The sequence below is a fragment of the Aedes aegypti genome, chromosome 2 (genome assembly GCF_002204515.2).
Source record: "Aedes aegypti strain LVP_AGWG chromosome 2, AaegL5.0 Primary Assembly, whole genome shotgun sequence".
NCBI classification, from domain to species: Eukaryota; Metazoa; Arthropoda; class Insecta; order Diptera; family Culicidae; genus Aedes; species Aedes aegypti.
Genome location: NC_035108.1, coordinates 252,725,755 through 252,797,843, shown reverse-complemented (window position 1 = coordinate 252,797,843; position 72,089 = coordinate 252,725,755). Strand labels below are relative to the sequence as shown.

General features: G+C 36.0%; 1 long non-coding RNA gene across 1 annotated transcript; it reads right to left on the bottom strand.

Annotated features, from left to right (window-relative positions):
• Window positions 1-53,261: 53,261 nt before the first annotated feature.
• Window positions 53,262-55,118, bottom strand: LOC110676536. The gene is made up of 2 exons (XR_002500489.1): window positions 54,954-55,118; window positions 53,262-54,890 (listed from the first exon to the last, which is right to left on the bottom strand). It is a non-coding gene; the product is annotated as an uncharacterized LOC110676536 (long non-coding RNA).
• Between the last annotated feature and the right edge of the window lie 16,971 nt (window positions 55,119-72,089).

The window sequence follows — 72,089 nt, the reverse complement described above, 5'->3', positions numbered from 1 at the left end:
GATCCATAACTGTGGGGTAACTGTACGGTGCAGTGTTGACAAACATCAAAAAGCTTTTAGTTCTAAACAAGGATTTGGACATAGTATAATCCTGAAAGTTTGTGAGGATACTTAAGATATATCCACAAACTAGATTTCATAACCAAAACTCGTACCAATTCGTTGATTTGGTTGAAATAATTGAGTTTCTGGTATATATCAGGAAATTCCTTAGGAAATTGCATATATTTAGGCGTTTTCTGCGTTATTCTTGAAATTTAAACATTCATTATTTCTATAAATATTGTATTGTTAAGAATTTGGCAAGCATATTCGGATTCAGGGAGCTCAAATTTATTAAGTAAAGTTGTTGTGAGAACTAACAATTATGGCATTGATAAGTGATCAATTTCACCCCGAAATGAGATCTCCCGATTTTTTATTTTAGACGTATTTTTTAGCACTAAAATTACATTTGTTAGAAAATTTCGATACTTGAGTCAATGAGGCTCACCTTCATACTTGTTTTCCTGCATTCAGTTGTTTGGCATTGTCAACATTATAGAAATCAGACAAGAAAAATCGTGAAAAGTGATCAATTTCACCCGAAATTACGGTACCGTATTCACTTGTTGCCATGGCCACGTAAATAACACGGCTTCTCTCAAACGTCAAATAGTGAACTCGTGCATTGGTCCATTATGGACACTTAAGACCTCATCGAAGTGTTACTCATCCAAAAGCATATAAAACAAACCATTATGTATGATTCTTTCGCGTTATTGTGCCTTCAAAACACTTTACTTTCGAATGGTGGGTGAAGATTTTGATTCCGCAACAAAAATTATTTTTTTAATAAACATAAATGTGAGGTCTTTTTATGATGTTTATTATGTACGCTTCCTTACTTTTGCATCATATTCCGGACACTTTGGTTTGAATTTCGGACAACTCATGAAAATCATAATTGAAATAAGTCAAATCATCAATTGAAATTTTAAAACCACTAAAGAGCTGTCTAAGGCGGCTGGACATTGAAAATTTTCATAGATATATATGAAAAAATGATAAAAAACAATACTTGAAGGTGAGAACTATTGAACAACGTTGCACAAACAAAAACATGAAAACGTAAAAATGTCACATTTACAAGTGGACCAGAAATTAAAACTGGAATGGTTCAGATTGAACGTTATGACAACATAGAAAAACACGTTTTGCAATGGTTGGCATTTGCTTTAATTTCTGGGGCTCGTTTTATAACGACCATGAGATATTTGACGATGCACAAATTACCATAAGCAGAAATTTGCATTTCCGATTGTAGTTTGACATTTGATTATCGCAGAACTAGTGTTTCCTCTGACTTGATGGCATTTCACTAATATGTAACTAGTTTCAATTTCTTACGCTTTGGCAACCATTGGCTTACATTGGTACCGTTTTTTGGCTTCATACATTGCAAAACATTTTTCTTCCTCTTCTTGGAATTAACGTCCTCACTGGGACAGATCCTGCTTTTCAGCTTAGTGTTCTTATGAGTACTTCTACAGTTATTAACTGAGAGCTTTCTTTGCCAAAGTTGCCATTTTCGCATTTGTATATCATGTGGCAGGTACGATGATACTATATGCCGAGCGAAGTCAAGGAAATTTCCATTACGAAAAGATGCTGGACCGACCGGAAATCGAACCTAGACATCTTCAGCATTGTTTTGCTTTGTAGCCGCGGACTCTAACCACTCGGCTAAGGAAGGCCTAAGGGTAATAGTAGTAGGTTTGAATTTTGCGAAAATCACGTGGCTTCTCTCACTACAGTAGTTCAGAATCGTGAATATCATCAAGTAGCCTATGTTGGGTACCGTAAAACCAATGTGATGTATAGGAGGTGAGGAGAAAGTCGATGTTTGGTTGTATTAGTGCAGTATGAAATCAAAATAAACATTGAGGGGAAGACGCGTGACGTCATACGGTTCAATGAACTTCTGTACAAGTAAGGCTCCATATCGTGAAACAAGCCAAGATTTGACCGGAAAAAAATCTACAGCTAACACCTTGATGTAAACGACGTATAATTAGATTCCAGGAATAACGTTTTTAGACAATAAATTCGCGGAAGAAACCACTTTTTGCACTTTTCTCAGTCATATTGAATTTCAGCACTACTTTCATGAGCATCCATGTATCACGCAAAATATTCGTTGAAGTCATTCCATTCGCATCAATTCACTACCAGTATTTTACAGCTCCATACTTTACTGTGTCTTTCGTAATTCTATCTCCTGCATTGTAGATTCCATCCTAAAATGAAACAAAAGTTAGGACAAAATTACACAAATCACCTCCTGTGCCATTTTCCCGTGCTGTTTTTTTTTTCATGTTGTTGTTTGAGTAACAAAACACAAACAACCTTGGTAACGAAAGGGTTGCTACCAACGAAGCCCCAGAGACATTCGATAACAAACTATATGACGTCACACATAGTCACAAGGCAATGGGTTGCTGTGTTAAACCACAAGCAGTGCACTAATACATACAAACAGTTGTGTATTATACAGAATCATCTCCTCACCTCTATTACTTTGCCGTAAAACGGGGTGACTTCGATAGTTTTTGACGTTGGATAACGTCTTACGGCAACATACTGGGGTACAATTTCGAAAAGCGAAAAATCGCTCGCGTCACGAAAAGTGGTTAGATTTTGACTGTTAATAACTTACTAACGCCCGCATAAATTTTCAAGATTCTTGCACCAATCGATTGCAAATCTTTCTACGAATCTACTCAAATAATGAAAACTATTGATTTTCATGACTAAACTATTGAACAATTGGTAAATATCGAGGCATGTCTTATATTTAATAGAAAAGCACATTTTTCTTGCTGTTATAAGGTTTTGACGTTTTGGAGTTTACATGTGCCGTAATTTAGTGATAATTGATCATTTTTCATGGTTTTTCTTGTCTGTTTTCAATAATGTTGAAAATGACAAACAACTGAATACAAGTGCGACGGTCAGCCTCTTTGGCTCATGTGCCAAAATTTTATAACAAATATGGCTTTAGTGCTAAAAATCATCCCTTAAATAGAAAATCGGGGAATCCCATTTCGGGGTGAAATTGATCACTTGTCAATGCGATTATTGTTATTTTTTGAAACGACTCTACATAATGAATATGAGCTCCCTGAATTCGAATATGCTTGCAAAATGCTTAATAATGCAATATGTAAAGAAATAATGAATAGTTAATTTCAAGAATTGTGATAAAAACGCCTAGATGTAGGCAATTTCTTAAGGAAAAACCTGATATATAACAGAAATTTAATTATTTCAACCGTATGAGCTAATTGGTACCGTAATCTGGGGTATCATTGATCAGCGGAGTAACATTGATCGGAAAGGAGGCATTCATCAAAAGAACGTATTAAAAATTATTATTGAAATATTTCCAAATCATGAGTAGTGCTTCTCTTTCTTATATTCATGAGCTAATAAAAGTTAATGTTTTTGCGAAAAATGAGTTTACTTTATTCGTTAATTTGTCAACTTTTTGAAATAATGATTGTTATTGTTAAGGATGACACTACCAAAGATTCATGTCTCACATAAGTTCTGCAAAAGATATAAGCAAGGAAAATAAGATTCTTACTAAAAATGGCATCGCCGAGAACGATTCTGTTGTCAAATCGTTTATAAGTATGCTCATTTAGGCAATATTACCGAATTACTGTTAAGAATGTAAAATTCCCTTAGGAAATTGCATACCTTTAGGCGTATTCCGTGGTTCGAGGTGCTTTTAATTTTAAAATAACTCAAAAAGTAAATGACTTGTAAGCGTTTGGCCTTCATAATCGGATTCAGGGGCCATGATTTAAGTAAGTAACGACATATTCAGTATTACCGAACGTTGTTTACATAGGTGATCAATGTTACCCCATATCAGCTTAATAAAAATATCGCCTAAAACGTGTTTCTTAACGTGCTTAAATCTTTAAATAAACAAAATTCAGTATATAGTCTCGAGCTATGGGTGGCAGTACTTGTTTTAAAAATATAAACTTTGCAAAATTTGCATTTTCGAATGAAATATTAAAGAAACATTCAGAAAAATGATCAATGTTACCCCGGATTACGGTACCAGTTTAGAAGATGAAATCGGGCTCAAGGATATATTTTAAGCATCCTTACAAACTTTACCTACTTTGGGCTTCGTGGCCGAGTGGTTAGTGTCGCCAGGCAGTAATCGCTTCGCGTCATGGGGTGTGGGCTCGATTCCCGCTTCAGCAGTCGAAACTTTTCGTCAGGAATGTTTCTCGGCGGTGCCACTGGAGCATGCTTGTCCGTTGTCTAGTGTTAAGTTACAGTCTGTGCAGCTAAATGGCTGAAGACGGTGTCCGTGTCTTTAAATAATTCCGTTGTCGTCGTCGCCTACCTACATGCAAATGCATGCTAGGGCGATCAGAGTATTAATTTGTCAAACAAAGAGCTAAAACTAATCAGCAACAACTAACTAGAAAACTAATCAACCAAAATTATAATTGATAAATATATAAATTTATTAATCAATTAATAGTTATAGATGAAGTGGCTCTGGTTGTAACTCTTTTACATCGAATGACCCGTTTTGTTTGAAATTGTGCTGCAATTCAATTTAAGCGCGTTCTCCACGGATACGACGAGTCAGTTGGATGTCCTTTGGTATGATGCTGACACGTTTGGCGTAGATCGCACACAGGTTGGTAATCTTAAACAAACCGATCAGATAGGCCATTCGCTTCCTGCAAGACCATGACGACCGAGCTCTGGAATCGCAAATTTGCCCGGATACCACTACGAAGCAGAAAAAGTTCTTCATGGTGCTGAACTTCTTCCAGTATCAAAAGGAACTTTAACATCGATTTGAGCAAAGAGGAGAACATGGAGCTCGCGAACTTCATGGAGAAGTACCTCAACCTCAAACTGGATTCGTAAACTACTAAAGCAACCAATCTTAGTGGATCATGCGTGGACCTAACGTTCGACCGAAATATTTGTTTGGGAAGCAAGAGTTACCGCTCATGCTTATTCTTCCATCGACCGAGTCTATCGGTGTTGAAGTGTTAACCGAACCAAACTTACACCACAGATTTTCTGTGCTAACACACAATGTCCACAATAGGTCAGAATTGACATGCAACAAATAATATGAAAATTGATTGGATTTTTATCAGTAGAAATCTTTCATAAGTTTGTGCCGGTCTTAAGCCAGGAAATATATGAAGCTAACGTTATCCAACGTCAACTTGGCGGTTGTATCTCGGAAACAACCTCTTACTTTTTCGAAGGAAACTTCAATATTTATGCATGCTATTTCAAAGAACTACAATTTATATTTTTAAAACAAGTACAGTCAACTCTCCCTTACTCAACATTGAAGGGATCATCGAGTTAGGGAGGTATCGAGTTACAGAACACAAAACCAGTATAACTGCGATCTAAGGGACCATCGAGTTAGCCATGAAAACCAACTTTTACTATGGACCTATGCACGGGTTCACTATTTGACGTTTTAGCGGTGCCGTGTTATTTATGTCACCATGGAAATTAGTGAATTCGGCACCGCTCAAACGTCAAATAAGTGAACTCGTGCATTGGTCCATGAACCTTTGCACGGGTTCACTATTTGACATTTTAGCGGTGCCGTGTTATTTATGTGACCATGGCAACCAGTGAATTCGGCACCGCTCAAACGTCAAATTAGTGAACACGTGCAGAGGTCCATGGTTGTCTAACTCGATATCGAGATATGGAATATCGAGTAAGGGAGAGCTAACTCTACTGACATCCTAGCTATCGATTGCACTTGATGTATTGCCAAAAAGTTCATTCAGAATTGATATATTATTTTTCATATAATCGAAAGTGGGTTTTCTGTTTTGGGGTAACTTTGATAATGGATTATAAATCGAACAAAATTGATTGAATTGTGGAACATTTATGGGGCGTTGTATACCTCTAGGCGTTTAACGCTTTATGGAAATTTCTGACTTAGATTACGAAAATGGTCCCAGTTTGTAAAAATGGTTTTCGCTAAGAGATTTGAGACCGAATTCATGTTTTACTATAACGAGGCTGTCATAGATAAGTGACGAACTCATTATGACTTTATCAAACAGTTATCGTAGAACAGATTGTTTGTAAGTTGTTCAATCGGAAGTGTTGAACGTCATCAATAGGTTAGATGGCTCAAAAGCCATTGGATTTGACGGTTCCCCAATAACTGCACTTAAACAACATAGTATGGTCCTTTCGCACATAATTTGTTCCTGTTTCAATGACAGCATCAGTGAAGGAATTTATCCTGAATGTTTGAAAATAGTGCTTGTTCATCCGATCTTTAAAGGAGGAGATCCTGCAAATCCAACTAATTATAGACCCATATCAGTACTACCAGCGATCAACAAGGTGTTCGAAAAACTGTTATACACACGTTTATTTTGCTTTTTGGAGAGCACTAAACTACTCAATCAACTCCAATTTGGTTTTCGGCAAGGATAATCTACTGAAGTGGCTGTTTTAGATCTTGTTGATGACCTGGCACAATCGGTGGATTAGAAGTTGATTGCTGGAGTTATGTTCTTAGACCTATCAAAAGCTTTCAACACTATCAATCCCAACATTTTGTTGAAAAAGCTAGACGCGTATGGAATCCGGGGTTATTGCCAATGACCTATTGGTTAGCTACTTGCTAGATAGACAACAAGAAGTTATAATTGTAGGAATAAGAAGTCAATATTCTACTATCAATTGTGGCGTACCGCAGGGCAGCAATCTCGGTCCCTTGTTGTTCCTCATCTATATAAATGACGTCGCAAACCTGCAAATGGTAGGTCAACCTAGACTATTTGCTGATGACACTGCAATATCATAAAAATGCCATACTGTTCCCGATCTCTATCAAACTACGTCAGATGACCTGCATCTCATAATACTTTGCCAATCGGTGGCCTTTTCACCTACAGAATATGCATGGCTATGTTTAAAATATTGAATAACTTCAATCTTCACCACAATTGGTCTTTCAACGCAGCTGTACTCCAACATCGAACCCGAAACGCCCACCTATTACAACGCATGACAGAGATAGGAAGGAGAAGATTTTCGAATTTAGGACCTCATATATTCAATCAACTACCAGAAGATATTGAAAATACTCAGACAATCAGTAGCTTCAAACGCAGTTTAATAAGGTACCGTAATCCGGGGTAACATTGATCAGCGGGGTAACATTGATCGGGATGACTCATCTTGTTAAACGTTCAAATAAATATTTATTGATGAAACATTTTCGAACCATGAATGGTGCCTCTCATTCGTATATTCATAAGCTAATGATAATTAAGGTTTTTGCCAAAATTGCGTTTAGTTCATGCGCAAATTTATCAACTTTTTGAAACAATGATTTCTATCATTTTCACTGACACTACAGAAAATTCATGTCTCACATAAGTTCTGCAGACGATGTGATCAAGGAAAATGCGGGTGTTACTGAAAATGGCATCGCCGAAAACGATTCCGTTGTCAAATCTTTCATAAGTTTATTCAATTAGGCAACATTAACTAATTACTATTACGAATGTAGAGTTTCCTAAGGAAATTGCCTACTTTTAGGCGTATTCCACGGTTCAAGGTGTTTTTAATTTTGAAATAACTCAAAAAGTAAATGACTTGTAAGAGTTTGGTCTTTATATTCCGCTTCAGGGGCCCTGATTTTAGTAAGTAACGACTTTTCCAATATTAGCGAACGTTGTTTACTTGGGTGATCAATGTTACCCCATATCAGCTGAATCAAAAAATCACTTAAAACATTTATTTAAACATGTTTAAATCTTTCGAAAAACAAAATAAAGTACATAGTTAGGAGCGGTGGGTGCCAGTACATGTTTTAAAAATATGAAACTTGTAACATTTGTATTGTGAAATGAAAAATTTAAGAAAAACTAAAAAAAATGATCAATGTTACCCCGGATTATGGTACATCAAAAACAATATTCATAGATTTATTATGCGTTAGCGTACTATTTTTTCTTTTTTTCTTGGTTTATGAAGCTAGTCCAGTATTGTACTATAGATCGATAAGATAATATCTCCAACAACCCTTTAGAAGAACATTAGTTCATTAGGGTTTGTAGTTGTAACCATTAATTGTATACATTCGGAAATGAATTGAATTGAATTGAATAAGCGTTACAAAAATGCTAAACTCATGTTTTTTATGTTTGCATGTAAATTGTCAAATGCACTTGATTCCTACGAAAATAGATCTGACATGAAATGTCATACTAATACTCTTTAATATTGCATTCATTTTTCTTAACTGATTAACAGAAACTTTGTTATTCCGTTTAATATGTTGTGGGTCTCGCACTATCAAAGTTACCCGCATTATCAAAGTTACCTCGTTTTATGGTACATAAATTTCCTAAATCAGAAGTGTCATTGAAAGCTGTATATGCGGAAAATGCAGCGAGAATTAGAACATTTTTTTCTACAGTAGTTTTGCGTTGCCCTTAGCAACGAGTGTTTTGCTATTTTATAGGCATTTGGCTTACAGCAACGATAGGCGTGGCGTGAGTTTCAACGGCTTCGCTGACTGTGATTTGCTACGCTTGCCTACTGTAGTGTGAATCTCAGAATTTTTCCCAACTCTGATAAAGATAGTCTTTGAACTGCTGAAGAACTTTTCCGAAGACGCAATCTTTCATGCACACTAGCGCCTGGTTATGAATCAGCTTGTTCGAAAAATGATATTCCTTGACTCATTAAGGCTAAGTAGCCCGTCATTCGTTTTGGCAGCAATAATGACTTTGAGATTGCAATTCAAAAGTGATAAAACTCAGTCTTGAAAGTTTATGTTGACTTGAAAAAGTATCACTGTACGCGCTGACGTGCATAAAGTACCGTAAAATTGGGTGTAATTGATCAGAAGGGTGAAATTGATCATCGTATTACATGATTTTATTTATTCATAATGGAGCACAAATATCAATGTAAGTTGCAGTAAATGAACGTTGCTTGTCGTAACTATTGTCGAATGGTGTGTTGTGAAGTTTTTTGCGTTAAAGAATGTTTATTACTATGAAAATAACGTAAAATTTCAAAATCATGCACGGTGCAGTATTGACAAACACCTATGAACAGTGCTGTTAAATGTCAAAATTTTGGAAAATTTAAAATGCTTATAGCTTCCTTGCATGCGCAATATTGCATCAGCAAATATTGGCAACCAATAGTAATTCGGAAAAAGTCACCGGGAAAAGCATTTTCCGATGACAATTTCCACTAGGAGCGATGATATTAGCAATATTCAAATGTCAAAGTCACGTGAAATTCATGACATTTAACAGCCCTGCCTATGAACTTCTATTTATAAGCAAGGATTTGAACATGGTATAAACCTGAAAGTTTGTGAGGATGCTTGAGATATATCCCCAAACCAGATTTCATCACTAAAACTCGTACCAATTTGCTCATATGGTTGAAATAATTGAATTATTGTTAGATATCATTGAATTCCTTAGGAAATTGCATACATTTAGGCGTTTTCCGCGTAATTGTTGAAATTTAACTACCGTAATTTCGGGTGAAATTGATCATTTTTCACGGTTTTTCTAGTCTATTTTCTATAATGTTAACAATCCCAAACAACTAAATGCAGGAAAACAAGTACGAAGGTGAGCCTCATCGACTTATGTACCGAAATTTTCTAACAAATGTAATTTTAGTGTTAACAAATATCTCTAAAATAAAAAATCAGGTTATCTCATTTCGGGTGAAATTGATCACCTGTCAATGCCATTATTGTTAGTTTCCAAAACAACTCTATATGATAAATTTGAGCACCCTGAATCCGAATATGCTTGTAAAATTCTTAACAATGCAATATTTATATAAATAACGAATAGTTAAATTTCAAGAATTACGCTGAAAACGCCTAAATGTATGCAATTTCCTAAGGAATTCAATGATATCTAACAGAAATTCAATTATTTCAACCATATGAGCCAATTGGTACGAGTTTTGGTGATGAAATCTGGTTTGGGGATGTATCTCAAGCATCCTCACAAACTTTCAGGTTTATACCATGTTCAAATCCTTGCTTATAAATAGAAGTTCATAGGTCTTTGTCAATACTGCACCGTGCATGATTTTGAAATTTTACGTTATTTTCATAGTAATAAACATTCTTTAACGCAAAAAACTTCACAACACACAATTCGACAATAGTTACGACACGCAACGTTCATTTACTGCAGCTTACATCAATATTTATGCTCCATTACGAGTAAATAAAATTGTGTGATACGATGATCAATTTCACCCTTCTGATCAATTACACCCGATTTTACGGTACCGTTAAGCTACCATTCACCGTGCATTTAAGAAAAATTTGCACTTCAATAAATTGTATAATTTTTCCGAATAATTTGATGCGTACTAGAATACAACTACGTAGCGTGCAATTATATAATAATTCAGGAAAAAATATAAAACAAGTGTTGGATAACAAACAATACTCTAAAAATATGTTTGAAAATGTCATGTTAAGGTCGCCTCGTACCGTTCTATGTCACCATTTACCGTGCACATTAGTGCACCATTCACCGTTTTCGTCATGATTGAATTTTGTATCTTGAAGAAACGTTGGTAATGGATCAACTATGTTGCTAGTAGTGTACGCACTCATTTTTAAGAGTATTAAAATCTTCATTTATAATAAAAACCATAAAAAGTTTATAAATTTACTAAATAAATAATTTTTCATTGAAATCGTTATAAGAGGATTGACTGTATTGTCCAAATCATTTCATATTCACTCAAACACTCAATATGAAGATTTTCAATCACGACATAACAATAAATCTAATATTACCGAATAATTTCAAGCTTTTTACAGTAATGCACGGTAATGGGAACCATACATATTGAAAAAAGTCTATTTACCGTGCATTTGGGTTCTGACTGAAACACAATAAAAAAATATAAATTGCATAAAATTTAGTAGTAACAACAGTGTAAACTCGTTGAAATTTTGCAAAAATTTCATACTCTAACGTTAAAATTAAAAATGGTAAATTTTGGCGTTTCTACTAAGAGTGTTGAAATAGTTATTTTTGCTATTTCTCATCGTAATAGGCTGATTTTCATCACGTCAATCTGTCATGAAACGGCCTACTTTCCTGCACTGAAGTATGCAGTGCGGGAATAGTCATTACGTAACTGAAACCAGTGCTGTAATGATTAATTACGCAACGCTTTCTCATTACGCAACTGTTTTGAGTTGCGTAATGAATCATTACACAACAATTTTTCAGAAATTGTAAAATAATGGTGAATGCATTCCGATGATACCCTCAAGTGGTCTTCAACGAAATTGCAAAAAATGTTGTACATAACTCGTAGCAGAACTCGATTTTTACAGCACTCGTCGTAATTATCCTACTCGGCAAGCCTCGTAGGATAAATTTACGACTCGTGCTGAAAAAATCATCATTCTGCAACTTGTTCCGTAAACTACTATTATGCAACAAGTTGCAAAATGATGATTTTTTCAGCACGAGTCGTACATTTATCCAACTAGGCTCGCCGAGTTGGATAAATACGACGAGTGCTGAAAAAATCGAGTTTTGCAACGAGTTGAATACAACAATTTTTGCAATTACGAAAAATGCCATTTCAATCGGATTGTTACTAGGATCACAAACATATCACAAGAAAACCCACGTGGTCATCCATGCATAGTAGGTACATACTTTTCAATCAGATAGGCTGTGATATACACACAGTAGAAGTCAGTCACAAAATTTTCACATTCCAATCATTAACGCCATATTCTACATTGAAGGACAGAGCAGGTAAGATTCCACGTGAATTTTCAATTATTTCAAATCAAGCAACTTATTCGTGCAAACTGCCTACGCAAACTGTAGCGTGAAACATTGGGTTAACTTGTAAGTAGGAAAGCTGACTTTACTACAGGCTCATCTACGCCCGCTGAACGTTCTGGTTTAAAATAACAATCCCATGAGTCAGATTCGGACCACCCTACGGTGTAGAATTAGTAGTTGATTGGCAAGTTATTAAGACTACCTAGTGTCTACTAGATGGATGCCGTTTGAAGAGACTCAGACATTTAAAACAGTACTGAAAAGTGTTACTTTTCAGCACCAAAATGAGTGCTAAAAAGTAGCACTTTTCAGAACTGATTTTTTTGACAGCAAAAGTAGGCCATTATGCCGTTCATCCTGTAGATAAAAAGTAGGATGATATGCAACGGAATTGCAAAAAATATCATTATCAAACAGAATTTACATGATTTTGACTACATAAACTAGGTTTTTCAAAATGATTTGTGACGAAAACTACTTCATTTTATCAGTTTTATCTTATTTTGCTGACAAAAGAATAATTTGTGAAAATTGTATGAATATAATGTAGGAATTTGTATATGTGCACGGTGAATGGAGCCCGCACGGTGACTGGTGACTTAACGGTATTCGTTATTTATATAAATATTGCATTGTTAAGAATTTTACACGCATATTCGGATTCAGGGAGCTCAAATTTATCATATCATATAGAGTTGTTTTGGAAACTAACAATAATGGCATTGACAAGTGATCAATTTCACCCCGAAATGAGATCCTCTGATTTTTTTTATTTTTGAGGTATTTGTTAACACTAAAATGACATTTGTTAGAAAATGTCGGTACATAAGTCGATGAGGCTCACCTTCGTACTTGTTTTCCTGCATTTAGTTGTTTGGCATTGTTAACATTATAGAAAACAGACTAGAAAAACCGTGAAAAATGATCAATTTCACCAGAAATTACGGTATGCTGATACTTTTTCAGCTGTGTCAGTGCAAAACCAACTGATTTTCTTTGATTCAAAATCGTGCGATGAATTAGCAACAATCATCAACGACGCGTACAAATTTCACTGACGGCCTACTTCGCCTTAAGGGGACACGGGAGACCGTGTTATTTTCCCTATCTTTTGTCTCACTCTAACAATTATCATCAAAACTTTGCCGAAGCAAATCTCGAGTTTTAGTGAACCGATGAAGCTGAAAATTTAATCGATTGTGCACCACATATATAGAATATAGTGATAAACTTTTCACATCCATATATGGAGTGGTACTTGAGATCTGCTTCTTCAAATGGATTGGATGATTATAATGACGTCCCGTGCGGCCTTAAATAACTTTGCCAAAGGCACCAACCTTCTATGTGGTCAAGATCCTGAACTTTCATCAGAGCAAAAGTTTCATGCTTACTAGCATCGCATGGTGATAAAGTCCCAAGTATGTATCTTGGCCAAAATTATGGTAGTCCTGAACAACTTTGTCGAAGACGCCATTTTCCTAAGAATCCGGAGACATCCGTAACAAAAAGTTTTATGCACACATACGATATATTCAACAATATCACCAAATTGGTCAAATTCCATAAGCATAAGCCCTGGGTCACCTAAAACGCCCCTCAACCTAGTAGCTTTTAGAAGACCTGGCTGTATTTAGCTTGCCAGTGTAAAAAAATGATTGTGTTATGCTTTCCCGCCCGCTATGTGTAACACAAAATCCATTCTTAAACTTTGTTCAATTTGAATAAAATAACGTGCAGAAAATTTGATGTATTAAGTTTTATCGATTTTAGTTAAACAGTGTTGCCAGCTACGACATAATGTTGAGCCCTTCATGATAAACAAGATTACAGTTGTAGAGTATTCCTATCTTGTTCACCTTTTATTTTCTATTCCGTTAAAATATAATAATTTAGAACTTTTCTCAATTTCACTTAAACAGTGTTGCCCAGGGTTTCCAAGTCAATTTCTCAAAAATTTGGAAGATTTTAACAGTTTGTCTGGAAAAGTCTGGATCGCTTTTGTCGTATATGGAGAACCTTACAACTTATTTACAAAACCTTACAAATTCGCCATAAATTTTATCTGGATCTTCCAGATTTTTGTAAAATGGTTCCTCAAAAATCTGGAATATTCCAGACAAATCTGGAAGGTTGGCAACGTTGGTGTTGCCAGCTACATGAACATTTGTGCTTATGTCGACTGTATGGCATTCAGCACTTCCTTCAACTTTGATGAACATTCGGTATCGTTATTTTAAAAATTATTGGTATCTGCATATAGCACTCTCATATAATTGGCTCTTTTGATAACAATCGACACTGCTCGATCTATTACCAAAGTAAGAAAAAATGGCCATTTTGGAATGTTTTCAATCCATGCCTCAACTTTGCCGAATACCTATCTCTGATCAGAATTTCCACACCTAGACGTTATATTGTTCAATGACATAAGGCGGCATCCACAAATTACGTAACGCTCTAGGGGGAGGGGGGAGTAGGCTCAAGCGTTACGACTCTTACAAAAATTGAAATTCTTCATACAAAAAGTGTTACGGAGGGGGGGGGGGCAAAAAATTCCAATTTTAGCGTTACCTACTAAATGGACGCTGCCTTATTATAACGCTGATTTGTTTTACGACCCCCAATAACTCTTGTAAAAAGAGATCGAAGTGTATTTAGTTCTATAAATTTGTGGATTAATAAGAAGGTTTATAATACAAAGGATGGTGATAAAAATGTTTATTTATTACAAAATAAACCAAACAATTCATAGACTTAAACTTTTTTCTCTGATGTGGTGTTATTTTTTGGTCCACAATTGTAGATGAATCCTTGTTCTGAACTTTTAACATGTGCAATAATATACATTTTATGTTGCAATTATTTTGAAATTAATGCTGGACTAATTTGCATGAGAATCATACGTTACAAATTTGTAGTTTTCGACTCCTGCAAGCTTGCTATTATATGCATGGAGAAACTCAACGAGCTTTTAATTTGAATGATAGCTGGTCGAGAAAAAGGTCAAGAACGACGTGATAACTTCCAGACAGTATCAAATTGTTTCAGATCATGTCAGGGAACATCAGCAAGCGGCTGTTAAGCTAATTTTATGTAGTAACGTTAGTGTGACTATGTACTATTAGCGGTAACATATCAATATAGCTTCAATTTATCAAACCATTCCCCCAACACGGATTACAACATCCACAGGAAAATATTAAGAAAATGCCAATTTTTTGTTTCGCCTCACGTGAAAAGGTCACATTCGCAAGTGAAGCAGAAAATTAAAACTGGAAAGGTTCGGATTGAAAGTTATCGCAGCATAGATAAACACGTTTTGTAATGGCTGGCATTTGCTTTAGTTTCTGGGGCTCGTTTCATAACGACCATGAGATATTTGACAATGCACAGCAGAAATTTGCATTTCCGATTGTGGTTTGACATTTGAGTACGGCAGAACTAATATTTCCTCTGACATGATGGCATTTCACTAATATGTCACTAGTTTCAATTTCTTACGCTTTGTTAACACATCGGCACCATTTTTTTGCTTCATACATTTGAAATACATAATCTTGGCAACAACCAAAAAAAATCCCTTTAACTTTTTGCCATTGTTATTCATTTTGTGACATTTTAATTTTTTATTGAACTAGGGTTACCCAATGGCAATACCTTTGTAAACAGTTGATAGCCATTTAATTCAGAAAATAGGGTCAAGTCTCCCCAGTCTTTCGTACTGTTTTTTTTATCACTTATCATTCTGTGTAATAACGTGTTAAAGACCCAAAGTTCTCAAAATACGTTTCGAAAAAATTAAACATACCTTTTCAACAAGCTTGGAAGGTTAGCCGTTTGCATGACTCAAAGTTCTGGTCATCGGGATACCGGAGACAACCGAATGCATACTTGCATGATGCAATTGCCATGACGGAAGATGCCGCCTATATGAGCGCTTCCCATCATCATGTGATCACCCATTACGTTATTATGATTGTTTGCATTTGATGCTATCGACGAAAAACTTCGACAAACAACACTGCCAATTAAGGCAGAAGAAAAGTGTAGAAAAAGGTAAATGGCAAACGTCGGATAGCCGGCGCGTTCCGAAATGAATTGTTATCAGACGTGGACGTTTTGTTCCTACGGGTGTCTAGGGTAGGAGCACCGGTTTTGACCAGCCTAGAAGGAAATGTTTCAAAAAAAAAAACATATTATTGAATTGAAAGTAATCAGAATGTAAATGACTCGTAAGAGTTTATTCGGTTTCAGTGGCCATTATATTAGTATGTACGGTAAAACAGGGTAACTTTGATACCCGTTTGATAGTGCGAGACCCACAACATACTAAACGAAATAATAAAGTTTCTGTTAATCAGTTAAGCCAAACGAATGCAAAAGTAAAAAGTATTAGTATGACTTTTCACGTCAAAGCTATTTTCATTACATACATTTGAGGATTTATATACAAATATTGAAAATTTATAAGATTTTAGCAGTTTTTAAAAGCTTACAAATAAGCTGCTCTACGATCACTATTTGATGAAGCCATAATGAGTTCGTCACTTATCCTTGACAGCCTAGTTGTAGTAGAACATGAATTCGGTCTCAAATCTCTTAGTGAATACCATTTTTACAAACTGGGACCATTTTTGTAATCGAAGTCAGAAATTTCCATATAGCGTTAAACGCCTAGAGGTATGCAACGCCCTATAATGTTCCGTAATTCAATCAATTTTGTTCGACTATCAAAGTTACCCCAAAACAGAAAACCGACTTTCGATTATATAACAAATTATACATCCATTCAGAATAAACCTTTTGGCAATCTATCAACTGCAATCGATAGTTAGGATACCAGTATTTGTATCAAAAATATAAATTACAATTGTTTGAAACAGCATGCATAAATATTCAAGTTTCCTAGAAAAAGTAAGAGGTTGTTTCCGAGATACGACCGCCAAACTCACGTTGGATAACGTTAGTTTCTTCTATTTCCTGGTTTGAGACCGTCACGAACCTATGAAAGATTTCTACTGCTAAAAATCTAATCAATTTCCACACTATTTGTTACATGTCAATTCTGGCCTATAATGGGCATTTTGTGTTATTGTTTGTTTGGTTCGATTAACACTTCAACAATAGAACCAGCCGACGGAAGAAGAAGCATGAGCGGTAACTTTTGCTCTTGATACAAATATTACGGTTGAACGTTAGATCCTCGTACATTTTTGGTTTCCGCTTCCCTCTACACGGAGCCAAAAATTACGTACGAATTTCATAAGAGAACGCTTGTGAATTGCTTTCTTGAATTGGTTTCCCTCTTTCATAATGAATGATTCTTATGAAACACATAACGTCCGGTAATCACAAGAAGTTCTTGTCGATGTCATTAGAGATCTTATGAAAATCTCTCTTTTATTAAATTCAAAGAGCGATTCTCTAAATACATAATAGTCCTAAAGAATTCCATAATTGAAATCTATAATCCTTCGTAAGAGTATCTTATGATATTACACTCTTTTGTATTATGAACGCAATGATCGATGGAAGTTCACAAGTTTTTCTTATGAGTCCCATTAGCTGCTTCTTATGTCTTTATTCCATTAGAAATTCGTATGAAACTCCTTCGTGTTTTTTGATAGAAAGTTTTTTCACAAGTGTTACTAATCATTGTCATACGCACACTTATGAATATCTATTTATAATATTATGTTATTGACATCGCTCCTCGTAATTCATAAGATTTAGGCATGATTTTTTTTTACAAAAATCGTACTTCATTAGATTGTCTTATGAAAGCCAACGATCAATGCATATTATTACCAAAAAGAGTTTCTTATAAAATTATATCTGTTTATGTTATGAGTATTGTTTCATAAGTCTTTTATGGGATATTATAAGATTCTCGAATGAAAATCCATAAGAAAATCTTATGTACCTCATACGTTCCATTTCCTCAGTGAATAATATTACTGATAGAGATTCATAAGTGTGCGTATGACAATGATTAGTAACACTTGTAAAAAAGAGTCAACTTCCTATCAAAACGTAGGAATTTCATACGAATTTCTTATGGAATAAAGACATAAGAAGCAGCTAATGAGACTCATAAGAAACTTGTTAAGTTCCATCGATCATTGCGTTCATAATACAAATGAGTATAATATCATAAGATACTCTTATGAAAGATCATGGATTTCAATTATGGAATTCTTTAGGATTATTATGTAATAAGGAGGCAGGATCCGTCATTGATTTCGGGATTTTCAAAGGCAGTTTTTTTCGTTCAAAATCAAGAAAATTTACAGGAAAATGTGTTCACTGTATTCTATTCTCCAACCGAAACAAAGTGAACACATTTTCATCGAATAATTTTCAGTTTTGAACAGAAAAACTGCTTTTAAAGTTTCGATGATGACGATGATCACGATGACGGAGCGTTGAACGTTAAGAGAATCGCTCTTTGAATTTAAGCAAAGAGAGATATTTATAAGATCGCTAATAACAACGAGAAGAATTTCTTGTGATTATTCGGACGTTTTGTGTTTCAAAAGAATCTTATAAAAGAGGGAAACCCAGTCAAGAAAGCAATTCACAAGCGTTCTCTAATAGAATTCGTACGTAATTTTTGGCTCCGTGTAGTGGGAAGCGGAAACTAAAAATGTGCTAGAACGTAATTGGTTAGATAAGAAAGGGGTCAACGTTTTACGATTTTTCAATAGTTTGTTGCTAATAATCATTAGTGTTCTCCATTTGAATCAACGCGTAGGTAATTTTCCGATCGATTGATAAATATTGAAAATCTATCGATAAATGGCGGTCCATCCTGACCATTTTTCATTACATGCTCAATTTTTCGTTTTTTGGAATTGTACGAGGAATGTTATCCAACGTAAAACACATTTGTTAGAAAATTTTGGCACATGAGTCAAAGAAGTTGACCGTCGTACTTGTTTTCCTGCATTCAGTTGTTTGGCATTTTGAACATATGTAATTGAAAACAGACAAGAAAAACCATGAAAAATGATCAATTTCACCCGAAATCACGGTACCGTAATCCGGGGTAACATTGATCAGCGGGGGTAACATTGATCGGAATGACTCATCTGGTTAAAAGTTGAAATAAATATTTATTGATGAAACATTTTCGAATCATGAATGGTGCTTCTCTTTCTTATATCCATAAGCTTATGTAAATTAAGGTTTTGACGTTGGATAACGTCTTACGGCAACATACTGGGGTACAATTTCGAAAAACGAAAAATCGCTCGCGTCACGAAAAGTGGTTAGATTTTGACTGTTAATAACTTACTAACGCCCGCATAAATTTTCAAGATTCTTGCACCAATCAATTGCAAATCTTTCTACGAATCTACTCAAATAATGAAAACTATTGATTTTCATGACTAAACTATTGAAAAATAGGTAAATATCGAGGCATGTCTTATTTTTCATAGAAAAGCACATTTTTCTTGCTGTTATAAGGTTTTGACGTTTTGAAGTTTACATGTGCCGTAATTTCGGGTGAAATTGATCATTTTTCATGGTTTTTCGTGTCTGTTTTCAATCATGTTGAAAATGCCAAACAACTGAATACAAGTACGACGGTCAATCTCTTTGGCTCATGTGCCAAAATGTTATAACAAATGTGGTTTTAGTGCTAAAAATCATCCCTTAAATAGAAAATCGGGGAATCCCATTTCGCGGTGAAATTGATCACTTGTCAATGCGATTATTGTTATTTTTTGAAACGACTCTACATAATGAATATGAGCTCCCTGAATTCGAATATTCTTGCAAAATGCTTAATAATGCAATATGTAAAGAAATAATGAATAGTTAATTTCAAGAATTGTGATAAAAACGCCTAGATGTAGGCAATTTCTTAAGGAATAACCTGATATCCAACAGAAATTTAATTATTTCAACCGTATGAGCTAATTGGTACCAGTTTAGAAGATGAAATCGGGCTCGGGGATATATTTTAAGCATCCTTACAAACTTTACTTACAGTGACCCCACAGTTATGGATCAACTAAGGGTCATTTTTCAGAACAAAATATGATTAAAACACATGGTGATACTGTACAAATTAAAATTACCTTCCTGACCATGCAGAAAATAGTTGTTTTCGAGAATACAGCTCAAAATTCTCGGTTATTTACCAAAAAGTGTCGATTTCAATAGAAATTCCAAACGATGTCCACCCCACAGATGTGGATCAGTGGGAGAGGAGGATTCTATTATGGATCAAATCGACTCATATTATGGATCAAAACACAGCAATTTATCTGCGAAGTAAACGAATGGTGTGTTAGTGAAAGCATACGTTTTGGCGTTTCTTTCGGAATCGTCTTATCTTTGATTCATAACTGTGGTACCGTTAAGTCACCAGTCACCGTGCGGCCTCCATTCACCGTGCACATATACAAATTCCTACAGAATTTTCATGCAATTTTTACAATCTATTCTTTTGTCAGCAAAATAAGATAAAACTGATGAAATGAAGTAGTTTTTGTCACAAAGCATTTTAAAAAACCTAGTTTATGTAGTCAAAACCATGTGAATTCTGTTTGATAATGATATTTTTCAACACTCTTAGTAGAAAAGCCAAAAAATCAAATTTTTCCATTTTAACGATAGAGTATGAAATTTTTCAAAATTTCAACAAGTTTTCACTGTGGATACTTTTAGTAAGATGTATTTCATCGTATGAGCAATAAGATTTTATGCAAATTAGATTTTTTTATTTTGTTCCAGTCGAAACCCAAATGCACGGTGAATGGACCCTTTTCAATATATATGGTTCCTATTACCGTGCATTAGTGTAAAAGGCATGAAACTATTCGGCAATATTAGATTTATTGTTATGTTGTCATTGAGCTACTTTATTTTTAGTTTTTGAGTGAATATGGAATGGTTTGGACAATACAGTCAAACCTCCTATAACGGTTTTAATGAAAAAATAATGATTTAGACAATTTTATTTTTTTTATGGTTTTTATTGTAAATGATGATTTGAATACACTTAAAATGAGTGCGCACACTACTAGCAACATAGTTGCACCATCAACAACGTTTCTTCGAGATTCAAAATTAAATCATGACGAAAACTATATGCACGGTAAATGGTGACATAGAACGGTACGAGGCGACCTTAATATTACATTTTCAAACATAATTTTTGAGTATTTTTTTGTTATGCATCACTAGTTTTAGATTTTTCCCTGAATTATTATATAATTGCACGCTACGTAGTGGTACCGTCATTTCGGGTGAAATTGATCACTTTTTACGGTTATTCTTGTCTGATTTCTATAATGTTGACAATGCTAAACAACTGAATGCAGGAAAACAAGTATGAAGGTGAGCCTGATTGACTCAAGTATCGAAATTTTCTAACAAATGTAATTTTTGTGCTAAAAAATATGTCTAAAATAAAAAATCGGGAGATCTCATTTCGGGGTGAAATTGATCACTTATCAATGCCATTGTTGTTAGTTCTCAAAACAACTTTACTTAATAAATTTGAGCTCCCTGAATGCCAAATTCTTAACAATACCATATTTATAGAAATAATGAATGTTTAAATTTTAAGAATTACGCAGAAAACGCCTAAATGTATGCAATTTCCTAAGGAGTTTCCTGATATATACCAGAAACTCAATTATTTCAACCAAATCAACGAATTGGTACGAGTTTTGGTTATGAAATCTAGTTTGGGGATATATATTAAGTATCCTCACAAACTTTCAGGATTATACTATGTCCAAATCCATGTCTAGAACTAGAAGCTAATTGATGTTCGTCAACACTGCACCGTACAAGATTTTGAAATTTTACATTATTTTAATAGAAATGATCATTTGTTAACGCAAAAAACTTCACAACACACAATTTGGACATACTTACGACAAATAACGTTCATTCACTGCGGGTTACATTGATATTTGTGCTCCATTATGAAAAAATAAAATCGAGTGACATAGTGATCAATTTCACCCTACTGATCAATTTCACCCGAATTTACGGTATTCTAGTGCGCTTCAAATTATTTGGAAAAGTTATATAATTTTTTGAAGTGCAAATTTTTCTTAAATGCACGGTGAATGGTAGCTTGACGGTATGGGTTTCAATGCCCCAAAGATATGAATCAACGCTTCTGGGAATACGGTTGACATTTTATTTCATACGGACGGAAAAAATATACTTAAGCATATTATAATTGATTACGATGCTGTACAGATTTATGGTTAACGTAGGTAAAATGTGTTCTGCTAAATTGCACCTGTATTTGATGAGATATTCCCGTTTTATTCCAACTCTGATCCATACCTGTGTGCTATCCATAATTGTGGGGTGACTGTACTTTGAAAAATTCCGTTGTCATCGTCGCTACCTACATGCAAATGCATGCTAGAGCGATCAGAGTATCAATTTGTCAAACAAAGAGCTAAAACTAATCATCAACAGCTAACTAGAAAACTAATCAACCAACATTATAATTGATAAATAAATTAATAAATCAATTAATAGTTATAGATGAAGTGTCTCTGGTTGTAACTCTTTTACATCGAATGACCCGTTTTGTTTGAAATTGTGCTGCAATTCAATTTAAGCGCGTTCTCCACGGATACGACGAGTCAGTTGGATGTCCTTCGGTATGATGCTGACACGCTTGGCTTGGATCGCGCACAGGTTGGTAATCCTAAACAAACCGATCAGATAGGCCATTCGCTTCCTGCAGGACCATGACGGCCGAGCTCTGGAATCGCAGATTTGTCTCTACATTTCTCCGGATACCACTACGAAGCAGAAAAAGTTCTTCATGGTGCGGAACTTCTTCGAGTATAACGGTCTATCGGTGTTGAAGTGTTATCCGAACCAAACTTACACGACAGATTTTCTGTGCTAACACACAATGTCCACAATAGGACGGAATTGACATGCAACAAATAATATGAAAATTGATTGGATTTTTATCAGTAGAAATCTCTCATAAGTTTGTGCCGGTCTCGAGCCAGGAAATAGATGAAGCTAACGTTATCCAACGTCAACTTGGCGGTTGTATCTCGGAAACAACATCTTACTTTTTGCTAAAATTGCGTTTAGTTCATGCGTAAATTTATCAACTTTTTGAAACAATGATTTTTATCGTTTTCACTGACACTATCGAAAATTCATGTCTCGCATGAGGTTTCCAGACTATGTGATCAAGAAAAATACGTTTGTTACAAAATATGGCATCGCTGAAAACGATTCCGTTGTCAAATCTTTTATAAGTTTATTCATTTAGGGAACATCAACTAATTACTATTAAGAATGTAGACTTTCCTTAGGAAATTGCCTACTTTTAGGCGTATTCCGCGGTTCAAGTTGTTTTTAATTTTGAAATAACTCAAAAAGTAAATGACTTGTAAGAGTTTGGTCTTCATTTTTGGCTTCAGGGGACATGATTTTAGTAGGTAACGACATTTTGAATATTACCGAACGTTGTTTACTTGGGTGATCAATGTTACCCCATATCACCTGAATCAAAAAATCACTTAAAACATTTATTTAAGCATGCTTTAATCTTTCGAAAAACAAATTAAAGTATATAGTTAGGAGCGGTGGGTGCCAGTACTTGTTTAAAAAATATAAAACTTGTAACATTTGTATTGTGAAATGAAAAATTTAAGAAATTCTCAAAAAAATGATCAATGTTACCCCGGATTACGGTACATGTAAACTACAAAACGTCAAAACCTTATAACAGCAAGAAAAATGTGCTTTTCTATGAAAAATAAGACATGCCTCGATATTTACCTATTTTTCAATAGTTCAGTCATGAAAATCAATAGTTTTCATTATTGCAGTAGATTCGTAGAAAGATTTACAATCGATTGGCGCAAGAATCTTGAAAATCCATGCGGGCGTTAGTAAGTTATTAACAGTCAAAATCTAACCACTTTTCGTGACGCGAGCGATTTTTAGTTTTTCGAAATTGTACCCCAGTATGTAGCCGTAAGACGTTATCCAACGTCAAAAACTATCAAAGTTACCCCGTTTTACGGGAATGGTATTTTTAAAGATTATCCCCCTTTCTTACATGAGTGATCAATGTTACACTAAAAAAAACGCTTATAACTTTATTAAAACAAAATGCAGTTTATAATCACAAAGGGTGCCAGTACTTGGTTTAGGGTGCAAGAAAAAATTACACAAAAGTCAGAACTGAAAAAGCAGTTTTATCTTTTCAAAACAACAAATTCATGAAAATAAAAACAGAGTGCTTCGTGAGGCCCAAGTAGGTCAGTTCGGTTTTGCGTCGTCCGATATATTGTGCATTCAGATTAACTTTAGACCGAAGTTCATAAGAAAAATGAAATATCACCAACAAAAGTTCGCCGAAGTTCGGCGTCGGCATTCTACCGAAGTGCTACGCCGACAAAGGCATTCCTTATGCGTCGGTGAGGCACTAAATTAGAATGCCGATGCCGAACTTCACCGAATTGTTGACTGCCGAACTTCTAATTGTCACTCAAATTGTCAATATTTTGTTCACGATTTCGCGCGTTTTCGTCGCCGGAGAATTTTTTTTCCCTGTTTTGGAACGTCTTGCTGGGTAGGTATTTGGGAAGGCCCAAGCAAGACGGTTTGTTTTCGGAACGCTGACAGTGTCTGTTTTGTGTTCAGTCGAGAATGGATTACCAACTGGTGAGTTCGTTTCATGCTTATGATAACCTTTTTTCTTGAATGCGTAACTTTTAAGTAATATTAAAACAAACTTCGTATGGTTCGTCACTATAAGTGTCGGCATTATGCTATTTTCTTATACAATTTCAATATACATATATTTTTCTCTTTTTGACATTATTGAAAATTATCTTTTGAATTGTTCGACATTGTGAATGTTGACGTATTTTTTAAAACTTCTACCATATCGAGACAAAATGCACAGTAATACTCATATGTCATTTTCAAACAAACTATGTATGGTTCGTCACTACAAGTGTCGGCATTATTCCTGTTTCATATAATTTAAAATATATACATGTAATTTTCAGTTTTCGTCATTAATAAAAACGTCTTTTGAATTGTTCGACATTATAGATGTTGACGTATTTTTTAAAGTTTCCAAAAACCAAAAACTTCTCGAGACAAAAATACAAAACTAGCTTTAAATATAAGTCGTATATTTCCCCCTTGTCCATGGATCGCATCACCGACCAGAGGTGACTCCCAGATCTTTTCCTCCCTCACTAATAAACACCCTTCCCGTGGTGATTGTGGAGATGCAGAGGTATTCTCGGTCTCTAGAAGCAACAATCATTACACCCTAACATTCCTTCCCCATCCCAACTGACTGTAAGGACTTGGCCGGCGCCGTTATTGATCAATAATATTAGATCTGCTAAAATTGCACTTCGAGAGTAAGCGGAAACTCCCATCCCTTATTCATTTGGATCGTAGTGCAATTCTTACCAGTTCCGATCAATCACGGAGTAGCAACCATTGACATGTACAGTCAGTCTATGCTATGCTATGCTATGCTACAAAGGGTGCCAGTACTTGGTTTAAAAATATAAAACTGGCAACAAACGCATTTTCAGATTATTTCCTATGAAATATCCAGAAAAAGAGATCAATGTTACCCTGGATTACGGTATTTTCTCAAAATTTACCAAATAGTCATTTACACACCTTTGCGTTTGGACTCTTCAAACTAAGGCCAAAACCGGTGCTTGTACCTTATCGGGATAAGAGGGAATGAAGCGTTAGGTTTGCGGAACGTGTGCAAGCACTTGCCAAAGTGTACAAAACACTCCATCGGGATAATTATAACTACATAGCACACAACACGATGATCGTATGGGATGGGTGTTGAGGGAGTAGATTAGGTTGGCGATGAAGATGATGATGATGATGATAGCATTGGTCATATCAGGGAACATCAGCAAGCGACTGTTATCTCATCACGTTCTAATAGCTAATTTTATGTCGTAACGTAAGTGTGACTATCTATTATTAGCGATTACGTATCAAGATAGCTTCCATTTATCAAACCACTCCCCATACATAGGTTACCAAACTCGCAGGAAAATGTCAAGAAAATACCATTTTTTTATTTTGCCTCACGTGAAAATGTCACATTTACAAGTGGAGCAGAAAATTAAAGCTGGAAAGGTTCAGATTGAAAGTTATCGCAACATAGATAAGCACGTTTTGCAATGGTTGGCATTTGCTTTAGTTTCTGGGGCTCGTTTCATAACGGCCATGGGAGATTTGACGATGCACAAATTAGCATAAGCAGATGCCTTCTTGTTTGGTTAACGATGCGTTCAAAATTAGCATTTCCGATTGTAGTTTGACATTTGATTATCGCAAAACTAGTATTTCCTCTGGTTTGGTGATATTTCTTTCCACCGTCCTAATATGTCACTAGGTGATGGTTTATATAAATTCGATTCTTTGTGCTTTGTTGACACATTGGCACCAATTTTGGCTTAATAAATTTGCAAAGGATAATCTATTTCTATTTTTAAGAGTAGAAAGGCACCAACCAAAAAAAAAAAACGACACCAATATTTGTCATTATTATTGATTTTGTGACATTACAATTTTTGGTGAACTTTTGGGTTACCCAATCGTGAGACAAGTGTGAATGTCAGTAAAGTTGCATACAAAGTAGCAGTTAGTTACCAATATAAAGTTTCACCAAAGCATCAGTCACAAGTTTTCTCTCAGGTGTTATTCTCCTTTTTTTTCTCACAATGTTTGTTTATCCAGCGGTATTTTGTATATTGTTCCAATGATATTACATAAAGGGTTATAAGAAAACATTCAACTTTGAAGATGTCAATTTGGTTTCTTTAAGAAACGGTGATCTGTGACGTATTTCGTTTTATGTTATATGTTATTAGATTACATTTTGACGTATTTCTTCTCTATGCAGGAGTGAAACTAAATTTTCAAAACCAAGAGCGTTTTGTTGGAATGTAATATTTTAAACCTTTTTAAATTTTTGCTGGCTTAACGAAATTCCTTGATTAGTACCTCAATTGAAAGACAAGGCATCAAAGATTCATGTCGTTTACTTACTGAATCTCACATACCTGTCCAAATAGTTTAAATAGTTTAATAACTGTTTCAAAAGAGAATTTTGATTTCAAGCACCGATACCGAGACCGAGAGAAGATGCCGTTCCTTGCAATAATAATATAATGATAATTACACAAATCCTAAGAATGAAAGTTTATAGACCTCTTCGCTTTTCTAAGAATGATATTAATATATCTTCGAGCAGTTTAGTAGAATACCTATAAGTAGATAAAAACCGAATTTAGTACTATACCATTTAATTCCACTAGAGTTTGTATCCTTCGACAGATACGCATATTTCGACCTCAACTGTAAGGCCGTCTTCAGTGTCGTGTACTAGACTCGACTAGACTAGAGTCTAGTACACGACACTGAAGACGGCCTTACAGTTGAGGTCGAAATATGCGTATCTGTCGAAGGATACAAACTCTAGTGGAATTAAATGGTATAGTACTAAATTCGGTTTTTTCATCTACTTAAGAATGATAGTTATATAAAGCACATGTGCTTCATAATGTTAAAAAAAGACAATTTACACCGTCTTCAGCTAAAGGCTGCATAGACTGAACATAAGTTACATTAGACAACGGACACACGGAACGACCAATGGACCAGCGAATAATTTTTCGTTTGACGAAAAGTTTTCTCCGACTGGGGCGGGAATCGAACCCACATTCCGAAGCACAATACGTTTGAACGACTGACGCGGCTAACCGCACGGCTACAAAGCCCACTAACGTTACTGAAAAACGTTGCGTAATGAACCATTACGAAACCAAAATGCGTTGCGTAATAAATCATTACCAAACGCTTTTCAGTTGGGTAATAGACTTATACGACAATGCGGAAAATAAGCCATTCCATGACGGGTTGGCGTGATGAAAAATAGCCGATTACGATAAGAAATTGCAAAAAAATAACTTACCGAACAAATATCTGTGAAGGTAAATAAGGTATAATCAAGGGGCTTCTGTTCATCACTTGTCATGCTCATTTTATTGTTGGAATCTTACAAATTGTCGAACGTTTAATGTTATGAGAAATCCGTACAATGATTTTGTGGCCCCTAGGAGTTCGGGGTCCGGTGCGGGCCGCACTCATTTGTTCCGCTGTATAATCATCATATACGAGGACGAAAAGATGATCCTGATTCCATATTGAACAGAAATTATAGGATCTGCACATTTTCAAAAATTAAAATGGACTAATGCTCGCTATGGAAATTTCTCGGCTCACTTTTAAACGATCACTGGTGCGCAAACTTTTGCTACATCTCTTATGGCGATACCACTCAAGTTTATTGCGCTGATTCTCAGTAAGGCAAATATGTGGGTTTGACCGGTACCTACAAGCTACCACAGCTGAAACTCGAAATCAACCAATTTCACAACATTACGTATTCTGTTGTTACTTCTTAGCTATCTAGACGATTTCTTTCGCATGGCCAAATTGCGAGGATAGCGTCATATTTTATTGCCCTCTTACATGTCGCCGAACATGTGACTTTTTTCAGTTTTTGATGGTCTGCTAATAGACGAGTTCAAACAGTTCAATCCGCCAATTTTGCAAAGCGATGAGCTATCAATCCAAACCGGATCTTCTTCCCATCGATACATTTAGTAAATTGAGTGATGATGTAAGTTTTGACGAATGATAAAATCTGCGCTTTGTGATGAGGGATCTCATCGCCCAATCATCCACGTGATTGATGAACATGACTTTCGCGATTTACGGCAATTGAAGATGGTATCCCGTCTGCGGATCGGTGCTATGGGCTGATTCATATTGTATTGAAGATGTGGCTAATTTTATCTCCAGAAAACATTGACTTCATGCCGCGGGCGTTAAATTTAGCAAATTATTCGTGGGGCGATTTGAATTATGTGTCAAGAGCAGTCGAGCAAAACGTGAATGGTTTAACAAGCACCTCTCGATGCTAAATGCGGTGGCGTCACCGCCCATATGTGTGAGCCGGGCAGTGCACAGTGGCCGCATTTCATACAAATGCGTGTTAAAAGTACAAATCTTACACAAATCTTCCAAACATTTTTATTCGTTGACAAAACATGATTTTTGAAGGCGCTCAAACAAAAAATCAATATTTTATGAATATTTGGCAGATTTGCTTTAAAATAAAATTTTATTTCATAAAACCGCATCAACATCAAAATAAAACGTAACTGTAACGAAAAATGCGATATCAAAGTCTGATAGTCTAATTCACTGTTTTGCAAAAAACATAAGTTTTCAAATCTCGGTGCAAAAAATGCGCAAATGAAGCCATAATAAACCAAATCTATCTATATTAATAAAAATGGAGTGATGTTTGTATGTCACGCAATGGCTTGAGAACGGATCAACTGATCAACGTAAGCTTTTCACTGTTGAACTCGACAAGGGATGCGACGTGTTCGTGCGAGGGAAAAATTCGGGAAAGTACCGTGCTGCATCAATACCCGGACACCTAAGGTGAAACACATATTCAAATGCGTTTATATAGTAGGATAATTGTTATTTTATCATGTATTACTTGGAGATGGTAACTATTAGGATAGGACTTGATAGTTTGCACAAAATTTACAATGACTTAATTGAAAATACAAGTAAAATTTTGATTATTCTACACCATATCGTGTTCACAAATCCAGACACGTGAATCAAAATCCGGACATCGATGCATCAAATTCCGGACATTCAAATAATCACAGCTGTTTTCCACATAAAACTTAAAAAATGATAAACATACCTTGAGAACACAATGCAAAGATTCATGGATTTGTAGAAAATAATGTTGATATTCTGTTGGATGGTCCAAAAACACTATGAAACGTTGTTTTCGAAGACTTCAAAAGATACGATGAAGTGTGAATCATGCCCCCACAATAATTACACTTAATTAACACTCATTTTCAGTTGATTTTGTTTAAAATCACAACGATATAACTTTCAACCACTTTTTTCAGGTTTCCGAACAATTATAATGTAATATTTCTTGTTAAACCATGTAATATTTGATGCTAAAGAACTGCGTCCGAATTCAAAACCACACGTATCAGTATCCGGACAGTCTCTTTCTGGCACGGAATTACGAATATTTTCATTCATTTCTTTGAAACTATAGAATTTACCAAGAAGGAAACACAAACAAATCACTACAGAGCATGTTTCTTATATAATTAGCACATAACAAACGCGGGATGAATCGTTGAAATAGCGATAGCGTACTGAGTGGAACTTCTTCTATTTTCGTTGATTTTCAAAATAACTCCGTCCCAATGAAACTGACATTTGTGTTTGTATTTAACTATGTTTTACAAGGCTAACTTGATGTCAATTCTCGTTACAATGGTCATTAATAGTTAACACTATTCGTAGCAATCAATTATCTTACATTTAGAAAAATATTTATCATTGAAATAACTGAATTTCACCAGGGTGTCCGGATATTGGTCCCGTCCGGATTTTGATTCATCACGGTATCCGGAATAATACGGATATCTTAAGAAGATTACCGTGGTGAATCAAAATCCGGACGGTACCAAAATCCGGACACTCTGATTGTAAATATTAAATTTAATATGAAATCAAATATCAAATATAGGTTTAAAATTTTTATTCGTAGCTTTAAATATGTCTGGTCACGTTAATTCATTATTTGATCTAGTAATCCTTTGTAACGAAATATTAAAAATAAAAACAAATAGGCGACACAAGTTGAGCGTCATTCCTCCAGATAACCAAATCTCATAGTGAATTTTTTGGCCAGAACGTCTGCCACTTTCGAGTTAAAATTAAGTTACAAAATTATACAATTTTAGTGCTTTGCGTATCTGTGAAGTGTGTGGAATAATAGTTTTCAAGTGTGTGCAGCAAAGAGAGAGTACAATTTGTGCAAATAATCATTTGTAGTGAGAAAACAGGATGCCTTTAACGCTGTCCGGATTTGTAGGCAAGTGATCCTTTACCCGGACATATCGTAAAAAACCTAATATTTAGTATGTTTGGAAATGTTTTGATGTGAATTGATGTGAAACTGTACAATTATAAAACTAAGAATGTAATTTGTCGGCGGAGAACGGGTTTACGCAAGAAAAATGTTAATATTGAGGATCTTTTCTGTGTACATCAAATGCAGGTTGTCGACAAGGAGTGCAGGTGAAACAATTGTAATTTTATTCAAAGTTTTGACCTTTCCTATATTGATTAGTATATTTATGCTTGTTATTTTATTATATTGAAGATTTACCGTTAGAGTATAGTGCCTTTTATTGTTTTTCATGTATATTTTCAACGCAAAACGCATCTGTCCGGATTTCGATTCAAAAGCGTCCGGCATTTTGATGCATGTGTCCGGATTTAAGAACACGACATGCTTAATTAAATTAACGTTTTACATGTTATAAATGTATATTTTACTACAATTGTTATTCATGTTACAAAGTTTTGAAGTATACCTGTGTAGAAAACAATAAAACTTATACTAGATGTGATAGAAACATGTTCAAAACAGCGTTTGAACTTTCGGCGTTACTTAAGTGTCTGGGTAATGATGCATCACGGTAATGTGTCATTTTGTATAGGAGATTACATGACGTTTTACAACAGCCTACTTGATGGCAAGACGGAGTTTACCGGGACTACTAGTACTATATAAATTTGGTGGTACATTAAGGGATGAATGATAATTTGAGGGTGTATTCTAGATATCTTACACAAGCATTAGAAAAATGCAAACAAATTCAAGCATTTCCTCGTTATACACTTTTGTTCACATTCTCTAATGGTAATCCTATCCAATATAATTCAAGACATCTTCGAAACAAAGAATAAGGTATGTTTTTTCGAATGAGACCTAGAGTTAGATTTGGTAAAGATTTAGTACAGGAACAACGGTTTCGAATGAACAATATGCACGAATTTTGAGAAAAAAAAATGGTCAATTTTGGTTGACATCACTACGAAACACATAATGTTCAAAAATCGAAATATATACTACTTTTAGGAGTTCACATTCAGTACTAAAGAAAGCCAGAAAAAGTATCAGGAAATATTTTGCAATCATCATGTTATACTTCTAATCAGTTTTGGGACCACTGTGCGATGGAATATTAATGATGAGGGTTAAATTAAATGCTTTGGATGTTCACTAATATAATTGAGTTTCGTTTTTACCTCTCACCCCCGACATGAGACTACGGTCCTCTGGGGGGTCGAATGATGCTTCGTGTGAGTGTTTCAGAAAAATGACCTCATCCTGGTGCGCATCCTTCACGGATGATGCACAATTTAAATGCATGGAACCATCGAATCCTAATGAGCTGGTAAGTTCTATAAGAGATTGAAGTTCTTGACGGCAGTGCGATGATCATGATGACAAGTATGCACTTGATGAGATATTTGACTTCCTTAGAATTGGGCAATGATTAGAAGACATAGTCATGCATATGCCGTCATTGTGCTTCTTAAGATAAACGATTTTGTCAAGAACATCCTGGTCCCAAGTGATACGATGTCGTGTGTCAAGTAGCGTGACAACCAACATTCGGTAGACTTACGTGACAGGTTCTGCCTTTTGGAAATGAGTTGCACATTAGAAGGCATACGCGGAAGTGATTCCTATTCTACTATGATGGTTGACCTTTTTTAATAGAACAATCAAGAGTTTCCGACGAGGGACTCTCATATTTTGTATAAGCCATGCTAGGATTTGGCGTTTAAAACTTGTCTTGTGCGAGTGGTTTAAAGAAACAGCGTTACGAATGTTTGTTCCAGACAGCAAAATCCCGTATTTACTCAATTAGTTTTAGATGAGGTAAAAGTTCAATCTTAGTTGATTTCTGTACAAATAGGCAAGTTGAATTGGGTGAGGCAAGATAAAATGCAAAATTTTGAATATGATGCCAAAATTTGTTAGCAGATTTTTTTCCCTTAGAGATAGTTTGATCTGTTAACTTAACGTATTCCCAGACAACCAGAAGTCGCATAATAGTTTACGAATAGTCGTTTATTGTACCAATTGCATCACCCACACTACATGGTGAGCGAAATCGTTTGAACGACGAGTTTCCTCGCATGAAACGCTTTTTTATGGGTTCATATTTAGGGTAAACAGGTATAATACGCCCCCTCTAAGGAAAAATTTGATCTATCGCAGTATCAAATGCATTACTTCTATCGTTGTTGGATTTCATCCAACGGGAATTTCCAAAATTATGATTCTCCCTTCGGAAATAAAACACCGGATCCGTAGTATCAAGGAAGAATATAATTTTCCTAAGGAAGGACAACAAGTTTCATTTTTATAACGTAAATGTTGGAATTGTTTGATACATATTTGTCTATTCGGATGTGTGCTCCGTAGTGTTTGTGGGGTGAACCCCTATGTTATATTTTAGGCTATGACCAACATATATGTGTGTGCAAATTGTACTTTTAAGCTAATATTCTGTATATAGTAGTTTTACTTACGTTTAGCCCCTTTTTGTATTCACCTGTCGGTTTTTATGTCAGTCAAGAGTCCGTATAATTGTCGATTTAGTCGTAAGTCCTAGATTTAGTTGTAAGATAAATTTTAAGAGCTTGTCTGTATAGTTCAATTGGCAGTTTTCTTACCGATTGCGGCAGCTTATAGAACAAGAGCAGGATGAGCAGATTTACTAGGTATATCGACAACTCCCTTAGTTCCAATACAGATATGTGATCTTAGGTTATCTAGTTACAACTTTTCATTAGATAGTTTTCATAGTTTTTAAAGCAAAAGGCTCACCTGATAAGCATGTTCATACTAAGTGTAAGGATAATATTTTAGTTCACTAGGTTTATATGTTGAATTCAACGTATTATAGATTAGTTTTAAGCACAATTTTAGATAACGATCATCACTGCACCTTTGCATTCCTTGCTTTCCTATTTTACTATTGTTTTCATTTATTAGCTGACTCACCCGGTGACAAGTTGGATACCAGTCACTCCTCCGACGGCCGTACTGTCACATGATTTGCAGTGTTGCTAGCCCTGTAGACAATATGGGAATAGATGCGCGCGTCGGCCTTATGAAATAGGCCAACAATCGTTTTTGATGTTAAAGTCTTATTTATGTACCGTTTTGACTCATATTCCGAACACTTAAGGCCAACGGTGACTTCATATGCATCTGATGGGTATAAATTAGCTGATATTCGTGTTAATTTTAATTTCTTCGAAAAGTCTAACTGTTAGCTGTTTTGTGTACCGATAATAATGTTTATTTAGTTAGTTTTAGTATTGTTTTTACGCTAAAGTATGGAACAACATTTTGATTCAAATGCCGAACACTGTGTTCATTCTGTCTCATATTCCGAACACCTTGATTCAAATTCCGAACAGCACGAATAAATCATATTCAAATGAATAATTTCACATATAAATTTATCTGAGCTTATTCTTCTGGTCTCAAACTAGGTAATCATCACTACTCCCGCGGAATAAATTATATTAGAGACGTTAAAATTGAATTGCAATTGACTACCATTTCCTTGCTATTTGGTGACATATTTCAGCGAAACATTTCAACCAAATCGCCATACAAAAACCGAGTGTTCGGAATATGAGTCTGTTCGGAATTTGAGACAAAACGGTAGTTGGCCATGCTCTGCATGCAACTTTCTCTTGCCAGGTAGCTTCTCAAAAGTGTACAAGACATTTTTGTTAACGGACAAAATCTTGACGTTTCAAAACAAACCGGGCAATATGCCCCTCCTGTAGAAAACAGTTCCACAGCGCTGTAGAAATGTTTTCAACGAGAATTGCACCACTTGCTAAGCTTAAAAGAGTTCATTAGCAGCCTTCTTCCGATAAAAGTTTTTGTTATGAGTAGGGTAGATGTACCAATAGTGGAGGTACTAAGCACGATTGAACTTCATTTAAGAGCCTTAATTCAAGAAGCGCAATTAATGTACATGTTAATGTTGTAACGGGAAATAACGACCATTGACTTAATGAGAAAAAGGATTTCATCGCAGTAATCCACGGCATGTCAAGGAAAAATAATACCTCCACTATTGGTACACTGTTCCTTTAGTTGCGGTATATTTTTAATTTGAGTTCCTATAGTTGCGGTATCCGTGGGTTTCTTATGGGATCCTCCACTATAGGAACACTTTACCGCAACTATTGGTACAAGTAAGAAAAAGTTTAGCAATTTTAGTGATATTTCGCCAATTTGAAAGCAATTTGATCGCTCTTTTCAACTATTCCGTGTATCAACAACCCAATACGTCGATTGGTAGTGTCGGTTCTGTGGCTAATGTAATAACATCAGTGAAAACGGCACTACCGCAACTATAGGAACACCCACAACTAAGGGAACACTTACCCTACATATGTAAGTAAAGGATGGACTTCTTTTACTACAATGCTTGCTTGCACAACTGTGGAAGTGCTCATTGAACACTAAGCTGCGCAGCAGGCTGTACATGTACATTTCGTTTCGTCCCGCATACACATACAATGTAAGTCGGATCGATCCGTAGCAGCTGTCAAATCCACTTTGTTAATATAAATTAAGTCACATAAGAGTACAGATTAGTTCGCAAAATAATCTATACACTCGCATTGTATGCTTTTTTTTTATATCACATAAAATATGCACGTCTATCACCTCCACTTGTGTACGTATAAGGCTTTTCGCGACATGTTACACGTGAAACTTTGCGCATATAAGCATCGCATAATGTAAAAGGTGATTTCGTTATATGTACATTCTGGTTGAGTGAGTTTGTAATTGAATTTCTCCTTATTATTAAATTTCTTTAAAGTGATCTGGCAATTGCATCTTAATACTGCCGTTTCAACTTATCCTTGTGTACTTGGATAAATACTTTCAGAAAAACTGTAAGAGTATAAAATAAACTAATACCACAAAGTGGACATTCAACATAATTACTACAATTTTTCTGAATAAACTGATGTAAATTTTCAAGCTCTAATAGATCTAAAATTTATTGTCTTAAACGAACTTTTTTTTTAATTAGTGTGGAGCAAATGTTCACTAAATGAAACACAAAATATCGATATTTTTGTGAGAACAATACTTTTTACCAGTCATGAAGTGGTTTTTGCATAAAAAACACACTAAGTTCAACAATATCCCAATAACAGGGTTAATTGTAATACAGTCGACTCGATGTTCTATATCTCGATATCTCTCCCTATTCGGTCTCGTCAGTCTGCATACATTTTCTCTCTCCATATCTCGATATCCTCCTCATCTCGATATCTCCATATCTCGATGTGCTCCTGTTGATTTTTGTTCCAAATTTTCTCTCAAAAGGAAATACCGTAAAACGGGGTATCTTTGACAATGCGGGTAACTTTGATAGTACTAAACGAAATATCATAGTTTCTGTAGATCGGTTAAGCAAAACGAATGCAAAACTAGAGATTATTATTTTGACACTTCATGTCAGAGCTGTTTTTATTTGAATTGAGAACATTTGGGGCTTTATATTACTTTACTTTACTTTTGATGGCGCTACGTCTTTCAAGACATGATGCATGGCTGCTAACCTCCAGTTTCTCGATCGCCCCACACTTCCAAGATCCTGCTCCACTTGGTCAAACCACCTAGCTCGTTGCGCTCCTCTTCGTCTTGTACCGGCCGGATTCGAGGTGAACACAATTTTTGCAGGGTTCTTTGATTTTCTTTGATTTTTTGTGGTATACCCGTGCCCTTTGTTTAGTACATGTCGTTCTACTCCACTACTATTGAGAAATAATAAAGTAGTCGTTTTTAATACAATTATCATTCTTTAGCATTTTGCATAGAGCCTATTTAGAAAATGATACCACTATTTATACCTTTTGGAGACAACAGTTTATCACCATTAAGGCTAAGTAGCCCGTCATTCATTTTGACAACAATGATGACTTTTCAGCTAGCATTTCAAAGTGATAAAACTCAGTCTTGATAGTTTATATTAACTTGAAAAAGTATCACTGTACGCGCTAACATGCATAAAGTATGCTGATACTTTTTCAGCTGTGTCAGTGCAAAACCAACTGATTTTCTATGATTCGAAATCGTGAGATGAATTAGCAACAATCATCAACGACGCGTACAAATTTCAATGACGGCATACTTCGCCTTGAACTCACAAAAGCGCGCCCCTCAATCAGGTTCGGCCTCTAAGCTGGTTGAATGATACTGATTTTGACCATGCATCGGTACTCTAGCGTATCAAATTATTGCTTCTACTTATAAGTTTCAAAATCATTTTTTGTAACTGTGTACAGGTTTCATTGCATCAGACATTTATTATCCTTGCAACAAGAAGATTATTTTAGATGGTAGGAGGTCTGCTACTCCATTAATTCGGAATCGTTTACCTCCTAGATATCGAAACATAAGCACTTGAACTCGGAAAGAATTTGTCTCATGAATTAAACTCAGCCTCAGTTCCTGATTGAGTCATTTTTCAACTTCGACCTCCTCATCATCTTGGACAAATAGGTGGGTCTTAGTGGTTTGTTACTCTCTTATACTCTTCCAACCGTAACTTATAAGTATTAAGAACAGCTACAACAAGAGTACAATATGGTTTGATCTTACCTCGTAACGCACCTCGAAAAGTTGATCTACCCGCGTTACGGGTCTGGATACTGGGTTTACCGTAAAGTTGCACAAGCTCTTGGTTCATTCTTCTCCTCCATACGCCGTTCTCACATACTCCGCCAAAGATCGTCCTAAGCACATGTCGTTCAAAAACTCCTAGCGCTTGCAGGTCCTCTTGGAGCATTGTCCACGTCTCATGCCCGTAGATGACTACCGGTCTTCTCAGCGTCTTGCACTTAGTACGGAGGTAAAGTTTACCAGACAGCAAGGTCTTGTAGCGTTCGTAGTAAGCATAACTTCCGGCAATGATACGTCTTCGAATTTCTCGGCTGCAGTTGTTATCCGACGTTATCAATGATCCGAGGTAGACAAATTCGTCCACCACCTCGAACTAATCCCCGTTGATCATCACGCGTCTGCCAATGCGAGCTCTATCGCGCCCGGTTCCCCCAGCTAGCAGATATTTCGTCTTCGACGTAATTACCTTCAATACAACCCAGTCTGCTTCACGCTTCAGCCTGGTATACAGTTCAGAAACCACCTGGAACGTATGAAACGGTAGCCCTTTTTGTTATTTCTTTATTTGTTAAATGTTTGTTTATTTATTCTTGCCTATTAAAAAATAGTTTATCAAATTGAAATACTTTCAAATATTTATCAATAAAAGTTACATGGACGTTATCAAAACCAAAATGACACGAACAATTCAGATGTTGCATACAACTGCTTCAAGCGTAGATAGGTTATCCGATACGCAGCGTAGATGCACAAGACCGAGAATCACTGTTCGTGTTTCCGTTATTGTGTTAAAGAACCCGAAGTAGTCAGCTTATGAACACTTGGCTTTGTAACGGAATGATAAGAAAAGGCTATGCAATCGCGAAGGAGATTTCAATAACTGAAATCACACAAACATAACACAGAGGAACACGTTTTTGTCTCCAGCACCAAAATTCCGCTATTCGCTTAATTAAGGGTTGCTGAATCCATTGCCGTTTTCAGAAATATCATTGCACGTCTAGTTTTTGAGATATTGACTGTTGAAAATGCAAAAAATGACTATTTCAGCCAACTTGCATGCAAGTTTGCCAGCTTGTAAGGTAATATATTGGCTTACTTTGCCACAGAATTCAAACTTTATGTGTATAGCAATACTCATCATCAAAGTTTGTATTACTTTCGATACGGAAAAGTTATTTTTTGATGGTTTAGAGATTTGTTGTATTTTGCCATATAGAAGAAACGAAGAATTTTGTATGGAGACTGCAAACATGTTTTAAAATTCGGTTTAATCGAAATTTAATCGCGCAATTTCAATCAAATTATGTCTGAAATGAAAGTTTAAGTTCTATTTTGCATGTTTGGTGGATTAGATTACAAAAAAGTATGATAAATTGTACCTTAAATTTCATGTAAACATTAATAAAACCAGTGTTTTATACAACTTTGGCGACCTGTAGCTAAAAATTGTGACGTGCTGGAACATTTCTGAGAATCACATCAGATTCAGCAACCCCAAATCTACTAGAGACACATAATTTGATCCTTGAGACACGCAAAAATGTCATTTTTGTTACGCTGTGTAATTAACGGAGACCATCGGGTTTCTGTTTCCGGGAGTCATACCGTGAGATCCTATCTGAGGAAGAACAGAAATATTCTCGTCCACTTTGTTCCAGATCGTGGTAGAAATAGGATCGCGAAGTAGAGTTTCCCCCGTGGTATGATTTAGTCTAAAATAGTTAGCTAGAAGGAAGAAGCGAAAACGTCCCGCTGCATCACATTACTTCGCGCGTCCTTCACGTTCTGGTGCCAAAGTTGGCCGGCGCCCTGAGGCCGGAAAGGAGTTGCAAACGTCACCAACGCACTCCAGGCATCTTACCATTCGCCTACCATCATCTCTTTGGGACCAGATCCATGGAAACGCCTCAACGCCCTCGTGAGTAAGCGTGAAGTTGTAGAAGCAACAGAAGCCATCAGAGCGTCATCCTGAGAAAGCCTACGTCATCGGCAACGCCATCATGCCGTAACTTCGGAGAGTGAGCTTCGAAAAACTGTGAGTAACGCAACGTTGCATGCAAGAACTTAGCAGGGACACATAAAAGCGCTAGTAGAAGAGTGAAGATTAGAACCGCATACGTTAGCCAGTGCCGTAGCGTGCGGTTGGCCAGGTTAGCACCCGCCAAGGGTGCCAGCCTTTAGGGGCGCCAAAATGCGTCACGCATTTGGTAAATTTAGGAAGAAATTTATTAAATAAGGGCGCCTCTTAAGTCACAATTTCAAAATAAATTTCGTATCGTAATAATGGAAAATTTAAACATTTCTTTAATCACTTATTTGATATTTTAGATGATCCCCATAGATTAATTTCAAGAATTTAACATTTCAGTATGTATAGTAGTTACTTGATAAGTCTCTAAGTGATCTTCCTTGTATTTTATAGTCCTTAAAACTGGTTGTGCTCAAACCAGTTTTTATGGCTATCAAGTTTGTGGTGTTCAATTTGAGGTGCATACTGAGAAAAAATAAAGAAATATTCAAATAAGCTTGATGAGGGCTGTAAAGACTTTTTGTAGTTCTGCAAAATCATTATAAAAGATTACAATAGTGGGCCCTTTTCGCATTGTAAATACACTCTAACTGTAGTTATTCAGTTATGCTTTACAGATTGAGCAGCATGATTACTTATGATGTTTTACGAAAACTTTAATCGCATACAAATTTGCATCATGAAAACAGAACTAACTAAGGGGCGTCCAAAGGAAGGTTTCCCAAGGGCGCCGTGAGGCCACGCTACGGCTCTGACGTTAGCTAGGAAGGGGATAGTTGAAGAAGAGGAAACGACCGAAACGACCGCAAATGAAACCTTAGGTTAGTTAATGTTTAATAATGTTTTTTTTTAAGTCCTTGTTTCGCTAAAAGCCATGTGTTAGTTAGTGATAGTTGAGAAAGTTGAAGTACGGTTCACGTTCCATTTTGTCTTGAGTTTTACCGTTCATTGTTGAGGAATCCGCCTTCCAAAGCGGTATGGAGTCGAAGTGTTTTGGAGATCTCTGCCCGTGATGAGAACAAGGATCAGGTCGAGTTCTGGGATTCGGTTGTCTGTCGGGATTTGTTGGTTAGGTTTGTGTGCTCTCAGTTTTTGAAATGTTAGATTCCGTCGAGGCCAGGTTGAAGTAAGAGTCTGCTCACTTGTTCCCGAACACTGTAAATTATTTGGAAGCTGACTCTTCGGTCATTATCTAGCCGGGCATCGTAAAACACGACGAGTGGTCCTCCTCGGAGGTGGCGCTCAAGCCACTTGTTTAAAATCCAGTCCGGAACTCAGTAGCAGACTCCGAGCCGCCTTTAGGTCGATACACGTTATTCAGACAATGTCCACTTCGTTAGCAAAACATATGAACTCGCTGCATGCTGAAGCCCGCCTGTTTCATAACACCTTCTAGCGCAATATTGAACAGGAGGCAGGAAAGACCATCGCCTTGTCGAAGTCCTTTGCGTGTTTCAAACGGGCCGATAATGCACCCGATATCTTCACACAGCACTGTAAACTATCCTTCGTTGCCTTGATCAGTCTAGTTAGTTTCTCGGAAAAACCATTCTCGTCCATAATCTTCCATAGCTCTTCGTGGTCGATGGTATCATAGGCCGCTTTGAAATCGATCACTTTTGGAGGATCTGCCGCAACATAAAGATTTGGTCTGTCGTCGATCGCCCGTCCACAAAACCGGCTTGATAACTTCCTACAAATCTGCTTGCCAATGGCGATAGACGGTGGAAGATGATCTGGGAAAGTACTTTATAGGCTGCGTGAAGGTGAAGGTAAATCGAAGCCAAACCTCAAATTTTCAAGAGCACAAATCTGGAGAACCAAATATCCGTTTATGCTGAAAACTTAATCGATTGGTCACTTGTTTGTGATGACCAATGGATTAAGTTTCCAAACGGGCTCTCCAGATTTATGCTCTTGAAATTTTGGAGTTTGGCTTCGATTCAGCTTCTCCTTAAGAATGGTGATCGCTCGATAGTTCTCACATTCTAACTTGTCACCCTTTTTGTATGTTGGCTATATCACTTTCTACTTCCACTCCTCCGGTAGCTGTTCTGTATCCCAGATCCTGGCTATCAATCGGTGCACACAAGTGGCCAACCTGTCCGGGCCTATTTTAATAAGTTCCGCTCCAATTCCATCCTTTCCAGCTGCTTTGTTGTTCTTGAGCTGTTTGATAGCTTTTTATCCCGGAATATATGGGTTTGCTGTCTTTGCTTCGGTTTGTATCGTTCCACGTTTTGACGGGCGCCTTGCTGCAGCATAATCGCCCGCGCTGCATTCTTCTCGTCCAAAACCGTCTGACACTTCTCGTCGAACCAACCGTTCCGTCGATTTCCTTCCATGAAACCCAATGGCACCTTCCGCTGCGTTGTTAATGGCTGCTTTGACACAACTCCAGTAGTCCTCAAGAGGGGTTTCGGTGAGCTTACCCTCTTCCGGCAACGCTGCTTCAAGGCTTTGGTACTGACCACGGTGTCAGTTGCGACTTCGGGTAGCTTGAGTCGTTCCAGATTGTACCGTGGAGAGCGTCGGTACCGAATGTTGTTCACAACGGAAAGTCTTTGGTGCACTTTAACCGTCACAAGGTAGTGGTCCGAATCGATGTTTGCGCCGCGATAGGTTCTGACGCCGATAACGTCCGAGAAGTGTCTTCCATCGATCGAAACGTGGTCGAATTGCGATTCAGTCTGTTGGGGTGATCTCCAGGTGTACCGATACGGGAGACTGTGCTGGAAGTATGTACTACGTATGGCCATGTTTTTGGAGGTGGCGAAATTAATCAGTCTAAGGCCGTTTTCGTTCGTAAGCTGGTGAGCGCTGACCTTTCCTATAATCGGACTAAATTCCTCCTCCTGGCCAACCTGAGCGTTGAGATCTCTGATAACGATTATGACATTATGGCTTGGGCAGCTGTCGTATTCACGTTACAGTTGCGCGTAGAAAGCGTCCTTATCGTCATCGTCACTTGCTAGGTGAGGGCTGTGAACGTTGATTATGCTGATATTGAAGAAACGGCCTTTGTTCCTCAACTTGCACATTCTGTTGTCGATTGGCCACCACCCAATCACGCGCCTCTGCATTTCGCCCATCACGATAAAAGCTGTGCCCAGCTCATGTCTGTTGCCTTGCCACAGCTCTAGTAGATGATATAACCATCCCTATACGGTGCGAATTTACATTGTATGTTTCATGTACTGATGATTTTTATGGCTGGTTTTTAAGGCCTGCACCAACCCCCTGTCTCGCCGGAGGACCATCGTGCACAGCACTGTTAAGAGTCCTACGATGGCACTAGGACGATGTTCAGCCGCTCCTAACATGGAGAACAGACGCTGTTCTGAGCCGCCTCCAACATAGAGAACAGACGCTCTGATAAACTACACCCTCAGAAGAGATGAGCCCCCCTTCCCAACGACCAAGGTCCCACCGGGGTTGGCAACTCAGCACAAGCAATATTGGAATAGTTTGGAGTCGTGTCGTCAAACAAAATTGTACATTACTGAGCTATCTCCAAGGGTGGCGAAGTATTTAACAAATCTGTCAAAAGAAAATTGAAGTCTCTCGATCAGAGCGTTATCTGGCATTGTAAATATTCAAAAATGCAAAATACGGAACTTCGTATCATCTGATATGTAATTGTCCAGTTTTAGCACAACTGCAATTCTGACAACTTGGCAAACACTATTAAAGTTAAACTGATATCAGAAGCCTGAATCTCCAGGACATTCTGTTATTCTCAACCCGCTTTGGGTATGAGCCATAGGCTCTCTTTACGCTTATACTTTTTACAGTGCACTTTGTAGGGCGCTGTTTGAACTTATAGAGATATGAAACTACATGCCTTTACCTTCCCATTCCATTCCCATCAGGTAGATGATAAGATAGGGTTAAATATGGTGATAGCACAAATCTCCCAATCAGCGGGGAACGTGACTCTGCAGCGGGCCGCCTGATACCTGATACGATGTGCACTGGATTCTAATAGCTGAATAATATTTTCAAACCACCTCATTATTACTCATCTGTCAGCCAGTCTGCATAGTTAAAATGTTCACGTACGTAATTTTATAAGCATTAGAACTTTACATATTCTTCTGACCATAAATAAACTTCAAATCGGCAAACTATGCATCCAAATATGGTAATAAAACCGCAACCGAATTCACTGCATTGGATGGATTTATTGCTTCCAAAACGAGAACCGAACCGAACCAAAGTGAAGGAAAGAACGATCATCATGTGCATCACGTTTTACAGACACTACATTTTGCCGAAAATAATACTGTGCGTCATTCTTTAACCATCAACTTCTGCACTTCTCCTCCGCTTTTAAGCCCGTTCTTTAATTTACAAGCCCACGGGTCCTTTCCGCTTCTCAGTTTTTGGTTCTCATGTTTCCGTAGCATAAATAGAAGGTGCGAAGAAACATGCCGCGGCAAGCAACCTGATATCCCGACCAGAAAAAAAAGATCGTCGACTGAATCCAAACATCTCAGCACGATCACGATCGCATGATTCGAAGGCCCTTGAGCTGAGCGCAAAACAAACCACCTAATAATGTTTGTTTGCGGTAAACATCGGCCTCAGCCAATTTTCTACTTTAGCTAGCAAGGTGGAATGCTACGGCCAAGAAGTGTCGGGTTGGGTCTCTTCCGTTCTGTTTTGGGCCCTTGCACTGGCTAGCCAGCCATCGGTGTTGGTTCTTTCTTCTTCCGTTCTAATGCCGGTGCATAGAACGTGGAGATGTGCTACCTTGATGCAGGGTTGCCACATATTTTTTGACTCTCATCTGTGTTTTTGGTCGAAAAAATCTTGCTCATCTTTAGTCAACCTTTTAAGGTGAAACATTTCGGAATTCAAAGATGGCCGGTATAACGACCGACTTGTGCCCCTACTCACGATTTCAAAGGCACTAAACTGGAGACATAGTAAGCAAACGTTTCTGATCTTCTTATTTTAAGCTTTCTGCTAGTGCACTGTTGTTGGATGCTTTCTTCGAAAGATTTGCACCTTTGAAGTTTTAGTACAAGCTTTGAAGTTGATTCCAAACTGTACTTACCTGTTCTATGAATATTAACAAATATTCATGCAAGATTTTTGTATTAACAAGAATACTGTATACCTTGCAAGAAAATAATCACATTCAAACAGATGATAAATGACTGTTACTTAAATTTTGAAATACTTCAGGAATTATTTGAGAAAAACTAAGCAGTAGATTGGCATTTGTGTTTTGTATGTTCCAAAATCGTGCCCTAAATTCGTGGTTAGTCCAAAAATTTGGAAAATCTTATTTGTTTTATCTAAAAAATCGGTGGCATCACTGCTTTATTGCCGAAAACAATCAATCGGTAAACAAAGCACGGAGCGAAATAAGGTAGGGCAAAGTGTTTCATAATGAACTCATGGGTCTATCTCTCTGTTTGCTATAAACATGGCTTGCAAACAAGTTACTGGGGGGTGGTATAGTATCTGAGTAGAAGATGGAGATAATACGACAGACGACATATGGATGTTAAGGAGAAGAAGAAGTAACATAAAAAGAATAGGAAGAAGATAATGAACACTTGTTTCGAAAATAATGCCTTTAGTCACTACGGCATTCACATACCAACTAGCTAATAATATTTATTGTATTACTGGGTGATAATAGTGTAGAAGCACTGGTTTCAGCCATAGCGCCAATTGAAGTCATAGTGGAAAAAAAATAGCATGAAACATACAAAGGTACCGACCGTGACAATTATAAATATAATGTTTTGATAAAATATTTTGAATTTGTTTATCGGCATATCGGTCTATTTTGCTCGAAGTAAGAGGGAGCATGGAGAAGAAAGCAATGAATACTAGATGGATAGGTACCGTAAGGGAACGGCGAGAGAAATTGGATTAGATGTTGAAGAGGGCATACCATATGAAACAGCATTACTTGAAACGTTTTTCCTTGTGGCTTACGTCCCCTATGGGAACGGCTTGGTGTGTTTTGAGAATGACACTACCAAGACAGGCCATCTAATTGTTTTGAGTGTTGCGGTTAATAAAACTTTATAAATATTTGATGAAAGATTTGTTTAGTGGAAGTGTTGTGAACGCAATATGGAATCCAAAACACAAAATTTAAACAAAATTCTGGTCGATCGGAGTTTATTTTGATTAACTGATTTCGGCTAGTAAAGTTTTTGAACGCTTCACAAACATCTATGTTTCACTTTGGATAAACTGAAAATATTAGTCTCGGAAACTGTAAACTGCTGTCATACGTTACAAGTTCGTTACATCTTATACATCGTTGTTAAAGAGTATACCCCATTAGGCATAAAGACGTTAGGCATAAGGACGTTAGACATAAGTATGTTAGGCATAATGTACGTTAGGCATAAAGACATTGGGCATAATGGATGTTAGGCATAAAATACGTTAGGCATAATGAACGTTTGGCATAAAACTCTTGTCATATCGAAAATTGTTCGGGTCCATTTACAAATTTCATTTCGTTGATGGAGATGGGTGGGTGTCCTTAATAACAGCTCATAAAAAATGATACAAAAAGCGTTACGAGGGTGTGGGTTAATTGATTGGTGTTAAATTACTATTTCCGGTGTTATGGAACTTGACAATGAATCCATTATCGAAAGATATGGAAGAAGATTGTTATCATGGACATTGTCAGCATACTTAAGTCCAGTTCAATCCATTTTTGTAAGTATCCATTTATATTTGCGATGAGCAAGTGTTATTTTTTTTGTTATATTTTTCTTACATGATTGCGTTATTTCTAAAGAAAAGAAATCTTTCATGTTATTATTAGTACTCATAATGTAAATGATTAACTTGAAGACAACAATCTAGAGTCATATCAAAAATTCATGGTATGATAGGTGACATTATCTTCAACAATAATATTCTGGTAGTGTGACGCCAATAAAAGCGTTACATTCCCACTTCGAATCTGTTCACCAATTTAGTGTGATGAAAACAGTTCCTTTGCATCTTCTGCCAACAATTTTCGATGATTTTTAAACAATTTTAATCAGCCACATATGCCGAAAGCACCTTGAAAATATTTGAAATTCGTCGAACTGAAAAGTAAACTTTGATCTCAAAGTCAATTTAATAGTCTAGCTCAAATTTAACATAGCATAGTATTCAGCATTTAGCATGGCGTTCATTTTTAAAGGAAATATTTACACTTGCAATTCCAATAACTATTAGAACAGCAAGAATCCACAAAATAGCGTATTTTTGAAAGAAGGTAAAATTTTTACAGTCATTAGATTGATCGTATAAGTATAAAGAATAGCCTATGATTCAAAGAAGGGAAAATGTATGATGGAAGTATTAAGAACAATAGTGACATAACATTTTTGAATAAGTATGTCTCGAAAGAACAGTTTAATTACAAAAAGAAGAAAAATTTTCTGATTAAAACATTAGCAGCACTAACTCTAACAATTTTCTCGACAGTATAACTAAAAAGAACAGCCTTCAATTTAAAGAAGGGATAATCTCTGATGATAAATTTGCTAATGTATTCAACCAAGCTCAAAAGATCAGCAGCAGTTACAGCGTCGTTCATATTCTTGGCATTACGCCCCAACCCAAGCTCTTAGCTTAGTATTCTAGGAGTACTTCCACCATTACCAACCAAATGTTTGCTATGCAAAAGTGGCCGTTTTGCATTCCAATTTGTGCACGATACATGAGTACGTTTATACTTCACTCCTAGGATCCAGGATCGACTTGAAACCGAACTAAGATACCTTCAGAATGGCTTTACTCTATAGTCACAGAAGTTACCACAAAGCTAATGAAGGCAATTACCAGCATTTTCATGTTAATCATTTATTCAAGTTTTGTTCTAGAAATTGACCTCAAAGGATTCACAACTATGGGACGACTGCAAGGCAATCGTATTTCAAAGGACACACTTTTGTTGTTTTAAGCCCTCCACAATCACCAAAAAAGTCAGCTCACTTTTCACACAAACAATTTCAATTTTTTTATTTGGGGAAATATGCCTATCGTCCATTATGCCTAGTGTCCATTATGCCAAACATCTATTATGCCAAACGTCCTTTATGCCTATCGTATTTATGCCTATCGTACTTATGCCTAAAGTCCTTATGCCTAACGTCGTGCACCCGTTGTTAAATGTGATTAAGCATAAGTTGGCATTTTGAACCAGTTTGCCCTACATCCGTCTTCTAAAAAGGAAGAAAACTGTTGTAATTCCAGCTAATCGAGTATTGTGTGTAGAAAACATCAAAGCTTTAAAACGTTTGCTTGACATGATACATCCTCCGCCTCCGACGACGTTGGCGATGGCGGGAGTCAATTAAACGTAACATGAAAGATGATGATTGCCGTATGATTTCACAAGTCACTCACAAAGTTTGATAGGGAAACCGTCCCGCACCTTGTTCGGTTGAGAATAAATAGAACCCCAATTCTTAAGGCACAAGGAACAGAATGCAGCCATCAAACGATTGCAGGGCCCGATAAAGGAACTGAAGGAAGCGGCAAAATGCATCATCATTATTTTGATTGTTATTATGATGGCGCTGGAGAAGCCAACGGATCTGTAATAGAATAAAGTTAGCAACGATTGCAATGGGAAAAACAAACTTTTATGAGTGTTGATGTTGCGATAGCTGCATGTGAATGTTAAAACAAAACTTCGAAAATTGATGAAAAACTGAAAATGGTTTCAAAGATCACATCAGCTGATTATTCGTTTCAAGCTACGGTCTACTAGAGTTCGAACAAATTTGGAAATACTGACCACGATTGCGGTGCCTTTTAGATGCATCGGTTTACTGCTAGGCAAAAAATTGTCTAAATCCTCGGACTGATTTCTTATTGCGATACAATTATCAACAATATTCACTTTATCCTTTGAAGAAAACTAGCGATCTGAAGAAACGCCCTTCTATCCAATGTTTCCTGGTATGGCGGCTGTTTTAAAACCCACTTTTATGAAAGAAGTTGTAAATTCAATGATTCCTTTTGCTCGTGGTAGTAACCATATTCAGTGAATTAATTCAGAAATGTCCTTTTAGGAGCATGGAAGTATCATCTTTTCTTCTTCTTTTTCCTCTTGGAATTAACGTCCCCACAGGGACAGAGCCGACTTCTGGTGTTCAATGAGCACTTCCACAGTTATTAACTAAGAGCTTTCTTTGCCTGAGGTTGCCATTTTCGCATTCGTATATCGTGTGCCAGGTACGATGATACTTCAATGCCCAGGGAAGTCAAGGAAATTTCCACTACGAAAAGATCCTGGACCAACCGGGAATCGAACCAAACCTTCAACCTGGCTTTACTTTGTAGCCGTGGACTCTAACCACTCGGCTAAGGAAGGCCCCATTAGGCCCATGTCCAGTCCAGTAGGTACATGCGCATTGCAATTAACAAATGAATTTATTTTGTGACTGCTCCGTTTTCTCAGAACCAGCTGAGGCAGCTCTATCTTAGAGATTTGCAGTTAATTACTGTTTTGTCTCAAATTCGAAACAGACTCATATTCCTAACACTCAGTTTTTGTATGGCGAATTGCTTGAAATGTTTTGCTGAAATATGTCATTAGATTACCAAGAAATGTTAGTCAATTGCAATTCAATTTTAACGTCTTCCAATCTGTTTAATACCTTGGGAAAAGTGATGATTCTCTAGTTCGAGACCATCAGAACAAGCTTAGATTATATTTTTTTTTACAAATTTATCAATTTTAGTATAATTTATTCGTGTTGTGCTGAACTTGAATCAATGTGTTCGGAATATGAGACAGAATGAACACAGTGTTTGCATTTGAATCATAATATTGTTCCATACTTTTACGTAAAACAATACCTAACAAGTTTAAAAAAACAATTTCATCAGCAAACCCAACAGCTAACAGTTAAAATATGTGAGGAAATTAAAATTTTCACTAATATCAGCTAATTTATGCCTATCAAATAGATAAATAGATAAATTCATTCCTATTAATTATAAAGTGTATGATTATTCAAATTATACCTATTTTAATTTTATCATTTTCAAATTTAGGGGTAAATGGGAACAAACTTAATTCAATTCAAAGGTTCAATCTTTATGCTTTTCCAAAACTATGTTGATGATATTCATTGAGCTACCAACTACGATGTTATGTTAGCGATTTTGACCGTGTTCCTCGCAGAGAGACTTCAACGCGAGACACATGTGGAACCGTGCTCTAAACCCGCGAAGAGCACAGTAAATTCTCATTTTCTCGCGCTTGCTTGCCTCTCTGTTCCGCTCAGCTCGCTCACGGTGCCAATCGCATTGAATCGCGAAACGCAACAGAGAGTGCAACTGAGCTGCACCTATGATCAGTTTCGATCGAAAGCTGCAACAGAGCACTGCAAAGGTCATGGTGGAATGAAAACTCTTATTATAAATTCTAGTTCGGTGCATTACCTTTATGTTTTACACTTAAATGAATTAGTGTTTATGGTGATTCTTTCCTAGCATATCTTGATCTTGATAAAACATTCAAATGATTCATGTATTTTGTGTTGATAAATCATATCGTTTTGCTGTTTTACCTTGCTAACTGCAAAGAATTTCGTTACAGTGTATGCATTGCTTCCACTCTGTGCAGATAAATTTATGTTCGAGTGTGTGCTATTAATAAGTTTCAACAATATTCAATTAGCTCAGTTGTAGTAACTTGATTGTTTGATTTATTTTGATTTTGAGTTGATTTGGATCAGTTTTGGAATTCCAAATATGTGTTAAAAAAATATATATTTTTTTTGCTATGTACTCATATTCTTAACACTCAAGCTATCTAGTGGCTTGAAATTTATCTGTTAGGCATGAATTAACTGATCTTTGTGAAATCAAATTTTAATTCATTGCAACATATCTTTTAATTGTTGGGAATGTTACTGAAAATAATGATTAATTATTAAGTATTGTTTGTACTCAGAAAAGAATATTTCCGAACACCTTGATTCAAATTCCGAAAAGCGTAAAAGTTTAGCATTCCAATAAATAAGTTTACGAATTAAAAAATAATTGTAGCTTTTTTTCCGATAATAAATCAAATAATTATTGCAACTCTCAGAATTTAAAATAATTTAAACAACATTGATGTTGGGTTTCAATATGTAACCATTCGCAATAAGAAGACATATTGAATCTCTAAATACAATTTTGTGTTCGGAATACGAGTCTCGGAATTTGAGACAACCAAACATTTGTGTGTCGCATTGTAAGGGACTGGCAATGAATTACATGGTCATTTTTTTCAGACAACTCTCCCCTCGTGAATTTTCGTTCATACAACACTTTTTTTTTACCATTAATTGAATTGAGTACACCCAATCATAGATAATTTATAGTAGAATAGCAATAATTTTTAATCGAAAGCATTCAATTTATTTGAATGTATCAACCATCTAAATGGTCTACCTGAAGGTTTCAAATAAAGAGCTTATGTTTTATGTGGGAATATCAAAAGTTGAGTTTTGAAAACATTAGGAGAATTCTTCCATTTTTGCAAGTATGAAGAAAAATATCCAAACTTATTCGCAATCTACTACAGATGACATGCAGGCCTCGTCCTTTGGCGGAGGAGTCCGTGTCATCCGCAAACAAAGATTTTTGACATCCCTGAGATAACTCAGGTAAGTCACATGTAACAATATTGCATGATATTGGTCCTAAAATGCGGCCTTGAGAACACCAGCTCTTACATGAAGTCTTTCAGACATGGAGTTCTGATAATTCACCTGAAGTGTACAATTTTACTGCTTATTTTGGATTATTCTTACAATGTTTGTTGGAAAATTAAAGTTTTTTTTTAATTTTACAATCATGCCTTCATGCCAAATACTGTTAAATGCTTTTTATTTGTGCAAAAGAGCAAGACCATTAGAATAGCCTTCAGATTTGTTGGAACAGATCAAATTCGTTCGTAAAAATTGGTGAGTGGTCGTATGTCCATGCCAGAACCCGAACTGTTAATTAGCAAAAATGGAATATTCGTTCATGTGAACCTTTATTCTGTTCTAAATGACCTTTTTCAAAAGATATAAAAACGAAGAAAAAGTGCTTTTCGTAAAAAAATGGGGAAATACAAGCCAATGAGTCAAACGGATGAGTAATGCATTCTTTTTTGGCTGCTGAGTTGCCGGTTCAATGCCGGAATTATCTTTTGAGTTCTTTTAGATATGAGATAATTTCCAAAAGGGCTTAGAGCCAGAGTGTATCTGAGAAATTTAATATTCAAAATTTATGTTTCTTAATTGAGAAAAAGGTTTTTTAATTTTCTTTTTGCAGATCGTGTCATATGATTTTAAAAAAATTGCTTCCTTTTACAATGTTTAAGGTGGAAGAAAGGTTTAAGATCATCGCCTATAATCACCGATTTGAATTTTACTTTACATTTTGGTATTGTAATGCCCCTTGCTTCAACAATGGAATTTCTAGGAGTTCCGAGATCATTGTCAGTATCAAGTGTTGTTTGTAAAGAAATGTTTACATTATGATTAATATCGATGTATGATTCATATGTATTCCAGTTGGCTCGTAAATATTTGGAAGTGAAGCTCATAGGATTGAGAATCGCTTCATGGGATATTTGAAATGTAACAGGGATATGATCTTGTCCTTAGCCTACATTCCACAGCTGAACAGTAGGGGCTGTAAATCGAGATTTTCTGTGGTAAATGGATCGCTTCCAATGTAATGCATTGCAAATATATATATATATATATATATATATATATATATATATATATATATATATATATATATATATATATATATATATATATATATATATATATATATATATATATATATATATATATATATATATATATATATATATATATATATATATATATATATATATATATATATATATATATATATATATATATATATATATATATATATATATATATATATATATATATATATATATATATATATATATATATATATATATATATATATGTATATATATATATATATGTATATATATATAAGTGAAGAAGGGTGTCACCCAGACTAAGTTTTAAAAAAAGAACTTATTCGATCTACTGCCTAAAACGAACTGAACCTTTATTCAATTATTAATTACGATCAAACCTCACTACCTACTGCAATGCTTATGCTGTTGCTGTGGAAGAACTGCTGATGCCGCGGGTCCAAAGGGCTGTGGCTTCGTTTAGTGGTCTCGTTCGGTGGTTGTCCACGTAAATGTTACCTATGTTGTCAGGTGATGAAATGCTGATGCTAGACTACTGTTTCCGTTCTACTAGCTGGGCTATCGTCGTCGGTGTGGTGGACGTCGTCGTTGTTGTTGTTGTTGCCGGGAATGATGAAAATGATGATACACCAATAAAGCGATTGGTGTATGGATGATTGTTGAGGATCGGTAAGGGTTCGATCTTAACTACTCCCCCTTTTGGAGACGATTCGTCCCGAATTGTACTGGTCTCAGGTTTAATTTCTGGTTTGCTTTTAGACTCCATGGATGCTCCAATATGAAGAGATATCTGTCTGCGTTTTCTCGAAATCCATGAAAGACCTGCAACGATACTTAGAAGAAAACATACGGTCGACATACTTAGAGATGTGTATGTCTGAATTTTGTGTTCCTTAGTTAATGCTTCAATCCGATGTCTATTATGGATGTGAATTTCTTCCATATTATTCTGGATTTCCAGGGTCTGTTCATTGATATGTAAACCATCTAATGGCATAACAAATGTCGGTTCTGATTTGTTTGCTTCGACATTTGAGAACTTGGTGCCATTTATTATGACAGAGCAATTGTGGAACTCTATCAAATACGTTCCAGATAAGTTTCGTTTTGAAAGACCACAATTCGATTCGATTTCTGTGTTATTGATGTTTTTAGCGACAAGGTAATTGTCCATGATCGCTTTGATCTCCGTTGATTGATAGCATTTTACGAAAGTACAGTTTCCTGATAGTCCTCATAGTAGGTTTGAGTAGCATAGGTCGCCGGTTATGTCCTCTAGGCTGTTTAGATTGCACAGCCTTGTCCTTTCGATTCGCAGGCAATCCTTCTTGATGAAATATGTTCTGTTGTCGCTTTGCAAAGCAGCATTAGCAGGAAGTTTTAAAATTTTATCTACTACTGGAAGAGGTTCTAGGAAAAAATGTGTGTACATAGCTTTTTCTATTTTTGGAATTGACACAACAAATATTAGTTTTGAATGGTTATAAAATGCTGACAATTCTAAATATTCATAAATTTGATCTGAACTGTTCGTCCTAATATTTTGTTCTTCTAATATATCTGAAACAAATCCTAACTCTTCAATTGAAAGTATTTGTTTGGGAATAATGTTAGTTCTTGCTAACTGAATTGATTCAAAAATGTCTTCTAAATGTGATTTAAGGTTGTCTAAGTTGTAATTGATTTTCAAAATTTCTCTAAATAATTTAAAGTTTTTGTTGGTTTCGTTTTCAAATCTAGCTGATATAATGTTTTTAGTTATTTCACTCTGTTGTTGATTTAAACGGTTGATAATGGAATTGATTCTATTTTGGAGTTGTAGATTAATTTTAAGCTGTTCGTTGTTTTCGTTAATAAGTCTTTTGTTCTTGATCTGCAGTTCAAAAATATTTTTCGAAATTTGTTCATAGTCGTTATGGTCCATATTTCCTGTAATTCTTTTTATTCCAGTTCCGAGAAAATTAAATAATCCTCTTTTATTTCTTTGCTTTGGCCGAAGATTATTGAATAAACTGTGAACGGTTCCATATTTCGATTCTAAGATTTCAAACATATCAGTAAAATTTGAGAATGTCCGTATTCCTTGGATATTAGCAAGCAATTTTCTAAAAATAGGTTCGTAATTATCCAGTTCTAGGATATGAAACTGTGGTTGCCTATTTTTATAAAACTGTTGCCAGTTTCTATGGTTAAAAGACCGGGGTTTTGTTTGAGATTAACGACGTGGATGGATTGTGGTTGGGATAGCTGAGTAAGGAATGTGGTTGTTATCAGGATATTCCAAATAAACGTCATCTAAAAAGAGAAAACAAATGAAAAAACACATTAGAGATTCTGTGGTGTTACTTTCGGATTCGTCGCAGTTTTTCTTTATGTAATTTTCGACTTAGGATATCTTTGTACGTGTGTTTCCGGTTAGATCGTACTCGCACTTGTTGGTAGCGGTCCTTAATTTTCGACTTCACTCCTTGGATGCGGTTGTATGCCAATTCGTTTTGTTTTAGTTTTGGCGGATCCTCTCGCTTCCTGTTGTGGTACAGATTCTGTGAGTTTTGTGTCTTGGTTAGTTGTACTTGAACTTCGTCGTACAACTTGTCACGAAGTTCAACAAGGCGTTCCATTTCTATCGGTCTCTCCTGTCCATTTTTGGCTGCATATAAAATTTCACGTGGTTTCATGTTGGTAGCTGTATGGATGCTGTTATTGTATAAAGAACATGCGATTAAAAATTTTTCTTTGTTTGACACTTCACCGTATTTGTGTTTATTAGCGTTAAAAATTTCGGTTATTGTCGAATGAAATCTTTCGACTATTCCGTTTGTTTGACTGTGGTTCGAAGGAGTAAAATATTGTTGTATATTGAGATCTGAGAGTAGTCCTCGAATTTCGATGGACTTAATTGCTGGTTCGTTATCCGAGACAATCAAGCTTGGAGTGCCGTACAGTGTTATGTATTTTATTATCGCCTTTCGTATATCCGCAATTGATCTTGATTTTATTGGGATTAATGTTCCATACCTTGTGAACTTGTCTACTACAGATAAAAACAAATTTGGTTGAGCGATGTAGATATCTATGTGAATAATTTCAATGGGTTGTTTCGGTATAGGGGTTTCACCAAATTTAATTTTGTAAGGTTTTCTCTCGTATTTTGCTTTATTACAAGTATCACACAGGACGATGTACTTCCTAACTTTCCTTTTCATATTAGGAAAAAAGAATCTCCTTTTTATCTCCTCCAGATTTTCACGAATACCTCTGTGAGCTGTTTCGTGGGTATCCTCGATAATTGAGTTTTGATCTTCTAAGTTTGGTAGATCAATGAGAATTTTTTGTGATATGCAGAGTTTGAAAGTTTTGCATCTACTAAAATAGTTTTTGTATACAATTTGTAAGGATTGTATCACGTTTTCAGGACACATAATGCAGTTTGATCGTCTGGGATCCATGTATTCTTTCAAAATTCGAATTAAAAGTGGTACACCAAATGTTATTTTCGTAATAGTTCTTCGGTACACACGAGGGAAAATTTCTTCGTATGTCTCAGATTCGTTAGGGTCAATTTTTAAAATAATTTGGTTGTGAAAAAAAATTATTGGTTTTTCTGTACATTTGATGAATTCAGAGTCATCTGTATCAGCGGAATGCACTGAACAGTCGTCTGAGTCGGAATCATCTTCGTTCACGTTGATATCATGTGTTATCCTCGATAGAGCATCAGCGACAACGTTTTGCTTACCGGGTCGGTGTTTTATTTCAAAATCATCTTCTAATAACTGTAGACGCCATTTAACTAGTTTTGTATTGGGTGTTTTGAGGTTTAGTGCGTATGTTAAAGGTTGGTGATCCGTGTATAATGTAAATTTTCTACCAAAAAGGTAGGGTCTAAAGTATTGAGTTGCCCATACGATCGCTAATAATTCTTTTTCTATTGCTGAATATCTTTCTTCGGTTTTCGTCAATGTTCTAGACGCATATGCTACGGGTCTGTCTTGTCCAATAGCACCTTGGGATAGAACGGCACCTAGAGCAAAATTACTAGCATCTGTGGTTAACACGAATGGTTTTTCGAAATCTGGATATTGAAGGATATCGCTTTGAGTTAAAAGTTTTTTGCATGCAACGAATGTTTTTAAAAAAATATCTGTGTGCTCTACGTGTTCGCCTTTCCTCAGTTGAGCAGTGAGAGGTTTTGTTATTCTGGCGAAATCGCGAACGAATCTACGATAATATCCTAAAATTCCTAGAAAGCCTCTTAGTTCTTTCTGGTTTTTGGGGATAGGCCAATTTTGAATTGCTTCGATTTTGCTTGGATTTGGTTTAACGCCGTTATCTGTCACAATATGGCCTAGAAATGCCACTTCTTTCTTAAGGAATTCACTTTTATCTAGCTGTATTTTGAGGTTTACTTTTTCCAATGCCATAAATATTTTTGTCAAATTTTCGATATGTTCCTGAAGAGAAACAGAAAAAATAATAATGTCATCCATATAAACAAGACAACATTTTCCAATTAGGTCACGGAGTACGTGATCCATGACACGCTGAAAAGTTGCTGGAGCATTTTTCAGTCCAAATGGCATTCTTAAGTATTCGTATAATCCATGTTCTACGGAAAAGGCTGTTTTCTGGATATCATCTGGGTGAACTTCGATCTGGTGAAAGCCAGATGCTAGGTCCAATGTTGTGAAATATTGGCATTTTCCTAGTTTGTCTAATATTTCGGTTATGTTGGGTAGTGGGTATTTGTCATCTATAGTCTTTTCATTAAGTTTTCTATAGTCGACTACCGTTTTGTCTCAAATTCCGAACAGACTCATATTCCGAACACTCGGTTTTTGTATGGCGAATGGGTTGAAATGTTTCGCTGAAATATGTCACCAAAAAACACGGAAATAGTAGTCAATTGAAATTCAATTTGAACCTCTCCAATGTACTTTTTTACCGCGGGAGTAGTGATGATTCGCTTGTTTGAGACCAGTAGAACAACCTGAGATATATTTATTTGCGAATTTATTCATTTGAATGCGATTTATTCGTGCTGTTCGGAATTTGAATCAAGGTGTTCGGAATATGAGACAGAATGAACAGAGTGTTCGGCATTTGAATCAAAATGTTGTTCCATACTTTCACGTAAAACAATACTAAAACTAATTAAATGAACATTATTGTTGGTACACCCAACAGCTAACAGTTGGACTTTGCGAAGAAAGTAAAATTTACACAAATATCAGCCAATTTATACCAATCAGATGCATTTGAAGTCACTGTTGTCCTTAAGTGTTCGGAATATGAGTCAAAACGGTACTAATCTCCACTTCTGTTGTCCAGATGCATCTAATTTCTTTGGTACGATCCAAATTGGAGAGCACCAAGGAGACGTGCTGGGACGTATGATGCCTTGAGACAGCATCTTAGAAACTTGTTTTTGTACCTCCTCTTTATGACAATAGGGGTACCTGTAGCTTTTTGCATGAACGGGTAGATCGTCTTTGGTTTCTATTCTATGTTTAATGACGTTCGTAAAGCTTAGATTGTCACCTTCCAAATAGAAAACACTTGGAAATTTCGAAATCAAATTGATCAATTTTCGCTTCTCTTCTATGTTTAAATGGTCGATTCGAAGCTGATTTTTCAATCTAGGATCTATTGATGTGTTATCAAATACGTATCCAGGTTCATAATTTTCAACTTTTTGCACTACTTCAAAATTATTCAATTCGGAGAAAATGAGTCGATTAGGGCTGATTTTCACTGGAACTTCACAGCAGTTTTTCAAAAGAACTGTAGCTTTGTTGTCTTTTGCTGTGTAGAGTCCTGGTAGAATCATTACTTCGTCTGTTAGAGGAAGTGGATGTTCGACGAAAAAGTCGCCATTCGGTACATTCGTTTTTAGAGATAATGGAATTTCTTCATATGCATTTAGATTGCGACTAAATGAATCGGGGTATTTTCGAAGCATGTTAACTGATGTAGTAGGAAGTTTGAGAGTATTAGATGAGGTTAAAATTTCTGCTTTTAGATTTCTGAGTGATTCGTATCCAATCAGTCCGTCGAAGTATGGATGGAATTTCAAAGCGTAAAAGGTTAGTGGTTGGTTAAACATTTCGATTTCAACACATTTGTTAATGTTGTGTTTCCCATTGATATTTTTGACTCCTGTAGGTGTACAGTTTTTCAGAAAACATGTGCTAATTTTGTCAGGATCCACGTAGTTCTTGTTGGCACCAGTGTCAACTAAAAACTTTAGTTCGCCAAATTTAGTTTTCATTTTTATATAGGGTAGAAAATTATTACTGTTCATGTTTCTGGTGTTTCGGGCAATTCCATCTGAAAATTTAAGGTATCACCCTCTGGTTCAGTAACGGGTTGTTCTTCGGAACTATTATTGATATTAACTTGTTCATAATTAGTTGCATCATATTGGTAACAGTTAGATGGCTCACTATATTGACCGTAGTAATCGATTGGTTCTGTCCAATTTACTTCATGAAAATTTGGTCTATTCATATAATTTACTTTTAAACTTCTCAATGACTGGTCGATTTCCATTGGAGTGGGTTTTGGAGGACGATAGGTTCCGGAAGGAGGTTTACTAAATTGGTTAGGATTTCGGTTGAATGGATTGGATGGGCCAGGTTGTTGTGGTCTTTGAGAATGATTTGGTTGACTGGGAGGAAATGTACGTTGAAATGGTACTTGAGGTTGGAATGGAGAGAACTGTTGAGGGGTGTGCTGTAGTTGTTGTGGACGTTGGATTGGTGCGACGCGTTGGAATGGATTAGTTTGGATTGGGTAACTTGGAAACGAATTTTGTGTTACCGGAGTTTGCTGAAATCTTGAAAATGGGTTTGAAAATTTGTTTTGAAATTTGTTCCTAGTAGGGACAGGTGGGGTATAAGATTTTTGTTTGTGATAATAAAAGTTTCTTTCTTCAATACATCGTCTTAAAGCGTCTTTCAACGATGTGGGACATTGAGCACGGATGACAGTGCCTACCGGTTCATTGAGCCCTGCAAGAAACACTTTCAGGCCTATTTCCTGGTAAAATAGATTTTTCGCGGCTCTTACGTCACTGTTGTGTTCGTTTAAATTTAATTGATGTACCATAAGAGACAACATAAAAGTTATTTCCTTATAGAAATCTTCAATCTCCTTATCCGCTTGTGTAATTTTAAACAGGTCCTTTGTGAGAGATACTTCATCTCTTTTGTCGCTGTAGTGTGTAATCAGACTGTTTTTAATTTCGTCCCAGTCTCTGCTAGTGCCATAAAATTCTAGAACATTGTCAGCGTCTCCTATAATTTTGGATCTGATGGCAAGAAGCCATACAGTGTAAGCTGGAGTGTTCTTGACCTTTGAAATTTCAGGCATAAGATCATCAATAGATCTTATGAATGAATGTAATTTAATTGGGTTACCATCAAATGGTGGCAACATTCTAATAATTTGTGGGGTCTGAAGGGCTCGCAAGGCGCCTTCTACTGAATTTTGTTGCTGCACAACAGCGGCTTCTTTTGCAATTGATTGTTGGTGCGTAGCGAACGCTTCCAACTCTGCTATTCTAGAGTCGCGTTGTTGCATTATGCCTATTAATTCTCTGATCTGGGTCTCTAACTCTCCGACTTGGATAGTGATCAAGTCGCGGTTCTCGTCAAACTTTGCCATTTTCTACACTTGAAGTCAAAATTGATTAAAAAAAAAATCCTTTCAAAAAATGGTAAAAAAAAATACGGGTGAAGAGAATTTATATTTTCTAGGATTTTTGTGTTCAATTTGGATATAAAAAAAGCTAAATTAATTATTTTTCTGTCACTGTAATAGATATTTTTTCTTATATTTTGTTATTTTGATCATTCACTTAAATCACTCTGATAATCACTTACATAAAAAAGCTTAATTCTACTTACGGTTTTATCCGATGTTCCCTCGGATGGTTAAATTGTCCGATATTCCCTCGGATGGTTCGATTTTCCGATATTCCCTCGGATGGTTCGATGTCCGATATTCCCTCGGATGGTTCGATGTCTTCTAGCAGGTGTGAAGCTTCGTTAAAGATGATTTTGGTGTCTCGGTGAACCGCCGGTGCACTAGAATCTGTAGTTTAGGTGTTTCCTCCTTTGCTCTTCGGTAAGCCGCCGATGATTTCGGATAAGAACACTTTTCACTACACTTTAACTACTCCACGCTAGAACTGCCGACTGCGCCAGTGAAGAAGGGTGTCACCCAGACTAAGTTTTAAAAAAAGAACTTATTCGATCTACTGCCTAAAACGAACTGAACCTTTATTCAATTATTAATTACGATCAAACCTCACTACCTATTGCAATGCTTATGCTGTTGCTGTGGAAGAACTGCTGATGCCGCGGGTCCAAAGGGCTGTGGCTTCGTTTAGTGGTCTCGTTCGGTGGTTGTCCACGTAAATGTTACCTATGTTGTCAGGTGATGAAATGCTGATGCTAGACTACTGTTTCCGTTCTACTAGCTGGGCTATCGTCGTCGGTGTGGTGGACGTCGTCGTTGTTATTGTTGTTGCCGGGAATGATGAAAATGATGATACACCAATAAAGCGATTGGTGTATGGATGATTGTTGAGGATCGGTAAGGGTTCGATCTTAACTTATATATATATATATATATATATATATATATATATATATATATATATATATATATATATATATATATATATATATATATATATATATATATATATATATATATATATATATATATATATATAAGTGAAGAAGGGTGTCACCCAGACTAAGTTTTAAAAAAAGAACTTATTCGATCTACTGCCTAAAACGAACTGAACCTTTATTCAATTATTAATTACGATCAAACCTCACTACCTATTGCAATGCTTATGCTGTTGCTGTGGAAGAACTGCTGATGCCGCGGGTCCAAAGGGCTGTGGCTTCGTTTAGTGGTCTCGTTCGGTGGTTGTTCACGTAAATGCTACCTATGTTGTCGGGTGATGAAATGCTGATGCTAGACTACTGTTTCCGTTCTACTAGCTGGGCTATCGTCGTCGGTGTGGTGGACGTCGTCATTGTTGTTGTTGTTGCCGGGAATGATGAAAATGATGATACACCAATAAAGCGATTGGTGTATGGATGATTGTTGAGGATCGGTAAGGGTTCGATCTTAACTACTCCCCCTTTTGGAGACGATTCGTCCCGAATTGTACTGGTCTCAGGTATAATCTCTGGTTTGCTTTTAGACTCCATGGATGCTCCAATATGAAGAGATATCTGTCTGCGTTTTCTCGAAATCCATGAAAGACCTGCAACGATACTTAGAAGAAGACATACGGTCGACATACTTAGAGATGTGTATGTCTGAATTTTGTGTTCCTTAGTTAATGCTTCAATCCGATGTCTATTATGGATGTGAATTTCTTCCATATTATTCTGGATTTCCAGGGTCTGTTCATTGATATGTAAACCATCTAATGGCATAACAAATGTCGGTTCTAATTTGTTTGCTTCGACATTTGAGAACTTGGTGCCATTTATTATGACAGAGCAATTGTGGAACTCTATCAAATACGTTCCAGATACGTTTCGTTTTGAAAGACCACAATTCGATTCGATTTCTGTGTTATTGATGTTTTTAGCGACAAGGTAATTGTCCATGATCGCTTTGATCTCCGTTGATTGATAGCATTTTACGAAAGTACAGTTTCCTGATAGTCCTCTCAGTAGGTTTGAGTAGCATAGGTCGCCGGTTATGTCCTCTAGGCTGCTTAGATTGCACAGCCTTGTCCTTTCGATTCGCAGGCAATCCTTCTTGATGAAATATGTTCTGTTGTCGCTTTGCAAAGCAGCATTAGCAGGAAGTTTTAAAATTTTATCTACTACTGGAAGAGGTTCTAGGAAAAAATGTGTGTACATAGCTTTTTCTATTTTTGGAATTGACACAACAAATATTAGTTTTGAATGGTTATAAAATGCTGACAATTCTAAATATTCATAAATTTGATCTAAACTGTTCGTCCTAATGTTTTGTTCTTCTAATATATCTGAAACAAATCCTAACTCTTCAATTGAAAGTATTTGTTTGGGAATAATGTTAGTTCTTGCTAACTGAATTGATTCAAAAATGTCTTCTAAATGTGATTTAAGGTTGTCTAAGTTGTAATTGATTTTCAAAATTTCTCTAAATAATTTAAAGTTTTTGTTGGTTTCGTTTTCAAATCTAGCTGATATAATGTTTTTAGTTATTTCACTCTGTTGTTGATTTAAACGGTTGATAATGGAATTGATTCTATTTTGGAGTTGTAGATTAATTTTAAGCTGTTCGTTGTTTTCGTTAATAAGTCTTTTGTTCTTGATCTGCAGTTCAAAAATATTTTTCGAAATTTGTTCATAGTCGTTATGGTCCATATTTCCTGTAATTCTTTTTATTCCAGTTCCGAGAAAATTAAATAATCCTCTTTTATTTCTTTGCTTTGGCCGAAGATTATTGAATAAACTGTGAACGGTTCCATATTTCGATTCTAAGATTTCAAACATATCAGTAAAATTTGAGAATGTCCGTATTCCTTGGATATTAGCAAGCAATTTTCTAAAAATAGGTTCGTAATTATCCAGTTCTAGGATATGAAACAATCTGTGATTGCCTATTTTTATAAAACTGTTACCAGTTTCTATGGTTAAAAGACCGGGGTTTTGTTTGAGATTAATGACGTGGATGGATTGTGGTTGGGATAGCTGAGTAAGGAATGTGGTTGTTATCAGGATATTCCAAATAAACGTCATCTAAAAAGAGAAAACAAATGAAAAAAAACATTAGAGATTCTGTGGTGTTACTTTCGGATTCGTCGCAGTTTTTCTTTATGCAATTTTCGACTTAGGATATCTTTGTACGTGTGTTTCCGGTTAGATCGTACTCGCACTTGTTGGTAGCGGTCCTTAATTTTCGACTTCACTCCTTGGATGCGGTTGTATGCCAATTCGTTTTGTTTTAGTTTTGGCGGATCCTCTCGCTTCCTGTTGTGGTACAGATTCTGTGAGTTTTGTGTCTTGGTTAGTTGTACTTGAACTTCGTCGTACAACTTGTCACGAAGTTCAACAAGGCGTTCCATTTCTATCGGTCTCTCCTGTCCATTTTTGGCTGCATATAAAATTTCACGTGGTTTCATGTTGGTAGCTGTATGGATGCTGTTATTGTATAAAGAACATGCGATTAAAAATTTTTCTTTGTTTGACACTTCACCGTATTTGTGTTTATTAGCGTTAAAAATTTCGGTTATTGTCGAATGAAATCTTTCGACTATTCCGTTTGTTTGACTGTGGTTCGAAGGAGTAAAATATTGTTGTATATTGAGATCTGAGAGTAATCCTCGAATTTCGATAGACTTAATTGCTGGTTCGTTATCCGACACAATCAAGCTTGGAGTGCCGTACAGTGTTATGTATTTTATTATCGCCTTTCGTATATCCGCAATTGATCTCGATTTTATTGGGATTAATGTTCCATACCTTGTGAACTTGTCTACTACAGATAAAAACAAATTTGGTTGAGCGATGTAGATATCTATATGAATAATTTCAATGGGTTGTTTCGGTATAGGGGTCTCTCCAAATTTAATTTTGTAAGGTTTTCTCTCGTATTTTGCTTTATTACAAGTATCACATAGGATGATGTACTTCCTAACTTTCCTTTTCATATTAGGAAAAAAGAATCTTCTTTTTATCTCCTCCAGATTTTCACGAATACCTCTGTGAGCTGTTTCGTGGGTATCCTCGATAATTGAGTTTTGATCTTCTAAGTTTGGTAGATCAATGAGAATTTTTTGTGATATGCAGAGTTTGAAAGTTTTGCATCTACTAAAATAGTTTTTGTATACAATTTGTAAGGATTGTATCACGTTTTCAGGACACATAATGCAGTTTGATCGTCTGGGATCCATGTATTCTTTCAAAATTCGAATTAAAAGTGGTACACCAAATGTTGTTTTCGTAATAGTTCTTCGGTACACACGAGGGAAAATTTCTTCGTATGTCTCAGATTCGTTAGGGTCAATTTTTAAAATAATTTGATTGTGAAAAAAATTTATTGGTTTTTCTGTACATTTGATGAATTCAGAGTCATCTGTATCAGCAGAATGCACTGAACAGTCGTCTGAGTCGGAATCATCTTCGTTCACGTTGATATCATGTGTTATCCTCGATAGAGCATCAGCGACAACGTTTTGCTTACCGGGTCGGTGTTTTATTTCAAAATCATATTCTAATAACTGTAGACGCCATTTAACTAGTTTTGTATTGGGTGTTTTGAGGTTTAGTGCGTATGTTAAAGGTTGGTGATCCGTGTATAATGTAAATTTTCTACCAAAAAGGTAGGGTCTAAAATATTGAGTTGCCCATACGATCGCTAATAATTCTTTTTCTATTGCTGAATATCTTTCTTCAGTTTTCGTCAATGTTCTAGACGCATATGCTACGGGTCTGTCTTGTCCAATAGCACCTTGAGATAGAACGGCACCTAGAGCAAAATTACTAGCATCTGTGGTTAGCACGAATGGTTTTTCGAAATCTGGATATTGAAGGATATCGCTTTGAGTTAAAAGTTTTTTGCATGCAACGAATGTTTTTAAAAAAATATCTGTGTGCTCTACGTGTTCGCCTTTCCTCAGTTGAGCAGTGAGAGGTTTTGTTATTCTGGCGAAATCGCGAACGAATCTACGATAATATCCTAAAATTCCTAGAAAGCCTCTTAGTTCTTTCTGGTTTTTGGGGATAGGCCAATTTTGAATTGCTTCGATTTTGCTTGGATTTGGTTTAACGCCATTATCTGTCACAATATGGCCTAGAAATGCCACTTCTTTCTTAAGGAATTCACTTTTATCTAGCTGTATTTTGAGGTTTACTTTTTCCAATGCCATAAATATTTTTGTCAAATTTTCAATATGTTCTTGAAGAGAAACAGAAAAAATAATAATGTCATCCATATAAACAAGACAACATTTTCCAATTAGGTCACGGAGTACGTGATCCATGACACGCTGAAAAGTTGCTGGAGCATTTTTCAGTCCAAATGGCATTCTTAAGTATTCGTATAATCCATGTTCTACGGAAAAGGCTGTTTTCTGGATATCATCTGGGTGAACTTCGATCTGGTGAAAGCCAGATGCTAGGTCCAATGTTGTGAAATATTGGCATTTTCCTAGTTTGTCTAATATTTCGGTTATGTTGGGTAGTGGGTATTTGTCATCTATAGTCTTTTCATTAAGTTTTCTATAGTCGACTACTAATCTCCACTTCTGTTGTCCAGATGCATCTAATTTCTTTGGTACGATCCAAATTGGAGAGCACCAAGGAGACGTGCTGGGACGTATGATGCCTTGAGACAGCATCTTAGAAACTTGTTTTTGTACCTCCTCTTTATGACAATAGGGGTACCTGTAGCTTTTTGCATGAACGGGTAGATCGTCTTTGGTTTCTATTCTATGTTTAATGACGTTCGTAAAGCTTAGATTGTCACCTTCCAAATAGAAAACACTTGGAAATTTCGAAATCAAATTGATCAATTTTCGCTTCTCTTCTATGTTTAAATGGTCGATTCGAAGCTGATTTTTCAATCTAGGATCTATTGATGTGTTATCAAATACGTATCCAGGTTCATAATTTTCAACTTTTTGCACTACTTCAAAATTATTCAATTCGGAGAAAATGAGTCGATTAGGGCTGATTTTCACTGGAACTTCACAGCAGTTTTTCAAAAGAACTGTAGCTTTGTTGTCTTTTGCTGTGTAGAGTCCTGGTAGAATCATTACTTCGTCTGTTAGAGGAAGTGGATGTTCGACGAAAAAGTCGCCATTCGGTACATTCGTTTTTAGAGATAATGGAATTTCTTCATATGCATTTAGATTGCGACTAAATGAATCGGGGTATTTTCGAAGCATGTTAACTGATGTAGTAGGAAGTTTGAGAGTATTAGATGAGGTTAAAATTTCTGCTTTTAGATTTCTGAGTGATTCGTATCCAATCAGTCCGTCGAAGTATGGATGGAATTTCAAAGCGTAAAAGGTTAGTGGTTGGTTAAACATTTCGATTTCAACACATTTGTTAATGTTGTGTTTCCCATTGATATTTTTGACTCCTATAGGTGTACAGTTTTTCAGAAAACATGTACTAATTTTGTCAGGATCCACGTAGTTCTTGTTGGCACCAGTGTCAACTAAAAACTTTAGTTCGCCAAATTTAGTTTTCATTTTTATATAGGGTAGAAAATTATTACTGTTCATGTTTCTGGTATTTCGGGCAATTCCATCTGAAAATTTAAGGTATCACCCTCTGGTTCAGTAACGGGTTGTTCTTCGGAACTATTATTGATATTAACTTGCTCATAATTAGTTGCATCATATTGGTAACAGTTAGATGGCTCACTGTATTGACCGTAGTAATCGATTGGTTCTGTCCAATTTACTTCATGAAAATTTGGTCTATTCATATAATTTACTTTTAAACTTCTCAATGACTGGTCGATTTCCATTGGAGTGGGTTTTGGAGGACGATAGGTTCCGGAAGGAGGTTTACTAAATTGGTTAGGATTTCGGTTGAATGGATTGGATGGGCCAGGTTGTTGTGGTCTTTGAGAATGATTTGGTTGACTGGGAGAAAATGTACGTTGAAATGGTACTTGAGGTTGGAATGGAGAGAACTGTTGAGGGGTGTGCTGTAGTTGTTGTGGACGTTGGATTGGTGCAACGCGTTGGAATGGATTAGTTTGGATTGGGTAACTTGGAAACGAATTTTGTGTTACCGGAGTTTGCTGAAATCTTGAAAATGGGTTTGAAAATTTGTTTTGAAATTTGTTCCTAGTAGGGACAGGTGGGGTATAAGATTTTTGTTTGTGATAATAAAAGTTTCTTTCTTCAATACATCGTCTTAAAGCGTCTTTCAACGATGTGGGACATTGAGCACGGATGACAGTGCCTACCGGTTCATTGAGCCCTGCAAGAAACACTTTCAGGCCTATTTCCTGGTAAAATAGATTTTTCGCGGCTCTTACGTCACTGTTGTGTTCGTTTAAATTTAATTGATTTACCATAAGGGACAACATAAAAGTTATTTCCTTATAGAAATCTTCAATCTCCTTATCCGCTTGTGTAATTTTAAACAGGTCCTTTGTGAGAGATACTTCATCTCTTTTGTCGCTGTAGTGTGTAATCAGACTGTTTTTAATTTCGTCCCAGTCTGTGTTAGTGCCATAAAATTCTAGAACATTGTCAGCGTCTCCTATAATTTTGGATCTGATGGCAAGAAGCCATACAGTGTAAGCTGGAGTGTTCTTGACCTTTGAAATTTCAGGCATAAGATCATCAATAGATCTTATGAATGAGTGTAACTTAATGGGGTTACCATCAAATGGTGGCAACATCCTGATAATTTGGGGGGTCTGAAGGGCTCGCAAGGCGCCTTCTACTGAATTTTGTTGCTGAACAACAGCGGCTTCTTTTGCAATTGATTGTTGGTGCGTAGCGAACGCTTCCAACTCTGCTATTCTAGAGTCGCGTTGTTGCATTATGCCTATTAATTCTCTGATCTGGGTTTCTAACTCCCCGACTTGGATAGTGATCAAGTCGCGGTTCTCGTCAAACTTTGCCATTTTTCACACTTGAAGTTAAAATTGATAAAAAAAAATCCTTTCAAAAAATGGTAAAAAAGAAAAAATACAGGTGAAGAGAATTTATGTTTTCTAGGATTTCAAAAAAAAAATCCTTTCAAAAAATGGTAAAAAAAAATACAGGTGAAGAGAATTTATGTTTTCTAAGATTTTTGTTTTAAATAAAAAAAGCTAAATTAATTATTTTTCTATCACTGTAATAGATATTTTTTTCTTATATTTTGTTATTTTGATCATTCACTTAAATCACTCTGATAATCACTTATATAAAAAAGCTTAATTCTACTTACGGTTTTATCCGATGTTCCCTCGGATGGTTAAATTGTCCGATATTCCCTCGGATGATTCGATTGTCCGATATTCCCTCGGATGGTTCGATGTCCGATATTCCCTCGGATGGTTCGATTGTCCGATATTCCCTCGGATGGTTCGATGTCTTCTAGCAGGTGTGAAGCTTCGTTAAAGATGATTTTGGTGTCTCGGTAAACCGCCGGTGCACTAGAATCTGTAGTTTAGGTGTTTCCTCCTTTGCTCCTCGGTAAGCCGCCGATGATTTCGGATAAGAACACTTTTCACTACACTTTAACTACTCCACGCTAGAACTGCCGACTGCGCCAGTGAAGAAGGGTGTCACCCAGACTAAGTTTTAAAAAAAGAACTTATTCGATCTACTGCCTAAAACGAACTGAACCTTTATTCAATTATTAATTACGATCAAACCTCACTACCTATTGCAATGCTTATGCTGTTGCTGTGGAAGAACTGCTGATGCCGCGGGTCCAAAGGGCTGTGGCTTCGTTTAGTGGTCTCGTTCGGTGGTTGTTCACGTAAATGCTACCTATGTTGTCGGGTGATGAAATGCTGATGCTAGACTACTGTTTCCGTTCTACTAGCTGGGCTATCGTCGTCGGTGTGGTGGACGTCGTCATTGTTGTTGTTGTTGCCGGGAATGATGAAAATGATGATACACCAATAAAGCGATTGGTGTATGGATGATTGTTGAGGATCGGTAAGGGTTCGATCTTAACTTATATATATACAGTCATCTCTCCCTTACTCGATATTGAAGGGACTATCGAGTTAGGGAGGTATCGAGTTACAGAACACAAAAGCAGTGCAACTGCGTTCCAAGGGACCATCGAGTTAGCCATGAAAACCAACTTTTACTATGGTTCTCTAACTCGATATCGAGATACGGAATATCGAGTAAGGGAGAGTTAACTGTATATATATATATATATATATATATATATATATATATATATATATATATATATATATATATATATATATATATATATATATATATATATATATATATATATATATATATATATATATATATATATATATATATATATATATATATATATATATATATATATATATATATATATATATATATATATATATATATATATTTATATACTTATATATATATATATATACATATATTTATATATATATATATATATACATATATATATATATATATATATGTCTGAAAAACAGTGTTTGATAGTTGTGTGAAAGTTGCACTTGCTTGCTGTCAATTTGTTAATATGAAGCACAATGCAGGCTGGTTTCTCCCCAGAAAATGTATCGAGAAATCAATTTCTGATAAATTAAAACACTAAGGTGATTGCGTTTTAGTAACCATTATGATTAGAATTCAATACATTCAAATGGCACAACATATGGTAAAATGAAGACTATCAACCCATTTGAACATTTTTCGAAAAAAATCTCAATCAAAACAGTAAATGTGAAATACTAATTTCAACTCTAATCTCCACATCCAGGAAATTGCCAAAACATAAACTGTTAAATATTTCTTTTGCCCAAACACCACCCGTCGATCCGTACTCTCATTCGAAGAGGGGGTGGAAATCCAATATCCGCGGTTGCGAGGCGTAAATTTGGTTATTTCTGTTTCTATTTCTACACACTGAACTGCTATCCGTTCATGATGGGCCATATGCTCAGCGTTTTACAATGATGATGATGATGATCGAGAAATAACGCTTACTGACAGGCGAGATAAAGGCAGTGTGGGGGCATTAACTGTTTTACATTCGATTTGCACCTGAACGCTCCACCCATCGATCGCTGCTTGTGCTGGTGTACTTCCGAAAACCCTCTTCTTAACCGACGCTCAGCCGATTATCGATTTGATTAAGATAGCACTAGGCAACACTAGTTTATGCACTCTGACCATTTGCAAAAGATTCAAAAGATTTTGACCCACTGACTTCAATTTTTAAAATTATTATGATATGTAAAGTTTTAGTGAAAAAGCTATTTTTATTCACAATTTTTTACATTTTCATGGAACTTAACGTTTTTGTTCCACATCAATTGATTACATCTGCTTAATGAAATTCTTGCTTATAATTTATTTGATCGAACTCGATCTAATACTCGCATTTAAACCATGAAATTAGGTTCTTCTTCTTTCAATGAGCATTTCCACAGTTATTAACTATGAGCTTTTTTTTTTGAGAAAGTTGCCATTTTCACATTCGTGGCAAACGACGATGATACTTTATGCCCAGGAAAGTCAAGGACATTTCCATTACGAAAAGATCCTGGACCGACTGGGAATCGAACCCAGAAACCTTCAGACGGGCTTTTCTTTGTAGCCGTGGACTCATAAAATTATGTATCTCATGTCATTTTTTCGAGAAAAGTTTTGTTTTCAATCTTACATAGCGTAAAACGGGGTAACATTGATCAGCTGAGTAACTGAGCTGATTGGAATATCCTGCCTAGTCATAAGTTCAAATCAACATTTATCGATGGAATAATTTTAATGCATGAAAGGTACTTATCTTTTTTTGTTCATAAGCTAATAAAAATTAAGGCCTTCGTAAAAAATATTTTTTTCATGCGTCAAATTTTCAATTTTTTTAAACAATGGTTTCCATGCTTTTATGTATTTAGATTCAGAAACAATGATTTTAGTGAGTATCGACATTCATAATACAATTAAAGGATTACATAAAACATTTTTAACATGGTTTGAACTTTCAGAAAATAAGCGATGGACGCCTATACTTTTTTTTAAATATATAAACATGGCAACTTTGCATTTTCAATTGAAGTTTTTAATAAATATAAAAAAACTGATCAATGTAATCCCGAATTATGGTATTGCTTTCCATAATGATATGACCTCCAATTTCTTTTCGTATACAGGAAAATATAAATGACCACAAATGAAGAGAGAATTATTCTATTTTTTCCATTATAATACGAACACATGGAACCTGAGCTTTTTAAAATAATACGACCACTTACGCAATTATCGATGTTTTCACCTAATAAAATGTGTTTCAACTGTTATTTTGGCCTAGTAATCACAGATCATCATACAAACAGCTTGAATCACGTTGTTTAATCAATAGTGTTAACGCTGGGTTCTGTGGAACAGTAATTAGAGTAAACAAAAATTCATGAATATCGATTAAGTTTGACCGAGTGTAAAACTTGGTGATATTTTTCAATGTGCACGTATGCTAAAAGTAAAATCAAATTGAAAAGATGGTATGTAATTGATTCATAGCGCCATTTTTTATGTAACTTTCCTTAAAGTGGTCATATAATTTTGAAAAGCCCAATTTGTTACATATGTCCATAGTATCCATAATGCATATTTGTCTTAAACAATTCTTTATTCATTAACTCGCATTTGAGGTTCTGCATCATAATTGGGTATTTCATCCTACTTCATTTTTCCTTTTATGTATAATAAAATATCTGAAATTGGTCATATTATTATGAAAAATTGCCCATCAGGAATTTTTGTTTAAAAGAACTGACAGCAAAAATCTGAACTATTACAAAAATTAAAAATTTTTGGTCTTTAGCTGAAAGTTTTATCCACTGAGACCTTGATATGAATAAACATTTCTGAGCTTAATTTAGATTTGCACTCTCATTCTGAAAGTCGAAAAATCGGGTTTATGTACACAATACCCTATTTCATTGAATTTTTATCTTTGTTAGTCTAAACAACAAACTCTCGCCCTCCAAGGTGGCAGCCAGACATTTTTCACTCAAAATAATACTCATATTCTTTACTTG